At 46.9% G+C, this 72,089-nt stretch overlaps 2 protein-coding genes across 2 annotated transcripts; both read left to right on the top strand.

Moving 5' to 3' along the window:
- Positions 1–29,960: 29,960 nt before the first annotated feature.
- On the top strand, positions 29,961–30,908 carry LOC136644012 (taste receptor type 2 member 4-like). Its single transcript, XM_066619470.1, has one exon. The coding sequence runs from the start codon at positions 29,961–29,963 to the stop codon at positions 30,906–30,908; it is 948 nt and encodes a 315-aa protein (XP_066475567.1).
- A 5,482-nt stretch (positions 30,909–36,390) lies between these two features.
- On the top strand, positions 36,391–37,320 carry LOC136644011 (taste receptor type 2 member 40-like). The gene has a single exon (XM_066619469.1). The coding sequence runs from the start codon at positions 36,391–36,393 to the stop codon at positions 37,318–37,320; it is 930 nt and encodes a 309-aa protein (XP_066475566.1).
- The last annotated feature ends 34,769 nt before the right edge of the window (positions 37,321–72,089 follow it).

Genomic DNA, 72,089 nt, shown 5'->3' with positions numbered 1-72,089 from the left:
GGTCATCTAATGAAACATCTAATGAAACATGGAATGGAAGGGATTGTCACTCCTGAATCGGCCTTTTCAGCCACACTAGACGTTGTTCCAGAACCACCATTCAGAGCGCGATACCAGAGTCTTTCGAGACTGAAGGTTGCCAACAACAACAATGAAACATCTAAGTTAGTTTGCAACCTTCAGTCTCAAAAGACTCTGGTATCGCGCTCTGAATGGTGGTTCTGGAACAGCGTCTAGTGTGGCTGAAAAGGCTGATTCGGGAGTGACAATCCCTTCCACACTGGGAGCAAGTGCAGTCTGTGGTCTGTCTCCCTGGCTATGGGCCTTCCTTCTTTGCCTCTTAGCCTCAGACTGTTGGCCAAGTGTCTCTTCAAACTGGGAAAGGCCATGCTGCACAACCTGCCTCCAAGCGGGCCGCTCAGAGGCCAGGGTTTCCCACCTGTTGAGGTCCATCCCTAAGGCCTTCAGATCCCTCTTGCAGATGTCCTTGTATCGCAGCTGTGGTCTACCTGTAGGGTGCTTTCCCTGCACGAGAGGAGATCCTTTGGGAACTGGCCATCATCTAATGAAACATCTAACAGTCATCTAATAGTCACCTAACTATTGATGGTAGTGGCTTTACCAGAATGGCATACTGGCTCAGGTGTTAGTCTTAAGACCTGGAAGATCCAAGTTCAAATCCCTGACTCAGCCATGAAGCACCCTGGGTGACTTTGGGCCAGTCAATCTCTCTGCCACACCTACCTCACAGGGTTGTTGTGAGGCCAAAAATAGGGGAGGAACCATGTACATCACCCTGAGCCCCTCAGAAGAAAAGCAGTATAGAAACCTGGTAAATAAATAAAATGGGACACTGGTCTAGATGGTCTTTTGATCAAATCTAGCAGTGTCCTTCTATGACCTTGTGCCAGATTTGAGATTTCAGTTTATGTGTCCAAATTCAACTTCATCAACTTTGCTCTTCAAGCAAAGAAGAACTCTAAAAAGCCCACCCCAAATGGGTGGTGAAGTTCTGCAGACCCCCCAAGTTCTTCTCCAAGCCTGACCTTTGGAAAGATTTCTAGCCTCCCTATCCTTCCCCGCCAACCGCTGCATTTTCACTCACCCCAAAACACTCTCTCCCCACCCTTTACTTATTCGTGATGCAAGCTGCAGTGAAGCGGCATGCATGAAAGGGCAGGTTCCCCCTGCATTGGCCTGGCATGCTGCCAGGAGTAAAAAGGCAGTCGTACTGCACAGATGATAGGCGGTGAATTGTCGAAAGGACCATCGACTGACTTCAGGAAAGGAAGGGTAGAAAATCCTCCGTCCTAGTCTGGAATTAATTATGGTCGCCGTGGCTCCAGTGTGGCCCCGACCAGCTATCAACTGGAGAACAATTTTATTTCAAATTTATTTAAATGAAATCACACTTGTATCAAGCCAGAGCCTTCTGCTCATTCAGTTTTGTAAGAAAAAAGGAAAATGATACCGCTTTCGAGAATGGAGTACTCGGTTTCAGGGGAATATGAAAATGGCGGCCACCATTCTGCTAAATAATAAAATTAAGGAATAAATTATTCTCCTGACTTGTATTACTCCTATTTTTTTCTATGCCGACATGGTTAATCAGCCTAACAAGCAACAGAAAATCGGTAAACAAAATCTTTATAGTAGATGGAGACGTGTCCCCAAAGAGAAGCTATGTACGAAATAGATTGTTTTCTATTGACATCTGGGGTATCCTGCTACCCTCATTAGCCCTCCTAGTCAATTTCATGTTTGCATAATGAAACTTTGTGCTTGCTTTTTGGCCCGACATTATGGTTTAATGAGTGGTTCGTACACCTATAGTCAAATTAGGGCAGCCACAAGGGTTTCCTGTGCAGTAACAAAACAGCTCTAATATGCCTCAAATTTCCGTGCACTAAATATTTTGGAAATGCAATGATCAAATCAAGGCTTTCACTCCCAGAGAAGCCGAGCTCTGCATATTGACGGCTTCAGTGAGCTGAATAATAGCTTCAGCTGAAATCTGGATGGATAAGAAGAACCAGAGAGGATTCTGGGAGGAAGGAATCGGGATATATTTGATAGAAAGCCTGTCTTAAAGGAATTGGAATTTTTACAACAACCAGCTAGTTTAATATTTATATGAGTGTACAAGATGCTGTGGATGGAAAAGTACAGAGATTTCCGTCATCGTACTCATAGCCTGGGGCAGTGCTTTTCAAACTGCGGCGTTGTGACGCCCCAGCCTGTGGGCCCTGGCCACTTTTACCTTAAGGGGCGGGGGCAGCCTGGGGGCAGGGAGGAGGCAGAAACACGATCCCTAGGTTTTGATCCCCTGTAGCTTTGAAAGTGAAAGCAGAGCAATTACGCCCCGCCTCCACTACAGTGGGAGTGCGCTCGCTCCACTTTCACTTCTGAAGCTGTGGGGAGCCCTGCAGAAGTTTGCGCAGGGCTCCCCGCACCCCCGGGAGGCTGCAGGAGGCTGTGGTAAGTATAGCCAAGCCCCTGCAGCCCCCCGGAGCGGTGCGATCCTGGGGATTGTGCCCCTGCCTTCCCTCCACCCCTGCTGCATCCCCCCACCCCCACAAGAACTTAGAGTGGCTCAAACTCTCCAAGAGAGTTTGAAAACCGCTGGCTTAGGGTTTATGTTATTATTTTTGGTCATTTTTTAAATTTCAGTATGCCTGGTGCATTACAAAATACAACAGGACAGACCCCTGCCCCAAGGAGGCTACAATTTAAAATTTTACAGAGTGAAAAAACCAAAGGATAAGGGAAAGAAATCACATGGTTTTAATAGGGAATGGAGGGGGTATAAGGCCAACAGTTTCACATAAATAAGGACATGACCAGGGTGATGAGGAGGTGAATGATTTTGGCCTCTGAATCCTTCCAAGATTGAGCATTTGAAATCCATTGTTTAAGTCTAAGTCAGCAAGACCGGTGATGTTCTGAGACAATAGGCTCCAAACAGGAACTGTTCCTGCTTGCAATATTCTTTGCAATAGTCAGGCTCCACTGCCCTGACATTTCTTTTCCTGCTAACAAGAACTGAGCTGTTAAGAGTGCCGGTTTGCATTTATACCTCAATGACTTGCCTCCTGGCAGTCATGAATTGGGAAGATCATGACTAGGGGAGGCAATGTAGCTCAGTGGATCCCATGCAGAACTTGTAACCTGTCACGAACAGGCTTGTAACCTGTCACGAACTTTTCCTTCAGAAAGCTATCCAATCCCCTTTTAAAGATATCTAGGTCAGGTGCCATCACCATATCATGTGGCAAGGAGTTCCACAGATTAATTATACACTGGGTGAAGAAATACTTCCTTTTGTCTGTTCTAACTCTCCCATGCCCTGCCTTCCTTCACCCCCACATTAACATTTCCAACAGGCTTTCAAGAATGGGCAAGTGCAAAACAAAGCAAGTCAATGCAGGACTCTCATTGTTCATCCCGGCTTTCAGTCATAATGCTTACAATTTGTGCCTCAGTTACTGTTTACACCAAGCGCAGTTAGCACAAAGAGTTTTAACTTTGGCCAACAAACCAACAATAGTAAAGTTCTCTTAGAAATTGTACAGATACTACAGAGGAACAGAGAGCAAAATCTTCAATTATGCACCTTAATTAGTTCACACACCTTTATGAAAGGAATGACTTGGGGGAGGGATGCCTTAACCTCATTTGGTGAACACAGGATTTCAAAGCAAGAGTGCAGATGAATTGACTTTTCAAATAATTATCACCGCATCAATACTTTAATGGACTTGGGAGACCACCTCAGATGTATTTGTAGCACTAGTTTTTTTTAAAAAGTCTATTTCTGTCTCGCTGATCCAGAAAACCTGCATGGCTTTCTCTGTGCACACAGATCTAGTATCAGTGGCATAGCTAGAGGGAGTGAAAATCACTAAGTTTTGCAGGAAGCCTCACCACAGCGTGCAAGGGGCCCCTTCCCCTTTCCTTCAGAACCATTTCAGGCGGTGGGAACAAAATGGAGACATATGACCAATGCATCTCCTCACATTGACCCCAGCCATTTTGTTGGTGTAGAACCGAGGCGAGTAAGAGAGAGGGAAGGGGAGAAGAACAGGGAAAGGATCCTGGCACATGCCAGTGCTATCAGGATCCACCCTTCTCTTCCCTGTTTCGCCTTCTGACTGCCCCATTGCCCACCCACCACAGCATTTTCCCTGGAATAGGCTGCCAGCAGTATGCATAGCATACCACCATGTGGCCATATACAGGAAGGAAGAACCACAGTTCCTCTGTTGCAAAACTCAGTTAGGATTGGGTATTAGTTACCAGGGGTGGGTACTCGACTTGTGTTGTCTCAACTCGAGTTACGCAAATACACTGTTTTTGATGACTCAAGTCAACTTGAGTTGTGGACATCACTGACCCTGATTTGACTTGCAAATCGAGGCCGATGGTTTGAAAAAAAAAAAAAAAAAGAGTTGGAACTTGAAATAACTTGAGTCCCGACTCTCTTTAGCGTGTGGGAATTTTTGCTTACTTTTTTTGGCACTTCCACATCACACCAAAGACCTCATGGGCAATCTGGTAGCTGGCCTTCAGATTGACAGCAGCAGCAGATGTGGTGGGGAGGTAGGTTAATTCCAGGAGAACATAAGAAGAGCTCTACTGGACCAGGCCAAAGGCCCAGCTTCCTGTATCTCACAGTGGCCTACCAGATGCCTCAGAGAGACAACAAGAGTCCTGCATCCTGGTGCCCTCTCTTGCAAGGAGATGGGGGCTGGGGTGGGTTTGAGGGGAGGAGGAGGAAGACTTAAGTTTTTTTGCATTTGACTCATTTCTCAAAATCAGTCTGACTCAGGACTTGAAAGATCTGGAATTTTTCTCGAGTTGAGTCACAATAGGCACAGGTTATGACTTGAGTCACAATAGGCGCTGGTCATAGGGTCACTCGAGTTTTTCTCGAGTTGAGTCACAATAGGCGCAGGTCATAGGGTCACTGACTGATGACTCAACTCACGACTAGGGCTCAGTGACTTCAGCGCATTCCTGTTAGTTGCATGTTTGGTATGTTGGTTAGTTGCATACTGTATATTATTATTATTATTATATGTTGACATCACAGAGGGCAGGCAAGCCAGTTCAGAGGGAGGGCAATGGTTCTTCCACTGGTCACATGGATTGTTGCATAGCCTGTCAGGAATGCGATGGCTGAGGAGAAATGAAGCTTATTCAGGTCAATACCTCCTGTAAAGTGAACGCTTCCATTTCCTTTCAAATGCAATCGTGAAAAATCACCCCAAGGAAGAGCACTTGCAATGCTGATCAAGGTGTACACTAAATTACCCCTTTCATGTCAGCCCTATTTTGCAGTTTCCAGGTCTCCTTCATTTTTTCCAGCTATCTATCCTGGGTCACAAATCAATAGCGCGCATCAGGTGTGAGAAAAGAGCTTCTGATGATGGTGCCTGGACAATTGTTCTATAATTCTCCTTGTGTGTGTCCCATTCGTTTGCAGCTGTTTCGATTCAGTTCCGTCCAAGACCTCTGGCATTGAAGACAGATGTCTGTCTCTCGGTTTATCTGCCTATCCGTCTTTACATTTCATTTCTCCAAATACCCCGTTAAGGAAGTCTGTATTAAATCTGTCTAGACGGTGCCGGAGCCGAAGGCATCTCAAAATTGTGTTGGTTTATGAAGATGTCAGGTTTGCCGTAGTGCTCTGAGGAAAAAAAAAAAAAAAAGGATAAATGACTCTGGATTAATAAATAAGACCATAAAGTGGTTGCTGACAAATAATGGAGAGAATGTGACGAGACTCGTGCAACATGGTCAGTGGGTGTAAACTCTGCTTTCTCTGAAGGATTGGTCATTTGGGGGGCCACCTAGCATGTTTGAATTTCTTGCTCCTGGATATCAGGTGGGCTTCCGGTGAGCTGACACAAGGTCATGTTTGCTTGGGTAACAGTCAAGGGGAAAATGTTCTTGAAAAAGAGAAGATACCGCTGACTTCCTTCCCAGATTCGATCCCATGGCCTGGGTTCACATAGACCTGTACCAGTAATTTTGCCCCCCCCCTCTGCCCTCCCCCACAGGATACAGTGCAAGCCATTTCAGCATGACTTCATTGGTAGACCTGAAAGGATAGGATTGAGCTGTTTGTGGTGTAATTGTTGGTCATGGTTTCCACAGAATTCCCATTCAAATCTGAGATTATTTTTAATCATTACTCTATTTTTTTTTAACCATTTTGAGAACCATGATGGCTGAAAAATAGCTCACAAATCTTGTACTATAAATAAAGATTGAAATAAATAATGAAATCGGCACGCAATGTGAATAGCATGCAAGCATTCAAACTGCCCAAGCCAGGGATTCCTGGTGTGCTTCTGGTGCACATACAGGCCAGACAACTTGCTTTAAACAAGAGGCTGCATACATGGGATACTGCTATGGGTTCGTGCACACCTGCCATCATGTTTCATTTGGGCTGCAAGTCTAAAACAACAGCAAATGTCCCCAGATAACGATTATATCACCCTTGATTTAGAGCAGGGGTTCAAACATATGGCCCAGGGGCCGGATACGGCCCACAGAAGTTTTATATCTGGCCCTCAGGCAAGTAAATCCCTGTAAGTTCAGGGCTTAGCTCTGCAGGTTGTTCCTCATGTGCCTTGAAATTCACTACAGGTGATATCTGTTGCAACAAGAGCTACGTGACAGCCCTCAAACCGAATTTCATGACTATTTCTAAAATTGTTTCAAAGTCTCCTGAGATCCTTTTGTGTCTCACCTGAGCAGGACTCTTCAAAATGACCTTAAGTTTAGCTTAAAATGTCCGACGCATTCTCGGCATCACCTGGCAGGACAAAGTTCCTAACAACACAGTCCTGGAACGTGCTGGAATCCCTAGCATGTATGCACTGCTGAAACAGAGACGCCTGCGTTGGCTCGGTCATGTCGTGAGAATGGATGATGGCCGGATCCCAAAGGATCTCCTCTATGGGGAACACGTGCAAGGAAAGCGCCCTACAGGTAGACCACAGCTGCGATATAAGGACATCTGCAAGAGGGATCTGAAGGCCTTAGGAGTGGAACTCAACAGGTGGGAAACTCTGGCCTCTGAGCGGCCCGCTTGGAGGCAGGCTGTGCAGCATGGCCTTTCCCAGTTTGAAGAGACACTTGTCCAACAGTCTGAGGCTAAGAGGCAAAGAAGGAAGGCCCATAACCAGGGAGACAGACCAGGGACAGACTGCACTTGCTCCCAGTGTGGAAGGGATTGTCACTCCCGAATTGGCCTTTTCAGCCACACTAGACGCTGTTCCAGAACCACCTTTCAGAGCGCGATACCATAGTCTTTCGAGACTGAAGGTTGCCAATACAAATACAAATAATACCTCTGATGTTAAGTGTTTTTGAGAAATGCAGAATCGAGGGACTGGGATGAACAGAATTTTTCCAAGTACTGTATTGGCAACCTTCAGTCTCGAAAGACTATGGTATCGCGCTCTGAAAGGTGGTTCTGGCACAGCGTCTAGTGTGGCTGAAAAGGCCAATCCGGGAGTGACAATCCCTTCCACACCGGGAGCAAGTGCAGTCTGTCCCTGGTCTGTCTCCCTGGCTATGGGCCTTCCTTCTTTGCCTCTTAGCCTCAGACTGTTGGCAAAGTGTCTCTTCAAACTGGGAAAGGCCATGCTGCACAGCCTGCCTCCAAGCGGGCCGCTCAGAGGCCAGGGTTTCCCACTTGTTGAGGTCCATCCCTAAGGCCTTCAGATCCCTCTTGCAGATGTCCTTGTATCGCAGCTGTGGTCTACCTGTAGGGCGCTTTCCTTGCACGAGTTCTCCATAGAGGAGATCCTTTGGGATCCGGCCATCATCCATTCTCACGACATGACCAAGCCAACGCAGGCGTCTCTGTTTCAGCAGTGAATACATGCTAGGGATTCCAGCACGTTCCAGGACTGTGTTGTTTGGAACTTTGTCCTGCCAGGTGATGCCGAGGATGCGTCGGAGGCAGCGCATGTGGAAAGCGCTCAGTTTCCTCTCCTGTTGTGAGCGAAGAGTCCATGACTCGCTGCAGTACAGAAGTGTACTCAGGACGCAAGCTCTGTAGACCTGGATCTTGGTATGTTCCGTCAGCTTCTTGTTGGACCAGACTCTCTTTGTGAGTCTGGAAAACGTGGTAGCTGCTTTACCGATGCGCTTGTTTAGCTCGGTATCGAGAGAATGTGTGTCGGAGATCGTTGAGCCAAGGTACACAAAGTCATGGACAACCTCCAGTTCATGCTCAGAGATTGTAATGCAGGGAGGTGAGTCCACATCCTGAACCATGACCTGTGTTTTCTTCAGGCTGATTGTCAGACCAAAATCTTGGCAGGCCTTGCTAAAACGATCCATGAGCTGCTGGAGATCTTTGGCAGAGTGGGTAGTGACAGCTGCATCGTCGGCAAAGAGGAAGTCACGCAGACATTTCAGCTGGACTTTGGATTTTGCTCTCAGTCTGGAGAGGTTGAAGAGCTTTCCGTCTGATCTGGTCCGGAGATAGATGCCTTCTGTTGCAGTTCCAAAGGCCTGCTTCAGCAGGACAGCGAAGAAAATCCCAAACAAGGTTGGTGCAAGAACACAGCCCTGCTTCACTCCGCTTCGGATGTCAAAAGGGTCTGATGTGGAGCCATCGAAGACAACAGTGCCCTTCATGTCCTTGTGGAAAGATCTGATGATGCTGAGGAGCCTGGGTGGACATCCAATCTTGGGGAGAATCTTGAAGAGGCCGTCTCTGCTGACCAGGTCGAAAGCCTTTGTGAGATCTATGAAGGCTATAAAGAGTGGCTGTCGTTGTTCCCTGCATTTCTCCTGCAGTTGTCTAAGGGAGAATACCATATCAGTGGTGGACCTGTTGGCTCGGAATCCACACTGCGATTCTGGATAGACGCTCTCTGCAAGTACCTGGAGCCTCTTTAGTACAACTCGGGCAAACAGCTTTCCTACAACGCTAAGGAGAGAGATGCCGCGGTAGTTGTTGCAGTCACCCCTGTCACCTTTGTTCTTGTACAGCGTGATGATGTTTGCATCCCTCATGTCTTGAGGTACTCCACCTTCTCTCCAGCAGAGACAGAGGATTTCATGCAGCTCAGTGACTATGATCTCTTTGCAGCATTTTAGGACTTCAGCAGGGATGCTGTCTTTTCCAGGTGCCTTGCCAAAGGCAAGGGAGTCCAGGGCCACGTGAAGTTCTTCTAGGGTTGGTTCACTGTCAAGCTCTTCCAGCACAGGCAGGCACTCAATGTTGTTCAGTGCTTCTTCGGTGACTACATTTTCTCTGGAATATAGCTCAGAGTAGTGCTGCACCCAGCGTTCCATCTGCTGCGCCCGATGACAGGCGAGGTCATCCAAGTACTATCGGTTTACAATTTATCCTTAATCCTGCCTTCTGCACCAGATGCAGTGAGCAGAAGGCATACAGATGGAGTCTGCTCCCATCGATACAGGACGTGTTGCCCTAATCAGCAGCTCCAGCTGCCCATGTTGACGGCAAGAGCCAAGGCAGCAGACCAAGAGCCATTGCATGCACTGTGCAGCTTCTGTTGCCCTTGCATGGCCAGGCTTCAGGTCCAGTTTGAACTGAGCAGCCAAGTAAGGGACCCACAGGGGGAAACAAGCCTGTGGAGCATGGTGGACACCAAAATAGCTTGGTGTCCTGCAAATACTTTGCAGGCTGTCCTGTTAGGCAGCAAAAACTGGCTTGTTTCAGGGACAAGCTAGACATGTCAGTGGCGACCATCATATGTCTGCCCCAGTTCATGTATAAAGCAGGGGTGGCGGGGCCTCATTCTTCCAATAAAAGGTCCATGTGAGTGAATGGGCCTGAACCTTGAGGGATGCTGAACTCCTCTGCCTCACTTGGCTGTGCTTCATCATTTCAAATATCATCCATCACATTCTCCCCAGTCTGGCTCACTTCCAGTTTAGGAGCAGCTGGGAGAGAAGCAGCTGCACAGATGGGGTGTGGGGAGATGAGGGGAGAGCTCAATCCCCTTGCCCGCAGGCACTTTTGACAGTCCAACCTGAACACCCCAACTTTCTGTGTGAATAGGGAAGCCCTGCAAATGAGTAAATGTGGCTGCACCCATCATGGATGGCATCTAATTGGTAATTGATGCATATCCTAAATTGCATTTAAATCTCACCTCATGAGATGATGTAATAGCCTTGGGCAAGCCTACATTCTCTGAGCTTCAGACCTCATAAGAACATAAGAACCTAAGAACAGCCCCACTGGATCGGCCATAAGCCCATCTAGTCCAGCTTCCTGTATCTCACAGTGGCCCACCAAATGCCCCAGGGAGCACACCAGATAACAAGAGACCTGCATCCTGGTGCCCTCCCTTGCATCTGGCATTCTGAGGTAGCCCATTTCTAAAATCAGGAGGTTGCACATACTCATCATGGCTTGTACCCTGTAATGGATTTTTCCTCCAGAAACTTGTCCAATCCCCTTTTAAAGGCGTCCAGGCCAGACACCATCACCACATCCTGTGGCAAGGAGTTCCACAGACCAACCACACGCTGAGTAAAGAAATATTTTCTTTTGTCTGTTCTAACTCACCCAACACTCAATTTTAGCGGATGTCCCCTGGTTCTAGTGTTATGTGAGAGTATAAAGAGCATCTCACTATCCACTCTGTCCATCCCATGCATAATTTTGTATGTCTCAAATTTTGTATGTACCTCCATCAAGGGCTTCCCCTGAGTCAGACCAGAGTTGTTCGATCACCATAGCCCAGTATTGTTTGTGCTGATAGATAGCAGCTCTCCAGAGTTTTGGACAATGGTCTTTCCCTCCCCTCTCTGAAGTTGCAATCAGGGATTGAGCATAAGGCACAGCATATGCTCTGAACCGAAGCCTCATCCTTGATATATGTGAGATTTAGTTTGAACCTCAGGTGGCAGATTTTAGGGGTGCACTAAAGGGCAAAACAACCAATTATTTGATTGATTCATTTTTACCACTGTGCAGGGGAAGTGATTATATGTTTTGCCCCAAACATCAAACTGTTTAGGGTCATGCCTGGCAGGATTGAGGGGAGGGGAAGGTCCCAAGGAGCGATGTGTTTCAAAAGCTACGCTCTGTGAAATCATGCGATATGATTCACAATAGTTTCGAGTTCATTTTAAATGATGTGCCTGTACCTTTCAACCCCACTTCAGTTGGAGACACAGGAAAAATCCAGTAAAGTATTTAACAAGCCGTAACTATTAGGATTATATGGAGAGGCAGAGAGCCTTTTGTTAGTCACAAGCCTGTCTCATTTCAAATTAGATAGAAGAAGGAATCGCTTAATGTAACAAAACAGACAAATCTTATCGGCAAAGGGATATAAAAAATACATTCCCGGCCATCAAAGCAAATGCGCTCAGGTTAATTTATGTTTCGGCCTTAAGTTGGTGAACAGCAACACAGAGTTAAAGTAAATTCCTTTATGCCCATTCCCTAAATCCTTCTAATATACATGTCATTAAAATAAAGTATGGAAGGAAATATGCGACTCTATCAGAAATTGGGGTCAATTAGGGACTCATTATGAAGGAGCAGTGAAATTGATTTGTAAGTGTAGCTCTTCAGGCCGCCGCCATTCCGTAGAGCTAATAATAAAATCTGAATTCTGACAAGGCAAGTCATTAAGGCCCTTCACAGGCAAGAGTTATTCATTACTTTAAAACTTATTATCTGGAATTTATTCCCTTCTGCTAGCGAGATTTGTCATGTCCAAGAGATTAATGCTTTGGAATACAAAGGCGTTCGGCTGTGATCTGTGCTAATGTTCTCTCCTTCTTGGTGGATTGATGGTCCAGGTTGCCTCGTTGGGAGAGGGTGCTACCTGTCTCAGCAGGTAGCAAGGTCGGGGAAGGCCTTGTTCTGCATGAGATCCCGGAGCAGTCAAAGTGGAAAGTCATGGACCACTTAGACCGATGGTCTGATGTGGTAAGCCAGCTTCATACATAAATGCATGTTGATAAATAACTGAACGACCAGAAATGGAAAAGGTGCAGATTACTGGGGTGGGGCACCTCCTTTATGAGGAAAGGCTACAGTATTTGGGGTCTTCAGTCTAGAAAAGAGGCGCCTGAGGGAGGACATGATTGAGGCGCACAAAACTATGCAGAGGATGGACAGAGTGGATAGAGAGATGCTCTTCTCCCTCTCACATAACACAAGAACCAGGGGACATCCACTAAAAACTGAGTGTTGGGAGAGTTGGGACAGACAATAGAAAATATTTCTTTACCCAGCATCTAATTAATCTGTGGAACTCCTTGCCAGAGGAATTGGTGATGGCATCTTGCCTAGATGCCTTTAAGAGGGGATTGGACAAATTTCTGGAGTCAAAGTTCACCATAAGTCATGATAGATATGTGCAAGCTCCTGATTTTAGAAGTGGGCTACCTCAGAATGCCAGATGCAGGGGAGGGGAGGGTACCAGGATGCAGGTTTTTGTCTTGTGTGTTGACTAATCATTAGTGGGTCACTGTAAAATACAGGAAGCTGTACTAGATGAGCCTTTGGCCTGATCCAGCAGAGCTCTTCTTATGTTCTTCTTATGAATCAGGAATTTCCTGGTTGAGTCTAACCTCTGCCATTCAGTGTCCTGCAGTGGTATTTCAAGGCAATGTAGGAATGTCATGCAATGCAGGCTCAGACATGTCCTGGGGCTTCATGGGTGATGTGGTGATGTGACCATCCTGTGTCAACACATCATCCCCACACATCCCCCCTTGTCTGAAATGCTCCATTTCAGAGCCAAATGAACCCTTCGGAGTACTTTGGATAGGAACCGCTTTGGTGGTTCCCAAGGCAAATGCCCTGTAATGCCACACCCTAAAAACACCAGTATCTAGATTGTGATCTCTATTTTTAGCTGGGAAGGCTGTCTTTCAGGGTACGAATTGCAAAAAGAGGTCCTTGCATTCATACACTTTCAAGCTCTTTCCAGACCTACAATGAACACATGTGGGCTGGAAGCAAAACCTGAGGCAGCAGGTTCACCCACCACATTTGTTGGCAACCTTCAGTCTCGAAAGACTGTGGTATCGTGCTCTGAATGGTGGTTCTGGAACAGTATCTAGCGTGGCTGAAAAGGCCAATCTGGGAGTGACAATCCCTTCCACACCGGGAGCAAGTGCAATCTGTCCCTGGTCTGTCTCCCAGGCTATGGGCCTTCCTTCTTTGCCTCTTTGCCTCAGACTGCTGGCAAAGTGTCTCTTCAAACTGGGAAAGGCCATGCTGCACAGCCTGCCTCCAAGCGGGCCTCTCAGAGGCCAGGGTTTCCCACCTGTTGAGGTCCACTCCTAAGGCCTTCAGATCCCTCTTGCAGATGTCCTTGTATCACAGCTGTGGTCTACCTGTAGGGCGCTTTCCTTGCACGAGTTCTCCATAGAGGAGATCCTTTGGGATCCGGCCATCATCCATTCTCACGACATGACCGAGCCAACGCAGGCGTCTCTGTTTCAGCAGTGCATACATGCTAGGGATGTATGCTAGGGACCCACCACACACATGTGTTTATTCTACCCTAGCTAAACATCTGTTCGCAGTTGATTTTTATTTTTGATTATTTATTTTATTTTTTTATCTGTTCGATGTTGATTTTTATTCAGCCTGGGGACAATGCAGAGAGAGACAGCAGCACTTGACTCCCCTCTGAAACAGTGCAGGAGTGAAAGACTTTCTGCCGGTGTCAACTTCCACTCTTTGGAAATATAGGTGTGAGTGCATTTTTTCGGAAGATGGAGAGGGCAAAAGCGCAGACGAAGCCCATAAAAGTAAATGAGGCTTCCTGTTTCTTGACATTCGGGGCAATTTGGGAAAATTCTTCTGCGAACCCACTGATAGCAGAGAGACTGCAAGGCGATCTGAAAAAACAAATGCCCGCTCAGGAGCAGCCAGCAGGAACTCATTACCAAGCTTCATGTCTGCCCTGAAGCTGATGATCTTTTCTTGCTAAAAAGAGCTGAGGGGTGGGAATAAGTGGCTCTTTTCTCATCACCTTCCCAGCTATTGTTGCGGGTGGGTGGGTTAAGAGAGAGGTCAGAGGTAGGTTAGCCTTTGCAAGGATGCCCTTCCCTTGACTTGCTCATGCCCTCAAGTGGCTGGATGGAGCATGCTCTTTGGCTTGGGTGCTTACAGGTTTCTTTGCCCTAAACTTTGAGGACTTATCTGAATGGGGGACATTTGAATATACCCAGTGGGGAAGCACACATTCCATCTCCGCTTCTGGAAAAGTCACACCTCCCAGTGTGTGTGTGTGGGGGGGATTACTAGTAATAATTTTACTACATCACAGCCTATGCTGCACTGGTTATAGTCTGCAATTTGGGATCCAGCCAAAATTCTGGAATCACAGAGATATTTTTGCAGGATTCTTGCTGTTTCAAGCAGCATTGTTATCTTGAACTGAGCTGGTGGGGTGGGCCACCTATAGCCCTCCGAACCCGACCGGAGCACTCCAGTTGGGTCTGGAGACCCTTGTGAGCAGGGAGAACCCTCAGAAAGCCTTCTGAGGCCATCAGAGGGCTGAAAAGCATGACCTGCAGTTTTGGGCTGAAAATTGGAAGTCATGCTTTTCAATCTTCTGAGGATCAGGGAGGCCATGCGTGGTCACCCCAGCCTTCAGAATGGCCTTGGGTTGAGTTTGGAGGCTTTGGGGTGCCCAAATCTGCAGATTCCAACATTCACAGGTTTCAGTATCCGTGGGGGTTCTGGGAACAGAAACGTCATGAATAATGAGCGCTACCCGGAATATTTATTATAAGCCCCAAGTTCTTTCCAGATTGGGTTTTAGTCTGAAATACAAAAGAATTCTTTTTCTACCATGCTTCTCCACCAACCACTCCCACTACCCCCCCATCCTTTTTTACTCTACCCAAGTTACTGGGCTTTCACTCCAGGGCAAACAGCAGCAAGTCAGCAGGAGGAAGGGATGTCTCTTCTCTTACCCTTCTCTGGCACCTAGCGTGCTGACATGCTATATACTAGAACTAGATCAAAAGCAGCTCCTGGAAACAGCACCTTCTCATGTAGCCCTCTCTTGCCCCTGGAATGCAAGCCCAGGAATCTATATGGAAAGGAAGGGTGAGAGGGATTTTTGCATCAGTGGATCTTTTCTGGGATGGGGTAGGCTCCGGTCTGCAGCTAGGGGAGACAAATCTGCAGAGATGGTAGATGCATGCATTACATTCTGTAGATAAAAACATGGATGACTTTAAGGAAAGGGACTGCAGGTATGTTGTCTACAATTGTAATTGCTATGAGACTGACAGACACACGTTCAGCTACTCATAGCTGCCCATGTGCTAAATCAACAGAGTGCTGTTCTCCCAGTAAATAAATGAATTCCCTTTCCCAGGCTACTAAAAGGGTTCTGTGAATGAGAAAAGCAAATGTCTCCCCTTCTGTTAGGTTTCTTGATCATTCCTGGCAGCTCCTGAGAGGGGCGTCTTCTGGCTTGGGTCTTTGCTTTTGATGGATGTGCTGGTTGCCTTCACGTATGACCAGCATGGGTTTTGACCATTTACTCAGCATCACTCCTACACAATCCAAGCACCTGAGCAACTGGATCCAACACAGAGGACTATAATTTAGGGGACCTTCTGGCCAAAGAGAGAAACACATCGTGCCAGGGCAGTTCTCCAGAGCAGACTGACGTGCTGCTTTTATTCCTATGCATGTATTACAACTGTGTGAGTGCAGCGCCAGGCAAAGAAGGGACTGGTGGGCATCCCAGTTCTCCTGGAATGGGACATGTGAATAAACTGCAACCCATCTGGACTCAACACTCTCAGTGCAAAATACAGAAGGAAGTGGACAAGCCACAGCACAGCTGCAGATGGTATTGTGTGATGAGGATCCAACTGAGAGCCACCCAGGTACAAGCCAAGCATGATGTCTCTGGGATCGGTTGGCAACCTTCAGTTTCGAAAGACTATGGTATAAGCCTACAGCACCCAGTATTCCCAGGCGGTCTCCCATCCAAGCACTAACCAGGCCTGACCCTGCTTAGCTTCTGAGATTAGAGGAGATCAGGCATCTGCAGGGTAACAGTTGACTGCTAGAACATGAGGTGTGTTCACATTTGCAAGAAACTGAAGTGGGAATGAAGTGGGCAAGTAAACGAGCGCCAGGGAGTCGTCATAGCTGAGCAGCAGACCACATGTATTGCACGTCAATGGTCCCAAGTTCAGCGCCAGACATCTGTAGTTAGAGGCCTCACTAGGGTTTGCATTACTAGGTACAAAAGCTCTTTGGGTCACTCCTAGAATGGAACTCCTCCCATATCAGACCATACAGAATAAATGACAATATCATACACACAGCCTAAATGCAGTGGCATCACTAGGATTGGTGTCACCCCCATTAACTTATTTATTTATTTAGATATATAATAGTACTGGTCACCCAACAAATCAGTAATCAACATAAAGCCAGTGGCCAACTTGATGGCACTTAGACCACTGAATAAGAGTTCTAGTATTTGCTCTGATACATGGAAATGAGAGCTGACTCACACTAGCACCTCATTAGTTCCCTCTGCTGTGTCATAACAAATCTCTTTGGCTTTCTGAACAATCAGTCTCATTAGTCAGTTTTAAGTTAAGCAAATACACTTTTTGTTACACAAGGCAGTTGTGTTTTCCTTTTTTGGTTATTTGTCCATAACTTTTGATAGAATACAGATATTTCAGCATGGTTTGTTTCATTGTGTTCTGCAGTAAATTACCCATCAAATGATGTATAACATGGTGATATTACTTGAACATACCAAGGTTTTCACAACTTTGGCCAGCAGTGGTGTTACTCCCAGTGGCGTAGCTTGTGGGGGGTGGGAGGTGGTCCGCCCCAGCTACCACCCTTGGGGGGTGACACCACAAATGCCCCAACATCGCTAACATCACGGAGGTTCAGAATAATCCCATCATGCCGTTGGATGTGGAATTTCCAGCAGAATGCAATGCAAAAAAACTGAATGGAAATATCTCCTTTCCATCAAAAGTTATGACCAAAAAACCAGAAACAAAAAAAAAATGCATGGAACTATGAAAATGAAACCAAGCCATATTGTGCGTTTCCTCGTGAGTAGGTGAACTTACCATAGTTTGTCAGAAAGAGCAGGCTGAGAGGAATCCAATGACACCAGAATGGTTCCTATCCAATGAAAGCAGCCCCCCAAAAGGAAATCCCTCCCTCCAAGCAGATGAATGTATTGAGCTCTATGGAAAGTGAAAGTAAGCCACACGTTTACTCATGAGTAAGCAAACGTGCCTCGGCTCCTGGTTCCCCAGGAGCAAAGGGGGAATGCAAGGCTAGCTGCACAGTCCCACTCTGATGAAAGTGGAGCTCAGCAAATGCTTCAGAAGGCAGCACCCCCTCAAAGAATAAAACAGAGGCTTCAGCTGGCAAGGTCCATTTTATTTGTTTTAAGACTTGTAAAGCCAGGTGGGTCCTGATATATATAATATAAGAATTTACACTGAACTGGGCACTGGGGAGGGCTGAAAATCTCACTGATACTTTTTGGAGGGAGTGTTATTGAGGGCAGGCTACAGGGAAAATTCACTTGGTGGAACAGGGCTGGCTTCCCCTTATTTAATTATTTGTTTTTCTTTAATTCAATTATTTTATTGTGCTTGATGATGTCACTTCCAGCCATGACATCACTTCCAGTGGGTCCTGGACAGATTGTCATTCTAAAAAGTGGGTCCCAGTGTTAAAAGTTTGAGAACCACTGCCTTAACTCAAAGCAGGTCAATTAGACATTCTGGGGGGGGGGCGTGACACCCTAGTGACCAAAATTCTGTAAATCATGCCTTTTAGGAATAATACCATCATGTTATATAACATTTGATGCAGAATTTCATCCTTGGCTTGTGCGGAAATATTCACTGCATTTATTTTCTGGCCATTGTTGTTATTCATTTCAAATCCTGATCTGCTAAGAGGAAGGGTGGTATAAAAGTGTGAATGAATGAATGAATGAATGAATGAATTCTGCCATATGGGGTGAAAAAAATTTATGGGCCCTGGGTGTCAAATGACCTAGCTACGCCACTAGTTACTGCCCCCTTGGGTGTCACCCAATGCCATCCACACCCCCTAGTGACACCACTGTCTGCAGGTAAAAGACAGGCAGACTGGTGCAGATGAGGTCTGAGACTAGAGGCAGCTATGGCCAGTGAAAGCAGGTAGTCCTGAGCACTGATCTGACTTGGTATAAGAGGACTTAATAGGTTCACTTAACATCATAGGTGAGGGATTGTGACTTAAATTTCTCCTCTGTACAAGAGAACATCAGATGTGAGCACTGCTCGGCCAAACCATAGGTCCATCTAGGGGAGTTTCCCCAGTGGCCAGCTAGAAGCCTCTGGGAAGCCGACAAGGAAGGTCCAAAATACAAGAGCCCCCTTCTGCTCCCTATCAATTGGTTTTACCCCAGCTGGTGAAATCTATAAATTGTCCACTTCTGGCCAGGCTTCTCTATTCATCTCAGTGGAGATGGCATTCCTTCCATGAGGTACCTTGATTGGGCACTTGTTCTTGCTAGATCAGGGGTGCCCAAACCCAGACCCTGGGGCCGCATGCAGCCCTTGAGGCCTCTCAATGCGGCCCTGAGGAAGCCCCCAGTCTCCAATGAGCCTCTGGTCCTCCGGAGATTTGTTGGAGCCCACACTGGCCTGACGCAACTGCTCTCAGCGTGAGGGTGACTGTTTGACCTCTTGCATGAGCTGTGGGATGAGGGCTTCCTCCACTACTTGCTGTTTCATGTCTGTGATGCAGTAGTGGAGGCAATGAAAAGGCCAGCCTTGCTTTGTGCAAGGCTTTTTATAGGCCTTGAGCTATTGCAAGACCTTCATTCATTCATATACTTTCCACCTCTAGTATATTAATTTATGTAAACTTATGTAAATTTATTCAAATTTTAAATGTAAATTAATTCTTTCCCCCCCCCAGCCCCCGACACAGTGTCAGAGAGATGATGTGGCCCTCCTGCCAAAAACTTTGGACACCCCTGTGCTAGATGCATGAGAAGTTAGTCACTCCACGCACTGTGATGTCACTCTATCCTTCTGGTGTTAATGATATTGACCGCTACCTCACTTCATTATGTTAAATGCTCTGTGAATACTGAATCCTCAAACGAGGTGGCAGAGCATAAGTGGAAAAGGAAGTGGAAACTCAATAGCCAAGGATGAGCAAACAGGGCTTGCTAGTGAAACAGTCCGGAACAAAAACAATGCAATGGTCCTGCTCTAGCAAAGGCATAATTAAAACTCGGCCCTGGGGTGGACTCTTCATCTGATGAGCAAGCAGGAGGGTCAGCCCCAGAAAACAGAACGTGCAGCTCTGTGGAAGGTTCAGTCCTGCAGAATGAAAATGCTGGTCTAATGAATGCCAATTAATTTTCTCGGGGGCAACAGGGCCTGGAATTCTAATTCAAAGAGAATGTGTTTCAAGTCCATTTTCTGAAAGGGGAAAGATTCAGAGGAAGGTTCCTTGCTTAGTTCTCTCTAAATGCAAAGATCAATACTAGGCCATGCTAAGTGTCTCCTTGTATGGTCAAAAATGCGTCTGATGTCATCAGCCAGCATGATTGGCCACTTCCAGGGCCCCATCAGCTCTCTCGGTTTACCACCAACGCCAGAGGGGGAGATTGCCCTTCTTTTCCAGCCTGACACTCTTCCTGGCAACCGTTTTGTCAGCCCCATCTTTTTTTTAACCTACAGTGCAATACCCCTTCAAGCAACTTGGGGGCATTGCATTGTGGATCAAGAAAGATGGGCAGTAGCCAGTTCATTCACTGTGATGAGCTCCAGGTCACTGCTACCACTGAGGTAAGCCCTTTGACCCCTTGGTGGGGGGCATCATCAGGGCCTCTGAGAGGAATTTTTTCAGGGAGTACAAAGTTTCACTTAGGCCCCTTTGCAAAGGGGAGGGGTGAAACAGAGCAGGGGAGGGTGGTGATGGGTGAGCAGAATGGGGGCAGGGAGGGGTAAGACAGGGTGGGGGAGGGTGGAGACAGCCGGAAGTCTTTGGAGCCAGGTCTATCCACCCGTGTGGCATCGGCAGCTAGATACAATAATACGGAAAACCAAACAAGTCTCTCTAAAATCTTTTAAATATAGAAGATCATGCAGAAAATGAGCATCATCGTATTTAGGCTCACACTGGAATGGAAGGTGTCCTGTTTGGACCAAAAATTGCTTCTGCAGCAGCTGTAGTCCTGCAGCTGTGTTCCTGAGCTCTTATATACTCATTCATGGAAAGCAGATCTGCATACCAAAGGGCTACTGTAGCCGGCCAGTTTCCTCTCAGATTTGACAGTGTATTAAGGAGTGCCAGGTATGCATTCCTTGGCCTGGCACATAAGGCTTACCAGTAGCTATAGCCACACACTTGTGGTAGTGTCCCCAGCACCTGTGCAGGCAACAAGTCTGAGTAGATAGGAAAACATAAGGTCCCAGGAAATTTATGGGCCCCCTCCTTTGGCTCCTGGGCCCCCTTTTTGACCCTGGGCCCGGGTACAAATTACCCGCTTTGCCCCCTCTCCTAGGCCCTGGGCATCATTACAAAAGAGAGAACCTACCAAGGACCTTTTGCCAAAGTTGAAAGCAATGTTGCTCTGATGCACTGAAACAGCTGTGACATTGCCACTCCTTTGGCCTCAGGGTTTTTGAGTTCAGGTGTATTTTGAGCTGAAGGTATCCAGAGATCTTTTTAACTAGGCTGCTCTGTGTTTGCACCAAGGCCTTGGATGTAATTCTCAGGTGACCGTGATAACACCAACCCCTCGTTTCAGAGACCTGGGTGTTCTCCGTGCACATACCTAGAGTGGTTCATGGAGTGCACCCAAGTATCAACATTTGGGCCTCTTCAGCCTAGAAAAGAGACGCCTGAGGGGGGACATGATTGAGACGTAAAAAATTATGCAGGGGATGGAGAGAATGGATAGGGAGATGCTCTTTACACTCTCACCTAACACCAGAACCAGGGGACATCCACTAAAATTGAGTGTTGGGAGAGTTAGGACAGACAAAAGAAAATATTTCTTTACTCAGCGTGTGGTTGGTCTGTGGAACTCCTTGCCACAGAATGCGGTGATGGCATCTAGCCTGGATGCCTTTAAAAGGGGATTGGACAAGTTTCTGGAGGAAAAATTCATTATGGGTTATAAGTCATGATGTGTATGTGCAACCTCCTGTTTTTAGAAATGGCTTATGTCAGAATGCCAATGCAAGGGAGGGCACCAGGATGAGGTCTCTTGTTATCTGGTGTGCTCCCCGGGGCATTTGGTGTGAGATACAGGAAGCTGGACTAGATGGGCCAATGGCTTGATTCAGTGGGGCCGTTCTTACGTTCTAATGTAACATTTCATGGCTGAAAATAGGAATGTGATTTTTGTGCCTTAGTTTCATACAAAATATCATTGCTATAGCATTGGACCCTCTATAAGTACTTCTTAAGACTGTCTATTATATGTTATCCTCATTTACTCTGCAGTGCCTGTCCTCCCCCAGTTTAAAAGCCAAGATGGTGTTTGATCTTTGGGTTAGAGAAATGGTAAAAAAAAAAACATAATGGTCTGATGAGATGAAATCACAATTAACAATATATTGCAGCAGAATGTGAAATAGGAGGCTGTGCTCTTCATGCTGCCTTCATGTTCAGATGCATGCCTTTATAATAAAGCTGATCAGAAATGACCCCTATATTTTCACTGTCATATTCACCAGTGGTGAATTTGTATGAATTTTTAGGAGTGGAGTATGAGAAATTTGGCAAACATTTCAGAGCCAAATCCTATCCAATTTTCCAGCACCAGTGCAGCCATGCCAATGGGGCATGCGCTGCATCCTGCAGTGAGGGTGCAATCATGGAGGCCTCCTCCAGGTAAGGGAGGATTTGTTCCCTTTCCTCAAGGCTGCATTGCGGCTGCACTGGCACTGGAAAGTTGGATAGGATTGGGCCCTCAGTGTGGCTTACTTATAGTTTGCAAGTTACACTTTTTCTTAATAATTTTTTGGGGGGCCACCTGTTTGGTGTCAGCAGTGGGCAGAGAGGAAGTGGTTAGATCTCTGCCACCCCTAACGACCAGCTCCCAACCTACCAACCACCCAGAATGGCCCATGAAAGATATTATGTGATGATATAGCATCATCCCAGGGCATTAAAAAAAAAAACTGACTCCAACCAGTAGTAAGATACCCCTTCAACTTTTGAAGAATTGCTCAGGCCCCATACAAATTGTCCATTTCACATGCTCCCAAATTCCTTCAATTTCAGCTTCAAAGTTCTCCAGTGTTGATTTGGCATTAATTTAGATGCATGTGTACCGGAGACGAGAGACATCCAACATCACTCCTCAGACATGGGAAGAAGCTGAACCCTCAAGAATGGCAACCCTAGATATTCCCTTTATTAACACTTTCAAGAAAATAGGGCTTGCCAGAGACAGGCAGCAGAAAATAGGAACAGGGCAGAGGAAGCTGTAGCTCAGGAGAGAGCACCTGTTTGCACATAGAAGTTTCAATATTTAATCTTTGGCATCTCTAGGTGGGGCTGGGAAAGAAGGACCTATCTGAATCCCTGGAGAGTCACTGCTAGGCATTGTGAAGAATGCTGAGCTAGAGGGTCTGACTCAGTATAAAGTTGTTGTGTATGCACAAATGCTTTCTGGTTGTCAGAATCCACTCCTCAGTTTGAGTGGAAGAAAATGCAATCATTCTTCTTTCTCTCAAAGCTTTTCCCCAAAAACAAGGAAGTTGGTTTCCATATCATGTACACATACCTAAGGCACAAATCCCCTGGCGTCAAAAAGGTGCGAGTGGGGTACCATCCTATGCTGCTAACACAGCTATGGGTATTGCATTTCATATAACATTGCATACAGCAGGAGTCTCCAAACTTTTTGGCCAAAGGGCCACATCAAAGATCTGGCAGGGTGTCAAGGGCCGGAAAAAAAAAAGAAATATAAAATTTAAATAAATACATTAGAGATGGAACTTAGTTGAATGGCTGAAATGAATGAATGAATGGGCTCAAATGTCCAGGATTTCTCCAAGCACCAAGAAATAAAGCATACACACTTAAATGGACCCCCATTCCCCCACCCCACAAGCACAACTCTAATTGTGTTTGGTCAACTGGGCCAGAGGCTCTCAGGGGATCAGAGACTGGCTGAGGGCTGGATAGAGGCTCTCCACGGGCCACATCTGGCCCCCGGGCCGGGTTTTGGAGACCCCTGGCATACAGCAAGACACTGATTTCTGAAATGCAAGATTTACACTCCTCTGAATCTGAATTGTACTGTACTGGCATCTAATTTTCCTGCACTGATCTGGCACCCTTGAGCCAGAATGAGTTGGCTTGCTTAGTTTTATCAGCTAGTAGTTCATTAAAAAAAAGCATGTCTCTACATACCAGACTTATTAGCTAGGACTTGCTTGTTCCACCCAGTGCCCCAGTCTGGCCAGGTCTGGTCACCTGGCTCTGAAAACCCTGAAGTTGCTTTTCTTGCTGCGATTCCCCGCAGATTATCCTGATGCATAAAATGTCACTGTGTCCCCTGGGCGAAGCAGGTTACCAAAGGTCTTCTGTTCTGACTGATGCAATTAGAGGTTTTGCCTCCAGGTGCAACGTACAATGATTTGGACACATGATGCGCGGTATTCCAGGGAGACCTTGGTCATTTTAACAACCTGGAGAGTTTGAATAATTCAGCTGGTTTTAAAATACTTGTTTATTTATGAAATTCCTTAATTACAGCAAAGGAAAAGATCAGAGTTACTGTAATAGTTTTCTTCAGAGATACTTGCTCTTATTGCTTATCAATTATTGAAACCTGGCTGTGTTTGGGAGGAAAAAAGCCAGCCAGGATGATTGAGTATAACGGGTGGAGCTCCGGAATAAAAACCAGAGAAGTGAGAAACTATTAAATAACTAAAGGGAGACCTCCTATATGAACAGAGGAGTCTGCCTTAAGCCAAGCCAGGCTATTGTCCATGTAGCCCTCTATTGTCTACTTCACTGGCTGTGGCTCTCCAGGTTTTCAGGTGAGGGGTTTTCTCAGTGCTACCTGGAGATGTCAGGGATTGACCTCAGGCCCTCTGGGATACCACTGAGATGGATGAAATGGCACGATCCCAGGGTCAGTATGGGAGAATCATCCCCTGAATGTGTGTCAGAGGAACTCCTATCCTACAAACATCTCTGACCTTTTTTTCAGGGAAGGGAGCCATCCATCATTTATCTCCACATCCCTAAGGTAAGGATTTTTATATTTTTGGTTCTGAGAGGGAGGACAAGCAGGAGAGGAGGAGTGGTGGCTAAAACTTCGGCTTCGGAGTGTTCCAGTTGAACACTCAGAAAAACTCTGAGATTTTTCAAATACGGGTAGGACCTCAGTATCTGCTGGGGTTTGGTTCTGGGACTACCCCACAGATCCCCAAACCCATGTGTCACCTAGGTCCAGCCCAGGTGGCCTGGAATTCCTCAGGAGCAGGGGTCTCCTCAGGGGTAGGGGCCTCCTCGGGAGTAAGATCTAAGCATTGTCAGGACTGGGGTCCCAGGCAAGACACCTCCCTGAGAGTAGGACCTAGTGCCTCCTTGGAGCAGCCAGCAGTCACCTGGGCTGACGGGGTGGGGCTGGCCCAGCCCAAGGCTGGCTTCATAAGGAGGTTGGACAGCCTAGAGAGAGGTTGCTCCTCTCCAGTTGGGAGCAGGGTTGAAGGGAAGGCCAGAGGGGGTAGCCACCCCGGCTTTATGCAGGCGATCCAGGCCCTGAAGGGAACTTTGCTTACCTCGGCCCTGGAGAGAGGGGCCAGGGGGCTGGGAACTCCCCGATCCTAGGCCCGCCTGGGCCCTGGGGGTGACAGCAGGAGAGGTGAGGTTGCAGAACCAAGGACCCTGGACCAACTACCTCCATTGGAGGCCAGCTGATCAAGGGGCAAGCATGGAGGTACTGGGGAACCTCCTAAGGACAGCTAAGCTGACTCCAGACAACAGCACTGTAGCCCTCGGGAACCCATACCCCTGGCCGACAGGCACCAGCCGGAGAGCTCTGCCTGAAACCTCAAGGGGTCGGGAAAGAGCGGGGAAAGAGCCTATCGTGCGCCAATGCCACGAGTCTGTGTAAGGTAACGGGGCCTGTGACGTAACAGGCCCCATGAAAGTCAAGAGTTTGACGCGAGTAAACTGTCTGTGCAAAACAGCTGTGTCTGCCTCCCGTCCTTCTCTCCACTGACGACCAACTTGCCTCGACAGGGTAAGCTCCCCGAGCTCGGTCGCACACCAAGGGGCGGGGTCTCCGCCCGCCATGGACAGTACACCATGTGAAATAAAAGCAGTTGAAACAAACAAAACACAAGTCAGTCAGGCAGTTAATTAGAACTGCTACTTTACAGCTCACTCTGAGAAAAGTGACTCCCTCCATTCGCCCTGGCTCATGGCTGGTGATTAATCACTTCCTCATTCCATTGCTCAGCAAATCAGGGTGAGGGGAGGGGGTCACTTTTCTCAGAGTGAGCTGCAAAATAGCAGTCTGACTAATAATAATAATAATAATTTAATAATTATTAATAATAATGAATAATAGTCTGACTCCCTGGAAAAGTGCTTTTTAGAACGGGGATTGTAAAAGGACAGTTTTTATCCCCCTTCTCCAGGGATTGGCAAGGTCCTCCTTATCTGCAGTGGCCATCGGTGTTGAGTCTACGCCATGGATTAAAAAAAATCAGTGTATATAATGGTTGGACCTGTAGTTCGATTAAAACCCTCAAAGCCCCGTTTCTTATCAGGGCAAGCAAATGGGACTCAAACATTCCTAGTTTTGCAATGAGAACCCGTGTGAATCCCCACAGCAAATGTCATTATATATTTGCAGCTATATCCTGGCATGTCCAAATCATTTTCACGGATCAAGGAAACAAACAAAAAATTCTGAATGGGTTATGCAAAGGGGTCTAACCTACCATACCACTGGACTCTTCCTTCCTCTCTTAGATAGTGACAAACACAGGCAGCCTGTCAGTGGAACCTGGTGAGCCCCAAAGCCAGCTGGCCATGTGGGGGCACTTTGGGATGATCTCCCGTTCCCTCCCCTACAATCTCTGGTAGGGGTTGCCATTGTCTGGCACGCTTTCCACATGTAGGAATTTTTACAACAAATTGGAGGGGAGAAATGCAGAGGCAGCACCCCATGGCCCAGTTCCAGGTGGCTAAAGGACTTGGGATGGGCCTGGTGATAAGACCTGCAGCTCTAGCAGAGAAGGAGTAAAAGAGCACACAGCTACTCCTTGACCATTCAAGTGTCAATACATTGGGCCCTCCTTATCTGTGGGCTAAGCATCCTGGAGGGCCTTAGAGGACTTCCAGTTGCTTCTGAGAGGCTTCTGAGGAGGCCAGGGGGCCTCAAACAACCTCCAGAGTGCTGGGCACATCCCCCAGGTAAGTTATTGCAGCAGCACACAGGCCCTCCACTAATGTCATTATCCACAGATTTTGGCATCCGCAGGAGTCCTGAAATTGATCTCCTGCAGATACCGCGAGCCCACTGTTGTCAGAAGGATAAGGTGAGCAGTTGCAGACCTGGCTCCTGTGTTGCCCCGGGGCACAAGACTGCAACATGCCGCCCCTGCGAAATACACCGCCCCCTAGGGGATACTTAACTATCCTACGGAGTCTCACAAGACATTCCTAAGTGCTCCAAAAGTCTTCTGAGGCCTCCGCAACGCTGTTAAACAGTATTTCTAGTTTTCCAACAAAAACCAGGAGTTCTGTTTAAGGGTGCTCCAGAGGCCTCAGAAGACCTTCATAGCACAGGGCTTCACCTGCCCCTGGAATGGCCCCAGAGGATGGGCAGAGGCGGTGGGTGCGGATGAGGCAGTGCCACCCCCACAGGGACCACAGGTGTGGCTCCTGGGGGGGTTTGCTCCACTGCCCCCCAGGCCCACCACTGGAGATGAGAATTGTCGCAAAACACCAAATCGGAACAGGGCGCTGCCCTAGAACAAGAATACGTGGCAGAAGCAGCCCTTAAGTCATTATATGTTCTTATTTGATGGAAGCCACCTTGGAGATCCTTCTAGATCTAAAGGCAGGATTAGGGTTGGCACTGAAATTTCAAAAGTCAAAAGCTAATTTCAGGATTTCTCCCAAGGCAAAATGTCTGAGAATGTTCAAAGAAAGCCAAATGAGCTTCTACAAGAAAAGTGAAATTTCTCAGCGGGGCTCTGCACATTTGTAGGAAGGATAGAGATCAAGCAAACAAAGAGCATTAAGCCATTGCGCTTAATGGGAAGGGTTGTGAAAATAGTTCTGTTTCTGAAGAGCAGGCAGACACACCATGCGAAATAGCTGCAAGTCAGTCTCTCGGCGGTGAATAGCCATAATCAATAACAAACTGGTCGGCACTTTGAATGTCAAACAAGGTCCGCTTCTTCTCTAATGTGAACTCCCAGGTGGACGAAGCAGTCAGAAAATTCCATCTCTAGTGAAAATCACATATCCACTTTTGTGGATAAATGTCTCGATGTGCATTGTCACTTTTCGGTGAAGTGGCAATAGATCAGCTGCAGGAACAGAGAAGCCTTCGCACATCCGAGTAATTGTTGTTCAGAAAAAAAGGGACATTCTGGAAAAGAGACCAGGCGGCTTCACACTTTTGTTGTCCTTGAGAATGCAAATCTGAGAAGGATTTCATTAGTAAGTCTTCAGATTACTTGTGCACACAGTATTTACATAAATCTCATCTGTGGGGTTGTGTGTGGACTGCCAGCTGGGATTTTGCATAGCACTGGCCTGCGTTTCATCAAAATTGCTTTCCTGTGATTTAGAGGAAGAATTGGTGAGAGAGAGTGTGGTTTGGGGAGAGAGTGGCGTTATCTAAGCTCATTTGTGAGAAAACTTTTTTTTTCGGGAAGCGGAATCCCATATCTCAGCCAGGAAAAAAAAAAAAACGTAGTAAGGGGGACTGCAACAATTCATCAGAAGCACTCAAAAAAATGTTAAACTAAGCAAACAAAATAAAAGGAGGTGGAAATCAGGCACCTGTCGCTTTGAGCCACATTACATTTTCTCATGATGTGTCCTGAGGTTTGGAGGGCCGTCACTCAGTTGTAGAGTAGATGCATTGACAAGCCAGTAGCATAGCTAGGGGGGGTGCAAAGCACTATGTTTTGCAGGGAGCCTTTCCGCGGTGTGCAAGTAGCCTCTCCTTCTCCCCTTCAGAGTCAATTCAGGCAGGAGGAGCAAAATGGAGACACCTCTGTTTTGCTCCCCCTGCCCAGAATGACTCCAAAGGGGAGGGGGAGATCCCCGCTTGCACACTGCAGGGAGGCCCCTTGCAAAACTTAGTGCTTTGCACCCCCTCTAGCTATGCTACCGTGACAAGCAAGTATGGTGGAGTGTGTGAGATTTGGGCCGAAGAGGCCTGGTTCACATCTTCCATTCATCTGTGAAGCCCACATTAGGCCTGTCACTCTCTCCACTTTACAGGGTTGTTGTGAGGATAAAACGGGAGGGAAACCATGTATGACACCCTGAGCTCCTTTGAAGAAGGGCGGCGTATGAATGCAATAAATAATTGACAGCCCAATCTTATCCTTTCCACCACCCCATTGATGCAGAAGCACCCAAATGGTGACTGCTTCAGCCTTTGTTGTTGGGGGGGAAGGCTGTTCCAGTGGTATTCTCTAGGTAAGGGAACAATCATTTCCTTACTCAGGGGTAGGCCCCCACGGTGCAGGGGGGATCTACTCAGACATATGCTAGCTAAATAACTGACACAGGTCCATGTGGATATGTGCCATAGGATTGGGCCCGGAAAAGGGGATAGGATATTGGTGGTGCCAGCACTGCCAATTCTGCCCCCAGGTTGATCTGCCCCCCCCCCTGCATTCCACCTCTCTTGCTGACTTACCTGCACCAGGAGAAGTGCTGGAGTGGGCAGGAAGGCAAGGCACTGCCTGGAGCACGCTGAGTGGCACACTGTCGGATAACCTTTTGCAACTCGCACTGACTGCTTTAAGGGTGGCGCACATAAGATTGGGGTCCTCTAGGGAGTGACAAGGCATGGGACGATGATGAACTGCTGAATCCCACGTTTCATCAGGGTATCCTTCATGACAGGTATGCTGGGGTCCCCACCAGAATGTGTTGACTCTACCTGGCTCTGGTATTCAGTGAGTCTTGTCGTCATGTCTTCCAAAACAGCTGATGCTTCAAAGTGCGTTTGGGGGTACAAGAGTACTAGCAACTTAGTCTTCTCAAATAGTGGTCTTTCTGAGTTCTTCTGGGAAGTGGACATGACACTGCCTCATGACGCCGGAGATGACATGACCCAGGAGATTGGGAGAGCTCTTCCTTCTTGGCTAGTCTGCTGCCAAGACTGGGCTTGGCTAGTCTGCTCCCTTTATTTACCCCTTTGCAGAATAAATGCCTGGCTGGTGTCCTAAGGTGAAACCTTAGGTGTCCTGTGGAAATGTACCAGTTTCCACTGCCTTCGGTTTGGGTGATTGCTCCCCCTGTGGGCTGCATCTCACAACCTGATGACAAGCTGGACATCTTTATTGCCACTGAATTGGGGCTCCACTATGCCATTTCTCCTCCCAGTGAGAGCTCATCCCAGGACTGCCTCCTCACATTTATGATTTTAATCATATGCTTGGGAATCAAGACGATAGAAGCAACTGCTCTTTAGAGTGCAAATATACCTGACAGTAGGTACATAACACTATGGAAAAGAGCATGCAAATGTTGCAAGAAGGATCTATACGTGGCCATATAATATTTATGTTGCCATCGACAGTCCTAGATTTAGATAGATATATCACATTTCTAGCTGTGCTGGATAAAAGGCCGGGAGATGGTTGTTCTTCAAGCTACTTGCTGGGTAAAATACTAGAAGTTTTCCACCGGCTTCTGTTTGCCTGCCACAGGAGGAACAATGACCGAATCCACGTCACTCAATTTATTCCATCTAATCGTTGTCCCAGCTGTGACAGTTGTTGGACTGATGGGAAACGGGTTTATCATGATTGCAAATTGCCTGGAGTGGATCCGAAACAAAACGCTGTCAGCCTCTGACATGATACTGCTTGCGCTGAGCGTATTCCGGCTCCTTTTCCTTGGGACAACCCTGGGCATCTACTCTTTTTCTTTGCGTGATGTCAGCCGTCCCAGACCGGTGCCTGGCTTCATCGTTTTCCTCTGGTCATTCCTCAATGCTGTGAGCTTGTGGGTAGCCACCTGTCTTGCCGTCCTGTACTGTATGAAAATCGTCAACTTCACCCAACCGTTGCTTGTGAAAATGAAGCTGAGGATTTCCGGGATGATTCCCCAGCTCCTCCTAGGATCGGTGTTGGCTTCCTTGCTTGTCTCTCTTCCTTACATCTGGTTGGACCCTCGCTACCATTACTGCAATGTGACCAAGGGTCTTCTGAATAACAGTAACGGAACATGCCCTTCCATCCTCTACAGTGAATTTTCTGCTATTGTCTACATTACGGGGACCTCCCCATCTTTTTTAATTTTTCTAGTTTCTTCCGCCTTGTTGATTCACTCTCTCCTGCAACATGTTAAGAAGATGAAGCGGAACGCAGAGGGTCTTCGAGACCAAAGGATGGACATTCACATGAATGCCATTAAAAATCTGATCTCATTTCTCATCCTCTACAGTGCAAACTATGCAGCTGAGATCATTGTCACTCTGTTCGGCAGTCCCTGGATGACTGTCATAGCTATCGTCATGGTATCTACATATCATTCAGGGCACCCCCTTATTTTGATTGCCATGAATTCCAAACTGAAGGAGGCATTGCTCAAGACGCAAAGTCATTGTCTAAGCAAAACCACATCTTCTCCGGAGATCTCCAAAGAAACTGGCTGTTCTTAGGGATGGGCAGAAGCTTTTTGTGAAAGTCTGCTACTAGTCTGTCCTGCTAACTGGGCAGAGGCATTTTTCAAGTGGTGCTCCTCTTATAGTTAGCAGGGGGAAAGTAATTGCCCCCTTTTACCCCAACACTGTGTCTTGCCTAGTGGTTGATTGCTGGTGTTCTTCTGTATCTTTTTAGATTGTGAGCCCTTTTGGGACAAGGAGCCATTTAGGGCCCAATCCTATCTAATTTCCCAGTGCTGATACAGCTGTGCCAGTGGGGCATGAACTGTATCCACTGACAGGAAGGCAGTGACAGAGGCCTCCTCAAGGTAAGGGAGCATTTGTTCCCTTACCTCGGGGCTGCACTGTGGCTGCACTGGTGCTGGAAATTTGGATAGGATTGGGCCCTTAGTTACTTGAGTTTGGGCCCAATCCTATCCAACTTTCTAGCACCGATGCAGTTGCAATGAAACCCTGAGATAAGGGAACAAAAATCCCCTCACCCTGAGGAGGCCTCCATGACTGCCCTCCCACTTCAAGATGCAGCCTACACCCTATTGGCATGGCTGCAGCAGCACTAGAAAAGCTGGATAGGATTGGGCCCTTAGTCTTCAAACTGCTTTGTGAATTTTTTAGTTGGAAAGCTGTATGTAAATATTCTTAATAATAATCTAATTGAAACTCTTCTTCTTTTGGATGATTCTCTTGAGCAGAAGGCTTCGAATTTAGCTCCAACAAATTAACTTCCAAGACTTTAGGCAAAACTGGTCAACAAATGAGAATGCATGAGATCCTGGCCCACCCACCTTGCACTACAGGCATTGGTTCAACATATTTGTGCCCATTGCTTGATTTCTTTTCACTTGATCACTTGACGCTTGGTGACTGGGAGATGAACGGGTGAAGTGTCTCAGTTGACAAAGATAAAATACTTTTAGACCTTGCAATAGCGCACATGCTACTACTGCCACCTTTAAAAAAATAAGTTCCATCATTAACTTCTGAACCTTCATTTTTACTGTACACTAAAGGCACTGAGTGCATCAGCCCAGCTCCTCTGTTCGTAGCACAGAAACATCATGCTCACGAAATCAGTGGCGTACAAAGGTCATTTGGCACCTGGGGCCCATACATTTTTGGCACCCTGCCCATGACAAAATTATTTTCAGTAACAGTCATGGCATGAAATGAATAATAATAATGCCCAGAGAAGAAGTGCAGATAGTGAACGTTTTCTTTTATTGAACTTATACGAGTATATAAAAGGTTGGATATTAGAGATCATAACCCAAAACAAAACAGGGAAGGAATACCTATCAAGTTAATATGTAGTGGGCTTGTGGTTTGTCAAACATACAAAAGCAGTTTTTTTGTGTGTGTTTTTTTTTTTAATGTAGAAGAAAGGCAAAACATACATACATCTATGAAGAATACATTTGGAATTCTGGAATACCAGATGTATTCAGCACAGTTTGATATTTCAACACAGTTTCTTTCATTTATTCTTCATGAAATTATGCATTGAATGATATGATGGTATTATTTGAAAACACCAAGATTTTAAAAATTGAGAGGCAGCCTCTGTTCCCCCCCCCCCCGCAGCTTGGAACCCAGAGCCCACAGCCCCCCGAACCCCCCCATTTGTACACTATTGCACAGAATTCAGCTAAGGATCATATTTCAACTTAATTCATGTAAAAGTTCCTTTAAGTTTTGTTCTGTAGATTTCTGATAGTGTTTTCAGTGATAATTATGTTGTTTTGCAAGAGAAAATGTATATTAAAAGAGTTCTAAATAGAAAAAAGATTCTCTATGTCTTGGGATGAGAATTCTGTTTGTGGTATTAGACCTGTGATGGCCCATTCACACATACAAGTCGTTAATGCTTGTTGGTGATGTCCAGCATGTGTGAACCAGCTCATATGAACCCAGCCTTCATGTCGTGGTGTGATATGAGGGCACAAAGGAAATCAAAAGGCACACTGACAAGACTTTGACAAAGGGCAGAACTGGATGCTACTTTTCTCTCAAAGTGGCTCTTCATTTGGGGACAAAAAGGAATTTGCCTGCCCAGAATATGTAATCATATCCACAGAGCACATAGCTAAAACCACTCTTTCAGTGAAAGAAATCAACCATGCAATTTTAGCTGATGTGCACTTAATTTTACACCTATAGGTAGTATTCATACATTCCATCACCACCACTGGAGATCCTGGTCCCTGTGCCATCTGGAGCCAGAATTGCAGGGTACTATCTTCCCTGCAGGGTGCTGCCTACACCATCTGGGGGCCTTCGGAGGGCTGGGGAGGCAGTGCGTGGCCGTGGAGGGCAGCAGTGGGGGGAGGAAGGTGGCACCGCTTCAGAGTCATGGTGCCTGGGGCTTTTACCCCCTTTGCCCTCCCTAGGAATCCCACTGATCCTCACAGCTATGGAGGACAATTCATTGGGTGGGTGGAACAAGACAGATGCATGTATGCTGTCCTTCATGTGATAGGCTGGATCAAGAGTCAAGCATTGTCCAATCAGCCTCACATCTCTGTATCTCAGTTGATTGAGCCTACCTGGACTGAGCTCACCTGTTCTCACTGCCATGCAGACCAAAGAAAAGATTGCTTTCTACAAACAGCTGAGGAACAGTTTCTGGTCAATGCCAGCCTAACCATGAGGTGAGGTGAAGCCGATTGCAGCAGTGGTGGGTTGTGAGGGGTCTGGGAAAGTGGCAGGTTTGGGGTGTGCTTCACCCCGAGTCTGCCACTACCTCCAGTTCACTGCTGACCAAAGCTGCAATGATCCACTTCTTGCTTGCCCAAATTAGGAGATCATTCATCTCTTTACTTTGCTCCCCATACATCTTCCTTAAAACTGGAAGGGCTGGACTCCAGGCTTGATCTACAGGGACAACGTGGGCCATCCCATTAAATAAAACTGAAAGCCTCACACTTCTTGGTTTGAGGAAACTGCATGAGAAACAAAATAAGGAGCTTTTCTATGGTGGTGTGGCAGAGGCGGCAACTCTGGCATCACTGTGAGGCAGTGCTCCAGGTTGTAGCGCCTTGTGCCTGGCTCATGTTTCAAGTAGTATCGTCATGTTTCTGAAACGAAGACAGGATGCTTTCACATAAAGCCAGACGATGATCCTCAGACGCTGGTGCTATGAGAATCTTGTCAGCTTCATATTTATTTATTTGTTTTTATACCGCCCTTCCTCCAAAGAGCTCAGGGCGGTGCACACTGCTGCTTCCCTCCTTTTGTCCTCACAACAACCCTGTGAGGTAGGTGAGGCTGAGAGAAAGTGACTGGCCCAAAGTCACCCAGGAAGCTTCATGACTGAGGGGGGATTCGAACCTGGATCTTCCAGGTCTGAGTCCACCTCCCAAACCACTACACCAGCCTGGCTCTCAACCAGGCTCTCAATATTTGCAACACCAATGGCAGTGGCAGCACCCAATGCACCATGAGGGAGTCAATTAGCGGGCACTGTGGGGGATTAGCACAAGGCTTTGGCCTGCGGCCTCCAGCAATCTGAGAGCAGCGCTTCAATCCAGTGTAGCAGAAAAATACTACCCCAGCAGAACCTTGTACAATTCTCCATAAAATCACATCGGGCTTCATTTTTTGCACGGTGTTATAATATAATAATCATAATATAATAATATAATATACAGTATTTATATACCGCCTTTCTTGGTCTTTATTCAAGACTTTATTCAAGGCGGTTTACACAGGCAGGCTTATTAAATCCACGCAGGGATTTTTACAAATTGAAAGAAGGTTCTCTCTTTCAAGAACCACCACATTCAAGGTGTTACACTCCGATCTGGTTTGACATTCTGGCCTCCATCCTCCCACGCTTCGAGCAGATGGAACAGCTCAGCTGCAGCTTGCCAGCTGCTTCAAGGTCGCACGGTGCCGGTGGCCTTGAACTGGCGACCTTGTGGATGTTAATCTTCAGGCAAATGGAGGCTGTACCCTCTAGACCAGACCTCCTGCCCTATCAAAATGCAGATTTGCAACCATATGCATATTATCAAAATGCAGATTTGCAACCATAATTCAGAAATGGAAAAGTCATGAAGGAATGGAAAAATGTAGCAAATTATGCCTGTATAGTGCTCTTTACACAATTTGGAGCCCAATCCTATGCATGTCTACTTGGAAGTAAACCCCATTAGAACATAAGAACAGCCCCACTGGATCAGGCCATAGGCCCATCTAGTCCAGCTTCCTGTATCTCACAGCGGCCCACCAAATGCCCCAGGGAGCACACCAGATCACAAGAGACCTGCAAGGCTTCCTGGGAATTGTAGTTAAGAACATAAGAACAGCCCCACTGGATCAGGCCACAGGCCCATCTAGTCCAGCTTCCTGTATCTCACAGTGGCCCACCAAATGCCCCAGGGAGCACACCAGATAACAAGAGACCTCATCCTGGTGCCCTCCCCTACATCTGGCATTCTGACTTAACCCATTCCTAAAATCAGGAGGTTGCGCATACACATCATGGCTTGTACCCCATAATGGATTTTTCTTCCAGAAACTTGTCCAATCCCCTTTTAAAGGCGTCTAGGCTAGACGCCAGCACCACATCCTGTGGCAAGGAGTTCCACAGACCGACCACACGCTGAGTAAAGAAATATTTTCTTTTGTCTGTCCTAACCCGCCCAACACTCAATTTATAGTCAACACTTTCACATTATAGTCAGTGAAAGTTACTCCCAGGAAAGCGTGCATAGGATTACCCTGTTAAACATGCAATGTAGAGTGCTGAATGCATTGGTTTCCAGTAGCGTAGCTAGAGAGGTTTTAGAGGAGTTAGAGGAGCGTAGCTGGTTGGCAACCTTCAGTCTCGAAAGACTATGGTATAAGCCTACAGCAGCCAGTATTCCCAGGCGGTCTCCCATCCAAGTACTAACCAGGCCTGACTCTGCTTAGCTTAGCTAAAGCACCAAGTTTTGCAGGGAGCCTCACCGCGGCATGCAAGTGGCCCCGCCCCCTCCCTGTTTTGTTCCTCCCACCCAGAATGGCTCCAAAGGGGGGGTGTGATGGGCTGCTTGCACACTGCAGTGAGACTCCCTGCAAAACTTAGTGCTTTGCACCCCCTCTAGTTACACCACTGTTGGTTCCATTTCAGAAAGATGACCAGGAAATTATGAACTCCCAAATCCAGGGAGAAATTTGGGTGAGGAGCAAGCCTAAGAAGAGGTTGGAATCGGAAGTTTTGACATGAATTAGGAAATAGGAGGGAAAATGTAAGAAGAGATCATTTATTTTTTTGCAAATGCATATTGCAGTTCATGAAAAAAAGAAAGAGAAAAACCAAAATGAAACCACACACTACATTTGCATGTGCTAAAACAACACAAGAATAAAACACACAGTATAGATTTCAGCAGCCTTCCTGTATCAGAAGAAGAAGCGGCACTGGATGGGAAATGGATCTGCTCTGATCTGGAAGGATACTGAAGGTCACAGGAGTGGTTATACTGGTAGCTTGAGGATGTCAACTTCCATCTACGCTGGTTTTCAAGTGGTTACTATGACTCTCAGCGCTCTGGGAATGGCAACCAGTGTGTTCATTGTGGCTGTCGCCTGCGTGGACTGGATGAGAAAGAAAAAGCTCACCTCTTGCGACTTGATCCTGATCTGCCTTAGCTCGTCTCGGTTCCTTCTCCAGGGATCGATGCTGCACTCGGTCCTCTTCCCAGAGATGGACAACTGGAACAGGCTCCGGGTGCACTCCATTGTGTTGGTGATGGGTAGCACAGCCTGCCTGTGGTTCGCTGCTTGTCTCAGTGTGTTCTACTGCATAAAGGTGGCAACTTTCTCCCAGCATTTCTTTCTGTTAATGAAGATGAGAATCTCTGGGATGGTTCCTTGGCTACTTCTGGGTTCGGTGTTGGTCTCTTTGATCTCATCTCTTCCTTTCATCTGGATAGATCACAGCACTTACCTCTGCAATGCAACCAGGAGCCTTCTGAAAAATGCCACCACTGGAAATCCCTTTGGAAGTATTTCTTACTCAAAGGGCTTCATTATGTACCTGACTTGGGCAATCATCCCTCTTCTGCTCTTCCTAACATCTTCCACCCTGCTAATTACATCTCTGTGGAGACACACCAAGCAGATGAGAAACAGCGCCACAGTTTTCAAGGATGCAAGCAGTGAAGCTCACGTCACTGCCATTAAAGCTCTGATCTCCTTCCTAATTCTCTACATCTGCGCCTTTGTTGCTGAGATTCTGTTGGGAATGCCTTCCTGTAAGGCTCAGAGCAGATCAAAGGACAGTATCTGTTTGCTGGTGATTGCTGCATGTCCTCTTGTCCATTCCATGCTTTTGATTCACCTGAACTTAAGATACAAACTGGCACTCGGAAACATTCTGCTTTGCATGACATTCCAGCTGAAAAAAACACAAAACTATTCATAAGTTTGTTTGCAAAGAAAGGGGAACCCTACCATAGAGGAACTGGAGCTTCAAGGAATTGCAAGAGAAAAATCCTTGCACATGGTAGTATAAGCTCTCAAGTGAGCTTATAAGAACAACTTCAGGCCAGAGGGAACATCCTTAGTGATCTTGGTGGTCTGAAGACTGGGGGAGGAAGTGGCATCGCTAGAGGGGTGCAACAGGGGCAGACTACACCGGGTGATGCACGCAGGATGGGTGACACCACTACTAGCCAAAATTGTTGGTATCTTGGTGTTTTTGAACACCATATAACCATCACATTATATATCAGTTGATGTGTGATTTCATGCAGAATGCAATGAAACAAACGGCATTAAAATATCTCTATTCTATCAAAAATGATAGCCAAAAAACCAGCAGGGCAGGGCAATGGTGCGTCACCACATTCACTGACCAGGGAGTTGTCCTGTCCACTGCATGTGAGGGACAACTCACATGTGCATCATGCGGGTGATGTCTGGCCTCCCACATTGGGTGATACCAACCCTAGCGATGCCACTGGGGGGAGGGGAGAACAAAAAAAAAGGAATAGCGTGCATATGACTAATCTTTTTCTTGGAATGACCTACCCAACGCATGACTGTCATCCTACTAACAGCAGCAGCGGTCTCCCCTCCCTATGCAAAAGACACATCCCCTCCGGCAGAGATTTAGACTAGCAATGAAGTTGACTACCTCATCCTTTGTGGTTTGCAAACCGTTGTAGAATGGGGCAGATTATGTCTGAGCTGTGACAGCATTTCCGAGAAGCTAGTCAAATATTGTTTCCATGCGGAGGATAGAGGATGTTACAGTTTGTCTGAGGCAGGATGCAGACTCCACACGAAAATGTTTCCAAGATTTGCATCCAAGGGACGGGGAGATTAAAATGCTTTCTCACATTATTTTGAGACTACTTCCTGTTCTTAGTTAAATAGCAGGTGCACAAATATTGTCTCTGTCTCCACACACACAAGCAGAGAGAGAGAGAGAGAGAGAGAGAGAGAGAGAGAGAGAGAGAGAGAGAGAGAGAGAGAATTCTGATTAGTTGGCATCTCAAGGTGTGTGGGACAGCGCATATCCACTCTGAATTTATTTCAGTGGACTTCGTTTCTGCACCAAGAATTTTCCACTATGAGTACAGGAACTGACCGCAGGTGTGTGCCATGGGACTTTGGGGAGGGTCATTTATTAGAAGGGCAATTGGGGGATTTGAGCCCCCTACCAGCAGCATGGGCCTTGAAAATGGTCAAAAACTGATGGTGTGCCTTGACAATTTTAGCGTCTTGTAAGTGTGCCATGAGATGAAAAAGGTTGAAAATCACTGTTCTAACTAGACCCTTCCTTGAAAAGAGGTGACCAGACCATTCAAATCCTTGCTTTTATCTTCAAGACTGGTTGTTGAAACACGTCCATGTGGATGGATGGAGCTCCCCTTAGAAAATGAACCTGGTGCAAAACTCTGCTTCTCACCTTCTAATGAACGTGGGGAAGTATGAGTCTCACATCTGCTGCCTTGGCAATGGTTGCTTCCAGACCCAATTCGAAGTACTGGTTTTTAACCTTTAAAGCCCTCCAGAGCCTGGGATTCCTGTACATTAAGAACTGACCTCACAGTAGCACCCACACCATTAGCATTCAGCCAATCAGCCTCTGCTCTGCACACCATCACAACATGAACAGGACCTACCCTGCAGTGGCCCCACTGCAGGGTTTTGAGGCTGGCTGGAGCTTGTTCTTGGTTTAACTGCAGTGTTTGAGATGTTAAGTAGGCCACGATATTTAATTGATTAATCAGTTAAAATAATTAATTAAAACTTTTAATTGACTGAACAGGTGACTCCAATTGGGTAATTGATTTGTTTCTGCTTTTGCTGTTTTTAAATTAGAAGTAGTACAAGTACTATTTTAAAATTGCATTTCTAGGTAGGAAAGCGCCCTACAGGTAGACCACAGTTGCGATACAAGGACATCTGCAAGAGGGATCTGAAGGCCTTAGGAGTGGACCTCAACAGGTGGGAAACCCTGGCCTCTGAGCGGCCCGCTTGGAGGCAGGCTGTGCAGCATGGCCTTTCCCAGTTTGAAGAGACACTTGGCCAACAGTCTGAGGCTAAGAGGCAAAGAAGGAAGGCCCATAGCCAGGGAGACAGACCAGGGACAGACTGCTCTTGCTCCCAGTGTGGAAGGGATTGTCACTCCCAAATTGGCCTTTTCAGCCACACTAGACGCTGTTCCAGAACCACCTTTCAGAGCGCGATACCATAGTCTTTCGAGACTGAAGGTTACCAACAAGGTCACTGGAACTGGAAAAGTGAAATATAAATTTTAAGTACAGGGGAGGCCCCTGTATTCATGGATCCCATATCTGTGGATTCACTTATCTGGGGCTTCCCTGGCCCTCCTAATGCCTTTTAAGGGCATGAAAACGTCACTTCCGGTTTTCGGCCAAAAGCCAGAAGTGACGTTTTTCTGCCTAAAATGGCCATTCTGAGGCCAGCCAAGGTCATGGGCAGATGTCCATGCCCTCTGTGGAGCTTAGAAGCCCCTCCAGAGCTGAGGGGAGCATTGCTCCCCTTGTCTCCAGAGCGTCAAAACAATGGGAACAGATGTTCGACCATATTTGTGGTTTTGTCTATCCATGGGAGGTTCCGGAACAGAACCCCTGCAAATAACGGGGCACCACTGTAAACAAAATACAGGCATGCCCCATATTCATGGGGAATTAATTTCCAGGTCCCCCCGCAGATACAGAAACTGTGAATATAGGGCATGCCTGTATTAATAGCAGTTCCTCATACCCCTTCCCCCCGAAACCTTTAGTATTGTTTAAAAGCTTACTGGTGAAGTGTTTCTTGCTTTAACAGGTTGTTACAAGCATTCAAGCTTAAAGCGTGACATGAGCAGGCTGCTGGTAGCCTGAATGCTTGACGAAACTAGATCGAACGGTACCAGGAAGCAGGTTGAGGCCATCTGAGCTTGCAACCATGATCGCATCTTGTTGTGACAGTGAGTTCCATAAAATGTAACTCTGCTCTTTTTAAACCAACCTCTACATATCCTAGATTTGTTTCAAATTTAAGAATGCACATTAACTATTTTAAAATTGCATCCCTTGGGAGAGGAGCGACATAAACTAGAATTGCTTGGTTTGTCAGTGTTTTGAGTGTGTGAAATTCTTGACAATTTTGACAGCCAGTGCATGACATTCATCCGGAACATTGTTTCATGCTAATATTTCTGTCACCAAATTGTTCGTTATTCTTCAGTATGAATTTAAGCTGCCCACAGCAGGGAGCTCAAGGAGATGCTAATAAGGTCTAACTATACCTTAGTTACAGAGGATGCTAGCCCCAACTGCTGGCCTTCTAAAAATGGGCGGGTGGTCATTAGTTGAGCTGCTGCCAGGGGGCTTCCTTGAGATACAAGCAGAGGTATCTTGAGTTCTCATTAGAGTGGACAGCAAAAATGCCTGTGAGCCAAATATATCTGATCAAATGAGGTCAGCATCATGGAACTTCTCTGTCACCATAAAGTCTCATTGGTTTAAAACAAAACAAAGCAGGACAAATACTTTCCTTAGGCAAACAGGGCAACTGTTGCAGTCTTGAAACCAAGACTAACTTTAAACTCCAACATGCTATTGAATAGGGTTCAACTCTAGCCTAAGCTGCGCTCTTGCAACCAGGCTGTGTGGCCTGCACAGCTTAGGAGCGGACCCCAAAACACCTATCCCTGCTGCCTAAGCTCCCTCCTGCCACTCTCTACTACCCCCAGTGCTGCCTGGTCCGAACTTACCTGTGGCCAGCTGGCAAAGGGAATGGATACGGCAATGGCAGGCCAGAGTATGTTTTTGTGCCAATTCTTGAGTAGGCGCAAATATGCCTTATGGCATGTTTGTGATACTCTGAGCCGGTGCAGGGAGGCTGTTAAGGGTTCATCCCTGGGACTGAGAAAGAATTTACAGGTTGAATAGCAGCAGGCCCTGAAGCCTTGGCCTGACTCAGCCAGCACAGCATCCTGGGAGGAAAGGATGATGCAACATCGGGTGATGTAGATCAGGTGACTGCTACCTGTGTGTGTGTGTGTGTGTGTGTGTGTGTGTGTGTGTCACTCCATGCAGAGTCAGAGTGACTTAGCAGTTTCTTACTCCACACTGATTGGCTGACATGCATATAAAGTCCAGCAGGGACAAGCTGGGGTGTGGGAGATGCAGAGTGGAGTTAGTGCCGAAGGCTACGTCAGTGAGAACCATGAGAACCGTGGACTGTTATTGTACATATTGTATATAGTATAGAGGCGTTTGGTGGAGAACTTCTGCCTTGTGTTGTCTTGTTCCCGGGAGTGCCAGTGCTCTGGCCTTGGGAGATAGCAAGCCAAGCAGTTGGGCAGCAGCTGGCGCTGAAAACCGAACATCCAGCTCGCAACAGAGGCCTATGCCAGATCAGTGCAAGACTAGAATCTATTGGTGGAAGAAATACAGCTGAACACAAAATGACTCCTTTCTCAGGAAATTGAGTTCTTTTGAAAATAAAACTGCCATGGTAAGGAATGGCAATGAATGGAGAGGCTGTTTTTGGAAGGCCCAGGTTTTTCATCTGAATTTACTTTGGCAGATACAGGTTGAGACTAATTATTCACGTGGGTTCCATTCCAAGCACTCACATGGATGGCAAAAAACGCACTATAGCAAATCAATTTAAAAAAACAAAGTTTCTTTGCTCCTGTGATTTAAAAACAGCCTTGCTGACCTTTTGACTCTAAGATAAGAGTCATTAAGAAGACAATCCATCAACCAGTCCTCCTCCAAGAGCTTAGAAAGCTTCACTCAGCCCCTCCCTTCACCAATGCAACGTGATCACCTTTCTTTCAGTGCTCAGGGGGAAGGGAGGGGCCCTCTGGAGAGAGAAGGATTGTTGGATTGTCAGCCAGCTGCCCTCTCTCTCTCTCTCTCTCTCTCTCTCTCTCTCTCTCTCTCTCTCTCTCTCTCTCATTAAGGAGGCTGTTGTTAAAGGACTGTTCAATTTTTTAAACTGATTTTAAAGGGGTGCATTTTCCCCTTCTCCAGAGATCAGAACAGCCCTTCTCATTTGCAGGGGCCATTCGTGTTGAGTCAAATCTGTGTATAAAAAATCCACGTATAAATAGGCTGGACCCGTAAAGTGTATGTTGTAATCTTACTTGTGCCAGGACTTCCTAGCAGGAAGCCTCTTTGTGGAGGCTTTATGCAAAGGCCGCTGTTTCCTGGACCATATGGGCATTTACAATGGTGGCCACAAACAAGCAAATGAACTGTAGGGTTCCGATCGGGAGCTTCTGTTCCAAGTAGGATGATACTAATTTCTTTTTAAAAAAGAAATAAAATTTTAAAAAAATTGTTGAAAATGAAAATAAAAGCAATGAAGATAAAAAATGGCAACAAATATGAAATCAGCAAATGTTTTCCTTGCATATTTCTATGCTTCAGGGCATAATCCTGTATGTGGGTTGAGCTGGTGCAGGCTCCTGAGTGTCGCAAAGGTACCATAAAGCACATTTGCACCGACTCAGGAGTTGGCTGGGCTGGCACGGAGGCCCGCACTGGCCTGGGAGTGCCAGATCCGGACCCTGCACTGGCTGGACTGGGTATGTTTGAACCAGGCAGCACAGGGGGTGGGAGGGGCGAAACATAAGTGGGGAAGGGGTGTTTCTGTGTAGGGGAGGGCAGAATGGGAGGCAGATTGGTCTCAGGAGGTAGCAGCTTGTGCTGAATCCTAACCTCTATTCCCAACCCAGGTAGCCTTACACAGGCTGCTCAGGTTTGTCCTGGTGATTTAGGGGTGGCTGGGGCTTGACAAGAGGTTAGGGGAAAAACATCCCTTAGGTGTCCTGCAGCCACCTCCTAACCTAGGCTGAATACAGCTCAGGCCACTGTGGTCTGCCTGTTCCAGTGCATGTTAGGATTGGGTTGTCAGTGCACTTAGCGTTGAAACCTTTTTCCTTGTCAGGCTCGTGTGATAGACACAATAGACTGAAAGGGGAGCTGTTCCACCACTGCACCATTCTGTCAAGTACATCAGCTGCTGAGCTCCTATGTGTCATGCTGCTGTTAAAAGCACAGGAACCCTGCTCAGAAAAAGCAGGGTGGATGTTGCTGAAGTCTAGAGTTGCCTGGTTTGGAATCCAATTAGTCCAGCCCCGAATGCCAAGTATTACTGCAGATCAACAAACATCCTCCCCCCATTTCTCCATTGGTTTGCCATACAAACTGCAGTTCTATGCAACCACAGTCAGTGTGCAACCAACCACAGTCTCAGGCCTTTGGCATCCCAGGCCCTGAATTGTTGCAAGCCAGGATGTGGCAGGAGGGGCCTTGATGTCCAGGCCTGGTGTAAAATGCACTTAAAGGAACAGCAGCACTGTATGTGATCAGTGATCAGATGCACCTGTTTTAGGTGGGAGCCATGTGACCTGGTAGATGCGTGCAGAGTCACGTAGGCAATGGAGGAGTGGTGCAATGCACCACTGGACAGCCAATCAGAGTGGGTCACAAGACTGTCTTGTGACGATGAAGTCGCCCTGCTCTGATTGGCTGGCCCCAGTATATATGGGGGCAAGAGCGGACACCAAATGTGGGTTGCTGTGGTGGAGTTTCTGCGTGTCGCGCTGCTGGTTTGTTCTGTGACTTGGACTCTGCTTTATCGTGACTGTGCCTCTCTGTATCCCTGACTTCTGGACTGTTTGACTGACTACTCTTCTGCCTGCTCCTCTACCAATACCTGCTTCTGCAACAAACAAGCCTGTGTCTGCTTCTCTGGCTCTGTTTCGGATCGTCTGCTTCTTGTGCTATCTCCCTACGCTCCTGTGCCACTTTGCTATCGGGAAAGCAAGGGCTATCCTCCCCTGCTGCACTGACAAGTTCTATGCAACCACAGCTGCTGAATTCTGCAGGATGAGAATTGCAAGAGATTGTATGCAAAAGGGTAAAAGTTCTTGAATGTTAAAACAAGTACCAGTGCCCGATTGCTGGGGCCCTGGGGCACTACTCTGGACCCTTTATGTTGCCCCCACCTGCACCCTTATGGTGACATGGACCGGACCACCACCACTAGTACTTGGGTTTTAGAGGTTGGCTTCGTCTGATGGGCTCCTACATGGTTGTGGGTACCTGGCCAACTTCTAATACTACTCCTGATTAAACCTTCACTCTTGGCGGAACTCTTGTGAATTGCTGAGAACTACAGTAGTGGCCCACCTGACCAAGTAGCAGTGGTGTTGCTAGGGGTATGGGGGATTTAGGCCACACTGGGTGACGTGCATGGTGGGAGTGACACCATTACTGGCCAAAATTTGTAAAATCTTTGTATTTTCAAATAATACCATCATGTTATATATCGTTTGATCTGTAATTTCATGCAGAATGCAGTGAAATAAATCATGTTGCGATATCTCTATTCTATCAAACATTATAGCTAAAAAACCAGCAGGGGTGGGGCCTTAGTGCATCACCATGCCCACTGCCTGGGGCACTGCCCCGCCCACTGCATGGGAGGAGGTCCATCATGGAGGTGACATGCTGGCCTTCCACAGCAGAAGATGCAAACCCTAGTGACGCCACTGCCAAGAAGTTGTTGTTTGGTGGATATCTAATTTCAAAAGGGATGCTCAGTTCTACTGCTTATTTCTTGAAGGTTGTGTAGGGTGCCCCATATGTTGTTGTATGCAATTTCATATATTTGTTACGAGAAGGGTAGGTGGTTGAATTTCTAAGCAGTTTGCATGGAGGAGGCCAAAAAGTTAGGCGAAGACACATGGAAGCTCTCAAGAAAGGTTTCACACATCCCTAGCTGCGGCCCATTGGGATCGAAGCTCAATGAGGCAGGTCAAGCTCTGTAAGGTAAGACCCAAAAGAGCTTTCAAGGGATATTCAACAAGGATTTCCTATCCTAGCTTTTTGCCTGCCTCTCCATCCATCAGTGAACAGTACGGAGAGACTAGTCAACACCAGCATCAGAACTCCTTCTTTCAGTGGCCCACGTTGTTGCAAACCAGGTTCAAAGCCTTTGAAATAACATGCCTGTGGACCACCACTGGGCCTTCATCACACGGATTGGCTGTCACTGGCAAGGCATTATGAGCGCATGATCAAAGGCAACTTGAAGCAGATGCGAAGGCACCAGCCCAGATGGGAAATTGTAGGTACCTTTGAGAAGCTACCAAAAAATTAGAACTCAAAGGGAGAGGCCAACCAGAAATGGAGGAACTGAACATTTCATCTCCACAGCCTTGTATTAGTTGTAGGAAAGTGATTGTTTTTTATTCCCTGTTGGAGAAACAAAATTCCAATTTGGCCTCTCTGTGTGTGAATGTTTGCTGCAAGGGGCAGGCATATTTTTATTTATTTACTTGCTTGTTTAAAAGATTCATACACCTTTCCACCTTTCTGGGAGCTCAAAGCTCTGGGGTTAGGAATGGCTTCATGATATCTTTCCTGGAGGGTTTTTTCCTAGCTTTTTTTATTTCTTATGTAGCAAGATGACTTAAAACATTGAAGCAGTGTTCTTTAAAAATGCAGAAGGCCACCAGGCCAGCTAAACTCACCTTAGTCATGGAGTATGATTTTGGCTGTTTTTCTGTTGCTTGTGTGTGTGTGTATTTAATTCTGCACGTAAACTAAATTTTCTTTAATTTATATAAAAACTAAGTACATAGTATATATACTTTGAGTATGTGTGTGTGTGTTTGTGTGTATACACACATACACTTGTGTGTGTGTAGGATAGATAGATAGATATCACACACACACACACACACACACACACACACACACATTTAAATCTATATATGTTTAAAGATTAGTTTCATGCCTCACCCTACCCAGTCCTGAAGTACTCAGGTTATAGGGAACTGCCCTAGCTAACTGCCCTAGCTAACAGTCCTTTAGAAGTGTTCTCTTTAGGGTTTTCCTCAAAAATGGACTGGCGGCAATTGATAGGTAGCAGGAAGCAGTATCACTATGGGGGTGGGGGGCTGCAGGCCGCACTGGGTGACATGCACAGGGGGGTGACACCACTACTTGCCAAAATTTTTAAAAAGTACTTTTGAACAATACCATCATGTTATATATCATTTGATGTGTTATTTCATGCAGAATGCAAAGAAGTAGACGGTGGTGAAGTATCTGTCATCTATCAAAGGTTATAGCCAAAAAATCAATAGGGCAGGGCAATGGTGTTTCATCACACCACTGATCAGGCCATTGCCCCACCCACTGCATGGGAAGAAGTCCATCATGGGGTTGATGCCTCCCACACCAGACGAAGCAAACCCTAGTGACAGCACTGGTAACAGGAGATCATTTTGAGATGTTCTTGAGGGCAACTACCTCCTAATCATACCTATATGCCCCCCCCCCGCTGATGCAGTCACGCCACTGGAGCAAGCACTATGTCCTGTGGTAGGAGCAGTTCCAGAGGTCTCCTCCAGGTAAGGGAACATTTATTCCCTTGCCTGGGGAAAGTCTCTGCTGCCACAATGGGTCTACTCAGATCTGTGCCAGCAAATTAGATGGAGCAAGTCAAGGTGGACCCAGGAAGGTGGATCGTGGCTAGGAAGTGGGATAGGATATTGGCAGAGCTGCTGCCAATACTGCCCCTTTCCCCTACTTCAACACACCCCCTCCCTGCCCCTGTCTCTGCTGCATTCCTCCCCTTCCCCTCCCCATTGCTGCCCACCACCAGTCCCCTGCTAATTTATTGGCACCAGGGCTGTTCAGGAGGCTGTTGGTGTGTGGCCACAGCTGCCTGGCGCTTGCAGTGGTGCTGAGTAGAATGGTGGGTTGTGCATTACAATGGCTGTACAGCATGCTGCACCAGTGGCATAGCTAGAGGGGCTGCAAAGCACAAGTTTTGCAGGGAGCCTCAGAATGGTGTGCAAGCGGCCCCTCCCCTCCTCTTCAGAGCCATTCCAGGCAGGGGTAGCAAAATAGAGGTGTACCGGAATGGCTCCAAAGGGGAAGGGAACTCTTGCATGCTGTGTCGAGGCTTCCTGCAAAACTTAGTGCTTTGCACCCCCTCTAGCTAAGCCACTGTGCTGCACTGCTGGGCTATGAGTTCCCCAGGTGCAGCAGACCTGTAGGATTGGGCCATCAGTGCTTCTTAAGACATGATCCGTACACTGATTTTTCTTTTAGTAGGACTCTACAGTCCTACAGAGTGTGTGCGTGTGTGTGTGTGTGCGTATGTGTGTATGAGAGAGAGAGAGAGAGAGAGAGAGAGAGAGAGAGAGAGAGAGAGAGAGAGTCCTATAATAGACATAAATGGATTTGTGCTTTGTGATGCTGACATCACACCCCCCCTTCACCTACAGTGACTCCTCCCTCAGTTCTCATCCCTCTCGAAATTCCAAAGTTAATATTAATCCAAATATCAAAATCTTTGGTTTATTGTGTATGTTAAAGCACTTTCCATTTTTTCTCTCACGCTCCAAAAAGCATGGAAATTGGAAGTTAAGGTGATCTTAAACTTAATAAGCTACCTCATCTACTTCCTCTCTTCTCCTGCCCGTTATTCAGTTTCCTTCTCAGCATTTATCTCCCTCCAGACTAAAAGTACAAGCCAAACTTCTTCCTAAGGGTGGCAGCCTGAGTTGCCTGCCTCTGGCTCCCTTGCCCATGCAGACACCTGTGGAGTCCTTTCTCAAGCCCACACTTCTAATAGGGGTGGTGGGGAGTTTGTGGAAGTCCCACTGGAGACTTCAGTACTAATGAACTTTCTGCTAGATAAGGAAGCATCCTGCATGGGGTGTACAACACAATCCTAAGCACAATCCTTTCTTTGGACACAACTTGCACTACTGGGGACCATATAATTCCTAGGGACAACACTGGCTTCAAGTGGAGTAGATGACCAGTGCATGGGCATAAGAGAATGTTCATCCCTTAGCACAGTGATTCTCAAACTTTTTAGCTTTGGGACCCATTTTTTAGAATGACAATCTGTTGGGACCCACCGGAAGTGATGTCATTAACCTGGAAGTGATGTCATGGCTAAAATCAAGCAGGGAAATCCTGAACACCCCCATATGACAAAATCAAATCAAGTTAAGTAAATTAAAAGTTTACAATAAATATAAGTTTAAAACTTTGTTTAAAATAAAGAAAAACTCTCTGAACCCTCGCAAACAGCTGCTGATCTGTTTAAAAAAAATTCCCCTAACACCCCAAAAGCTGCAATCCTATCCAAAGTTACCTGGGAGGAAGCCCCATTGACTATCATTGTTAAAAACATATACATAGTAACCTGTCAAAAATACAGATCTGTCACATTTCCCCTAGTGCAGTCACAGACCATGGTAGCATCAAGTCTATTAAAAATAAATACACTTTGAAATGAATGGGGACCCACCTGAGACTGGCTTGTGACCCATCTAGTGGGTCCCAACCCACAGTCTGAGAAACACTACTGTAGCATTTAGGGGGAGAGTTCTATCACAGCCACTTGTTCTCTCAAAATTGCTAGTTTCAGACTGCTTTTCTCATTGAGAAGACAGATTCTCTCTAAATCTACTTTCAATATATTTAAATCCTTGCAAATTTGCATTCTTTGGCGAAGAGAAATGGCACACAAAGTGCCACATTAAAACAATGCTGAAACACACAGAAACACTTAGATGAATACAGGCAGGTAAGATTCCAAACAAGTGAAAGGAGAAGTGACTCAGCAAGGAACATTTTCTAACATAGGCTAAAGATTCACTTCAATCAGCAAAGCACCACAAAGGCCTGTTCACACATCCCTCCGATGCATTCAGCATGCTTTAGCATGTGTGAACAGGGCTACCATAGAGTACTTGGTTGACTGAAATGAACAAATGAGGGGGAAGAAGGGCCACATGTGCCAGCCACATCCCCTGATGCGCTCTTGACCACAGCCCAAACACCCACATTCATCATAAGCATGAAAGGGGCCATATGCACATGCTTGTAAAGCCCCTTAAATACAAACACCAAATATACCGCCAGCAGGTGCACAACCAGGGAATAACATCAAAATGGCATGGCCAGCACATGTGGTTTTTTATTGCAGAGGCTGCACATTTTTAATGCGTGTGGAACTGAGACATGTGCCAATATCTACCTTCCTATTATATATGTTATCAGGTTATCATAGCCAGAGGCAATAGCACTCATAGTTAAAATCTCTGGGCATAAAATTTTATGGCTGGTATACCCAGAGATTTTAACTAGGAATGCTACCTTCCTATTGCTTTCATACATTTCTGTGCATGGAAGTGTTTTCCAGGTAGGTAAACCATCAGCAAAGCAGGGTTCTAATTGTCTGAGGGCTCAATCTTAACCCACTTTCCAGCACCAACGTAAGGGCAATGCAGCTCCAAGGTAAGGGAACAAACATTCCTTTACTTTGAGAAAGCTTCCATGATTGCCACCCAACTGCAGGATGCAGTATACGCCCTATTGGCACAGCTATGCTAGTGCTGGAAAGTTGTTTAGGATTTTGGCCAAAAAGTTTTAAATCCATTTCTAAGCCATGAAAGTCCAGAAGGCCAGCCTTGGGCCCTGGCCTCAGTGTTCAGCCTGTAAAATGGGTACACACTGGGCCCTCCTCAGATGTATCACAAAGCCTTTGAGTGATGTCCTTAATCCTTATCCTGTATTCAATCTGAGCTAAATATGCAGAGCCTTTTCTTTTCTCTTATGTTATTCTAGAAAATATTCTTATTTTCTTTTTCTTATTCTTATGTTATTCTAGAAAAATAGACTGTTGGCGGCATAAAAAATATTGTACTAATGATGATGTAAGAAAAATATGGTTGTTGTCGGGATGAATAGAGTTAGCTGTGGCAATGATTAAAGGCAAACTCCTTCATGCCCTTCTATCATTCGACTAAGGCTGCAATCCTAACCTGAGAGTAAGCCATTGAACAAAATAGGACTTACTTCTGAGTAGACCTGTTTAGGATTGTGCCCTAAGTGACTTCACAACAGAAAACTTTCTGGAACCAGTACGTGCGAACAGATGGTATGTGAGGCTTTGCCTAGGAAGACTGGAATGCTTGCTCATCCATTCTTCGACATTATAGCCCTGGGCAAGTATCTGTTTCCAAGCCTCATGTATTACATGATGCCAGCAGGAAGGTGGCATTATGAAGCAGGGCTGGCACAGCAAGGAGTCTTCCTTCTCCTCTTGTAACTTTCAACTCCCTCTGCTGGCTGAGAAGTGCTAATTTTCCGGATCACGGTTCTCATTTGAAATCTAACAACAAACCTGACTGCATGGGTTGCTGGCTTCAGTGATGTAGCTAGAGGGGGTGCAAAGCACTAAGTTTTGCAGGTGCCTGAACGCGCCATGCAAGCAGACCCTCCCTCTCCCCTTTGGAGCCATTCTGGGTGGTGAGAGCAAGACGGACACTGGGTAGGAATTTTTTGCTACCAGCCTGATTGGCCTTTGGATGGTAGTTATTCTGCCTACCCTAGACTGGTATGGGGGGTCATGCGGTTCTTCATGGTTAGGTTATTGTTCAGTTAATGGATCACTTGGCATCAGGCATGTGGGGTAGGGCATGCAGAACTATATCATGGTGTCCAATCTGAGGCAGCAAGGTCAGGGGGTAAGCCAGAGCCACTCCAACTATGCCTGACATTCTAGAAGAGGCTGACTGGCAAGCCCACTGACTGACTTGGCGAAGCTTGACAAGGTGCATCCTGCAGACCTAGCAATTCTGATGCCTTGACCCTTCAGGGGCAATGAAGAAAGGTGGACTCCATACCTCGCTGAGTGACATCTGGAGTCAGATGGACTCCCTAGGAGAGTGGGGGATGCTAGGACCATTTCCGCTTTTTAGTACCCCACCCATGGAAGGGTTTTGGGGTTTACCCCCATAGTTAGTCCTGCTGCAGAATTATGCTTAATTTCAATAAGAGTGGCCCGTTTAAACCATTCTTGCCCGACACTGTATATATGCAACAGGGATCATATGTGTACACCTGTGGGCCAGGCAAAAATGGGTTAAATCCACAATGCAGTTCATTGTAATTATTTGATGGGTGCTAAGGTATTTGAGTCACAGATTGTCAGCCTAATTCTGTGGGGACATTACAGTTACTAGTGTTCTGGAAGTGCAAAGTCCCTTACATTGTCACAAAAGGTGACACACCATTTTGTGCAGCTGGTTACTGCCACAAACAGCTTTGCAAGGACCCCTGATGCCAGTATGTCAGTGGGGGGGGGGGCAGGGCGACGACAGGAGAGCGATGGGGTGGGCAGAATGTGGTGGGGAGAGAGAGGAATTGGGCAATCAAAGTAATAACTCTCTGAGTATTTACTACAAGTAGCTACCAGCTTTGTATACCTAGTCTGATAAATGCTGACTTGACGGGTAGGAAATCAGCACATATGCTTACAATACACCTCAATTTTAATTTCACGTGAAATCAGGAATTTTAGGACAATGGAGCAGAACTTGCAATACGCTTTGAACATCGCAAGCCGGGAAGATTCATACCTGGAGTCCATTGTTCCCAAACTTCAACAGCATCCCTGTTAAAGTCATGTTGGACCCATTCAGATCCATTAACTGAAAGGTTATTAGAACAGTGGTTACCAAACTATTTAGCACCAGGACCCATTCTTTAAAATGATACTCTGCTTGGACCCACCTAGGTTTACCAAACTTTTTATAAAAGAAGACCTAGAAAGAAATAATATTTTATGTAGTATTTACAAGTAATAAAAGCCAGAAAAAAAAGACTCACAAACATTATCTCCTTATATGTACACAAGCTTGCAGACTGCAGGAGCTGAGCTCTTTGCAGGATACATAGCTGCTGATTTTTGAATAGCTTCAGGGCTTGAGGCAATTAGTTATCTGATCTTTCAATCACCCCTGTGCAACTCACCAAAAATCAGGTCCTGACCCACCAGTGGGTCCCGACCCACAGATTGGGAATCACGGTATTAGAAGATTATAAACAAACAAAGGCATTCTGCCTTGACTCTGGTCTTTGGGACCACTCTCCAAGTCTCATTACATAAAACACATTGCTCTAGTTTTAGGTTATTGCTTTTCATTTTTGTTCTGTGTGATTTAGTTTAATGAATGAATGAATTCTGATTTAGCTGAGGTCAATTGGAAGTATCATAAACCACCTTTCGGAAGGGTCTTTTTGTGAATGAAAGATGAGATATGGATATCTAGAAACAAAGTCAGTGAAACAGACTTTTTGTATGTGTGCATATACACATATATGCCAGAAAAGGGTCATGAACTAGGCATAGGAATCTAAGAAGCAGTGGTGGGGTATTCTATCTTGCAGTACAGAGGTTCTTCCTTATGCTGCAATATTTTAGCACCGAGGGTCAGGTCATAGGTCTCCAACACTGCAAGAGAACATGGTGCCCTTTGATTCCCTGTCAAACTTGCAACCTTCCGACAGCCTCGGATTTATAATAATTTAAGCGCTGAACAATTATGGCAGGTGATGAATTGAGCTCAAGGAGCTAGTTCTCAATGTGCTATTAATCATTAGGCCACCATGCGGAGAGAGAATGAGCAATCCATAACTGTTACAAATGTTGGAAGGCACGCATTACTCAGATAGCGTGAAAAGGTCATTGTGCTGCAGAAAAGCAGGATGAGTAGACTTAGCGGGATTGATGAGTGAGTCCGATTTTGTGTATTTATTTTCAAGGAAAAAAACACCATTAAATCTGTACAAACACCATAAATAACTTACTTAAAGGGATGGGGGGGGAGAAGCAAGCACATTTTCCTGCAGCCTTCCATAGTTTTATCAGTATTAAAGACTTTCATCATGGAATTCTTAGCCCAAACGTTTCATACTTTTTTTTTACCCCGTACGCCTGACCCAGAGATAGGCTGGAATAAAATGTTGTCTGTACTCTGGCACCCATCTAGATCAATTGCGCCAAATGCGCCAAATGCACAAGCTTCCGCATGGAGTAGGTACAAGTGACCAGGTATAAATTTAGATATTCTGCCATTATTGGCTACTGATGTGATACTTGGGTTGACAGCAGGACTCGAGTCAAGTGAGTCCTAGATGCAAAAACACATGTTGTTTGCTGACTTGTGCAGACTCAAGTCACACATGTCAAAGACTCTGGGCAAACACTCGAGTCTGGAGCTGCTGATTCATGGACTGAGATGACTTGTGCCATGGATTGGGATGACTTGTGTCACCCAGGCAAGGCTCGGGGTTGCTGCTTGGTGTCATGCCTCTTCTGTGTCGCTCGAAAGACCTTGTGCATTGATCTGGAAGTCAGGAATTGCGCAAGCAGCAGCAACCAACAGCAAAGGAGGCAGAGGGGCTGGGGGAGGGGGGAGGGAAACTGTTAATTTTTTTTGTTTGGGTTGAAGGGTATTGGTTGCAGAAGTAACTAGGTGGGTACTGCACATGTGCTCAAGTGTTTGCCTGAGTCTTTGACACGTGTGACTCGAGCCCGCATGAGTCAGCGAAAACCACGTTTTCGCAACTTGGTCTCAATTCATTTGACTCATGTCCCCATCCCTGACAATTCAATCAATCAATCAATCAACAGTATTTATATACCGCTTTTCAACTAAAAGTTCACAAAGCGGTTTACAGAGAAAAATCAAATAACTAAATGGCTCCTAATAACTAAATTCCATTCCTCAGGCTTTCTTGGGCAGGATGGAAGTGGGATTTTGTCTTTGGAAAACTGAAGCATGAGGACATAGCTCTAGACACCTTGCTTTGGCCTCACAGCCAATCAGGGATGGTCAAGATTGTGTCTCTTGGGAGTGTTTGTCAGCCCAATCCTGTTGAGCTTTAACACTGGTGGAACATGTGTTTTGCACAAAGCAGTGGCTCCATCGGGACCCAATGAGACAGGTAAGTTGGTGGGGGAGGTGGGATGAGGTGGGGGAAAGCAAAATGGGGGTGGGAGAGGGTGGAATGAGGCAGTGATGGGTGCTGGGAAAAGGAGGAATGGAGAGGCAATGGAGGCAGGGATGGGCTGATTGTCTCTGGGAAGAAGGCAGGTTTGGGGGCAGCAGTGGGTGCCAGATCCTAGCCAGATTCCCTGGTCTGGCCCCACATGAACCTGCACCAGCTATTTCACTAGTGCATGTCCATGTAGATCCCTCTGCACTGGAGGCTTACCCCCAGGTAAAGAAAAAAGTGTCCCCTTCTCAGAAAAGACCTCTGTGACTGTCCCACCTCACAGGATCAAGCCATAGCCATTTTGGTGTCACTGCATCTGTGGGGACACACACCATATGATTGGGCTGCATACCTTCCAACATCACAGCTTCCATTTGTGGTGACATCCTGTCTGCTTACCTGACTTTGACAGTACAGGATTACTTGGTCCCTAGTGGAGTTGACTAGGTATTCTTGGTTCCCATCCTGTCTGCACTGCACTGTCACATTTCTGGGGTCAAGAATTGGTTTCTTGTGGCATTTTCCCATATGAATACATCACTATCACAACTTCTGTGTGAATTGAGTGATGGACCAACATCGTGAACACCTGAGACACTGAAGTGGTGAAGGGAGAGTTCTTCCAAACACCCTCTCAAAGGGTTATCAGTTTGAGGGGGCCTGAAGAAGGGATCCTGACAGTTAGACCCTGACAGGCTTACTAGTTCAGGGCTGGTGATGCTGACAGGGTCTTCGCTGCACGCGTTTCTGGTATATGGGCAATGATGAACAAAGACAAGTCATAGCATTGATCCAGTAATTGGAGCCAGGTATGTGTCACCCGTTCGAGGTAACTGGAAGGAATGGCAATTCTCAGCCCTTAGCTTGGAAGCAAGAATGCCTGCCTTAAGTTTGAGAAGGATGGATCTAATTAGATAAGGCAAGTGAACATCAGCTATGTACATCAATGAAGTTGTGGCCCAGAGGTCAGTGAAATCACTGTCTCCTGGCATTCCAGAGGACTGCAGTTGCTCATTTGCATTTCATATCTGCCAGGGGAAAAAAAGTGGAGAGACTGAGGGCCTGATCCTATCCAAATTTCCTGTGCGGGAGCAACCACAAGGCAGCCCCAAGGTAAGGAAACAAACATTTGTTTACCTTGAGGAGGCCTCCATGACTGCCACCCAGTGGCACTGCTAGGGGGTGCGGTCCACACTGGGTGACGCGCATGGGGAGAGTGACACCACTTAGTCACCAAAATTTTTAAAATCTTTGTATTTTTGAATAATACCATCATGCCATATATCAATCAATGTGTATTTTCATGCAGAATGCAGTGAAATAAACCGTGGCAAAATATCTCTATTGTATCAAAAGTTATAGCCAAAAAACCAAATGGGGCAGGGCAATGGTACATCACCCGGGGCGTTGCCCTGCCCACTGCATGGGAGGAACGGCTGCTTGTTAAGGGCATGAGAGCCCTACTGGGAAAAAGATTTGGCTACCCTAGTATTAAGGTAACACATACACAGTTGACATTGAGTGTAGTAGGATATGACTTTTTTTTAGTTTTATTGTTTGTGCCGATGTTTACAGCAACAGGGGAAAAAATCATGCCATGAACTGTAGCTACTGTACATTCAGACACATGCCTTCTAACCAGTGGCGTAGCTAGAGGGGGTGCAAGGGACTGAGTTTGGCAGGGAGCCTCACCACAGCGTGCAAGCAGCCCCTCCCTTTGCTTCAGTTTTGCTCCCCCTGTGCAGAATGACTCTGAATGGGAGGGTCCGCTTGCACTCTGCAGTGAGGCTGCCTGCAAAAGTTAGTGCTTTGCACCCCCTCTAGCTACACCACTGCTTCTACCATGGAACAGCATGGAACCCACCATTGCCTCCTGGGTGATATCTGCCTAGTTATGATGCATTTCTTTTGCTGCCGCAAAACTAGTACAGGTGTAAACAACAGGCTATTGCGCTTGTCAGCTGTATTTATTAGCAGTAAGGTTTTTGACTCCAGTCTTTATTGCAGGTGGTGCGTTAGGAGGGAATCACACAGAGTACACTCGGCATGGCTGTAATTACAGAAATCTGGTCTTTCGTGAGCGCACAGGTTTTATAGGCTTGTTACCAAAACAAAATAAAGAGGGACCCCAAGGATGTCACTTTACAAGGTCTTTTCATTTGAGGCACAATTTTCAGCTTCTTAAGGTCTATTTTTCCATCTTGCCTGGATTGTTAAAAAGCGCCACATCAATTACGAAAGAACCATGCGCAGTCTGTAAAGCATGCCAGAGTTGGCTTCTACCAAGACAGGCCGTTGGTCTACCCTGTGCCATAGCAAGAGGAGGTGCAAAGCACTCAGTTTTGCAGGGAGGTACTCTTTGGAGCCATTTCATGCCACCAAAGCAAAATGGAGGCAAAATGAAGGTGAGAGGCCTTTTACATGCAACAGCGAGGCTTCCTGCAAAACTTAGTGCTTTGTACCCCCTCTAGCTATGCCACTGGGTCTACCTGGCCCGCTTCAGTCCATTCTGCCTAGAGGAAGGTTTGCGTTTCCATGGAAGAGCACCTGCTTTGCACCCAGAAGTTCTTGGGGTCAATCCCTGGCAACTCTGTGCTGGGGTGAGGAAGATGGTACTAGGGTATTTGCATCCTGAACAATTTTCTTCTGGTCAAGTATGTGCTGGTCATTGGTATCCCTGCACATTCATGTCTGGATCTTTTTGCACCTGATTATTTGCATCTCACTATAACTGAGCAACAAACCCCATGTTATATACCCTAAGCCTCAGGGTCTCAGAGAGGATTTTTATCAGGGGGTACAAAGTTTCTTTTGGGCCCCTTTGCAAAGGAGGAGGGGTGAAACAGAGTGGAGGAGGGTGGTGATGGGCGAGCAGACTAGGGACAAAGCAGGGTGAGGGGAGGGTAGAGACAGCTGGAAAAGTCTTTGGAGCCCAGGTCTACCCACCCATGTGGCATCAGTAGTGTCCCCAGCATCCCCAGTCATGGTCGTGTCCCCAGCATCCCGTACGGGCAACATGTCTGAGTAGATAGGAAAATGTCAGATCCCAGGAAATTTCTGGGCCCCCCTCTTTTGGCTCCTGGGCCCCCCTTTTGATGCTGGGCCTGGGTACAAATTACCCCCTTTACCCCCCTCTCCTAGGCCCTGCTAAACTTCTTATCCCAGCCCTAAACCTACCTTTGCATTTTACAAGTACTATAAATATGCCTATACTGAGACACAAGTATCAGAGACACGAAAAGATGGGATGCAAATGTCTAATACCGGGCACAGTTGACCAAGATGCAGTTGTCCAGGGCGCAATGGTCCTGACACTGAGTAAGACCTCTTCCTGAAACCCTGGAGAGCTAGTTCCAAAGTGTAGATAATAGATGGACCAATAGTCTGACTCAAGCCAGATCACCTTGATTGCTTATAGCCACAGGCCATGATAAATAGAATGGTCTGACTCAGTGAGCGCCTTGCGCTTGCATGACTCACAGCCATTCAGACAGTGATCTTTATGAGAACATAACAAGAGTGCTGCCTGTCCTGTTAGACTAGTAGAGTGCTTCCCAAATGAGCCCCCCCAGATGCCTCCCGGAAGCCCACAAACAGGGAATGAAAGTAATAGCTTACCCCTGCTGTTACTCCCCAGCTGGTATTCAGCAGCATACCAATTCTGAAAATTGAGGTTCCATATAGCCATCATTCTGAACGTGTCTCTATTAGCCCCTTTTATGTGGAGATGCTGGGGTTTGAACATGGAATCTTCTGCATTCTACTGCAGAGCTCATAGAACAGCCCCACTGGATCAGGCCATAGGCCTATCTAGTCCAGCTTCCTGTATCTCACAGCGGCCCACCAAATGCCCCAGGGAGCACACCAAATAACAAGAGACCTCATTCTGGTGCCCTCCCTGGCATCTGGCCTTCTGACATAGCCCATTTCTAAAATCAGGAGGTTGCACATACACATCATGGCTTGTAACCCGTAATGGATTTTTCCTCAAGAAACTTGTCCAATCCCCCTTTAAAGGCATCCAGGCCAGATGCCGTCACCACATCCTGCGGCAAGGAATTCCACAGACCAACCACATGCTGAGTAAAGAAATATTTTCTTTTGTCTGTCCTGACTCTCCCAACACTCAATTTTAGTGGATGTCCCCTGGTTCTGGTGTTATGTGAGAGTGTAAAGAGCATCTCTCTATCCACTTTATCCTTCCCATGCATAATTTTGTATGTCTCAATCGTGTCCCCCCAGATCTCATGATCTGCTTAAGTGCAACCACCAGGCCCTCTGGAGCCACTGACACAAAGGGCCAGAGGCTCTGCATACCTGCCAAGAGCCCACCTCATTCACAGTGGAGTAGGTAAGGTGGAGGCAAGGGCAGACCATGAGTGATTTGTGGGAGGAATTGGGGGTGGTTGAGGGAAGGGAAAGGGGTGGATCTTGCTAGCATTAACATTTGCTGGCCACTATCCTCCTTTCTTGCCCCAGACCTACCCCCAACTTTCCTTGGGAATGTCAGCAAAAGAGCTGTCGTAGCTTCAAGGAGTTCCATTGATTGCCAGGTGGCCTAGGGAGAGATAAGTGTAAAATATTTTTACTTACCTTTCCCAGGCTGTCTCGTTCCCCCCCCCCACCACCACAGCATGCATCATGTGCTCTGTCACCAGTGCTGCATGCTATAATCCGGCATGGGATAGGATTGGGCTGCTCATCTGCTTTGTGGGGTTTTCTAGGGAAAGAGTAAGATCTCGGGTTCAGGGGTTAAGCCAAAAGCTTGAAAAGTTTCATTATTAGCATCATTTCCATGTTTATCAGGCTCCAATCTCAGCCAAGCTCTACCCTCTAACTGTTAACACATCAGGTATCACCTGTACCCCACAACTTGGCCACACCTCTGACCTATGAGGCACCACCCCTCCACTCCCCCTGCATCTCAGAGTCTGAGCCTGGTCCAATCTTTCTAATAGACTTTGCTTTAAGTTTAACCTCAGTCCAGACTAGGTTCTTCTTGTTGAGCTCAGATCATGTTCCTTCCTAACGTGGTCCTCGTTTACAACACCATCCGCTAGATGCCATTTTCAAACTGGGAATATGGCTTCCGTGAAGGTACGAACAGCAGGAGTAAATGCACTTTTTAAAAGCTGTTTGTTTGTGGCTCAATTGGCCTCTCTTCGAGTAAGGCTAGATTCCTTGCATACAGCTGAGGAGAGGTAGTTAAATTTAATTGGGCTACAGCTCTCATTAAGTAAGGGAGTCCTGGAAGATGGAAAAACTTACTGACTGGCAAATCCCCATCTTTGCACATATGCTAACCATTTTAGCAGTCTCTGCAGAATCTGACGTTACATGGAGAGCATTTGATCATTAGCAGAAAATAGCTCCATAATCAAACCACTCCTGGCCTGATATTCACAGCATACTGTATTTTACTCCAGGCTAGGTTTAGCCCTGGTGCTTCTGACACCAGCACAGAGAAGTCTTGCTTGTAACTAGTAAGGAACAAAGAAAGCAGCCTTTGCTTCTCTGTGGCCTTCCAAGACCACTCCTGGGAGAACCCCAGAGAAAATACATGCCTTGCCAATGCAAGGGAGCCTATTCCTATCTTCCCCCCATCAATGAAGTCATGCCAGTGTATCCAGTGGAGGGCTGGATCAGGATGCTTGGGGGAAAGGGGAATTACTCCTTACCCCTTTGTAAGCCTCCTGCTCACCAGTGGGTCTCTTCGGACCTACACCAGCTCTTTAGCTGGAGAAGAAAGGGCCAGGGAGCTTCCAAACAGAGGGGAAAGGATCCGGTGTGCAGCACTGCCACCCCCTCCTGGCACCTCCCCACCCCTGTTCCTCCCTCTCCTTTTCCAGTTTTTCCCCCTCCCTGTCCACCGCTGACTTACCTGGTCTGACGGGCACAGTGGGAACTGACAGTGGAGTTGTGGCGCTGCAGCATTATGCGCAAAATGGCTACCGAAAGAGCACTGTGTGCTCCAGCAGCAGCCGTTTTATGACAGTGGAAGTCACTTCCACTGCCAAAATCGGCTCCGCATGAAAGCCCAACCCTGTCGAGGATTGGACTGTGAAGGTGAGCAAACTAACTTAGCTCTGCCCTGGAGGTTGGAACTGGATCCATTGTGCTCTTCCTAAGCTCTGGGGCAAACTTCAGAATCCAGGTTCTATCAGAGGAGGTAGACTTCAGAACAAACTTTGGCCTGCTTCTCATGACCAGCTGTGAGTTCCCATGAAGTCTGCCTGTCTTGGTTGGGGCCTGAGATTGCTGTGTTTTGGGTCCACAGGCACTTACAACAGGAATGAGGGCTGGCAGAAAACACAACCAATAGAAGAAGACTGGCTCAGCGACTTTGTGCAACTGGGCTCATAACAGCCCCAGGTGACCATAGAGCATATCCAGAAATGATCATTTTTTAAAAGCAGGTTAATTAATAAGGTTCTCTATCTATGTTGGCAACCTTCAGTCTCGAGAGACTCTGGTATCGCGCTCTGAAAGGTGGTTCTGGAACAGCGTCTAGTGTGGCTGAAAAGGCCAATTCGGGAGTGACAACCCCTTCCACACCGGGAGCAAGTGCAGTCTGTCCCTGGTCTGTCTCCCTGGCTATGGGCCTTCCTTCTTTGCCTCTTAGCCTCAGACTGTTGGCCAAGTGTCTCTTCAAACTGGGAAAGGCCATGCTGCACAGCCTGCCTCCAAGTGGGCCGCTCAGAGGCCAGGGTTTCCCACTTGTTGAGGTCCACTCCTAAGGCCTTCAGATCCCTCTTGCAGATGTCCTTGTATCGCAGCTGTGGTCTACCTGTAGGGCGCTTTCCTTGCACGACTTCTCCATAGAGGAGATCCTTTGGGATCCAACCATCATCCATTCTCACGACATGACCAAGCCAACGCAGGCGTCTCTGTTTCAGCAGTGAATACATGCTAGGGATTCCAGCACGTTCCAGGACTGTGTTGTTTGGAACTTTGTCCTGCCAGGTGATGCCGAGAATGCGTCGGAGGCAGCACATGTGGAAAGCGTTCAGTTTCCTCTCCTATTGTGAGTGAAGAGTCCATGACTCGCTGCAGTACAAAAGTGTACTCAGGACGCAAGCTCTGTAGACCTGGATCTTGGTATGTTCTGTCAGCTTCTTGTTGGACCAGACTCTCTTTGTGAGTCTGGAAAACGTGGTAGCTGCTTTACCGATGCGTATTAATAAGGGTATGTCTCTAAATTCTAAACCTGCGGTCATAGTTTGGAGAGATATAATCTGTGGGGCCAACCCTAAAAAGTGGATTCGAGGCCAACCAGATTCAGCATGGGGGCAGAGTGTGTATGTTTGTGACTGGGGCTATTTGCCTTTGTATCTCTTTGAAAGAGTTGCTGGAGCCTTATGGCAAGACTCAGCCCAACCCCAGCCACAGGTGACCCCTCCCACAACAACCCCACTAAAAGCAATGGGTACAATCACTAAACCAAACTGGTAGAACATTCAGCACAGCCAGAGGGCAAAGCATTTCACTTACTCTGTCTCCATAATCTAAAGTAATCTCGTTAACCATAATGGAGTATATGTCATCACAGTGATCTTGTATTACAATGTATATGTTCTGGTGCCATCTAGCTATATTCTAAAGTAAATATTTTTACATTTCTCCTTAATGTACTTAATACTAGACATGTATTGCGTGGAGAAATTTGCAGGATTCTCGGGTAATGAATGCCTACTGAATACTACTTCCGCTCCATCCGTGGGGCCATGATGAGTTCTGGAATTTGATTTCTCAGTAGCCGTTAATTAAAAAAAAATACTATCTCAGACAAAGTGTTCGTAGATGGTTTTCTTGCAGTGGTGTTGGAGAGTGTTTCAGCTTGGACATCAATAACACATTCAGTGGCAACTTTCCAATCAGTGTACGCCACTCAGTGTAGTATGCATGGATAGAAAATGGAAGCAAGTCAGAGACAGAGCGTAAGAGAAGGAAGAGTGAGACCACTCTCCTTTTCTCCACCTCCCTATTGCTGGAGATTAGGAGTAGAGGGGGTTTGGAGGCAGCAGCAGGATGATGTATTGGGTATCTAGTGGTTCACCAAGGAATTAGGGAGAGATTGAACCCAGCTGCATTCCTGGTGATGTAATTGGGGTTGTAACAGTTTCTGAACTGGTCTCAAAACTGTGCTATGAATAAACTCGGGTTTACCCACCACTCTTTTCTTCTGCAAAACCAGAATCTGAAATGCATCCTTCAGCCCTTGACAATATCCAATCGCTAGCATGAAGTAGCAAGCAGAGTTTAACAGCTAACGTGCAATAGAATTTAGCCTACCATATATTCATTCATCCATTCTGCCAACAAAAAGCAGGCTAGTTTCAGATGGTGATACCAGATGCCAGTCCTGGTGAAAATGTGGAGATCAGGTGCAACCACTGAAATCTGAAATGTGAAATTGTCTAGAGCTTTGATGGGGAATGACATTTTAGCCTCAGCCCAAACATTTGCAATAGGCACTGCTGGCGAGTTGAGTGGAGGGGAGTTGGAGACTCACCGTTGGTGGAGTGACAGTGATGTCCTAGCAGTGCTGTAGCTACAGGAGGGAGGGTGCAGTAAGTACTGCAGGAGCTGCAACACATCATGTAAATAGCCCCCTACCACTCGCCATCGGAGCCATTCTGGGCAGTGATGGCAACGCATAGGCCCTCAGCCCCTCCTGTAGCTACGCCACTGTGTCAACCAGTGGTACGAGAACCACCGGTGGAACTTGAGATGGTGTCTGGTGGTACTTGTGGGACCCCTGCCACCTGGCAGCGGGACCAGGAACACGACACAACAAAGAGCAGTAGGAGGCTCAGCAAAGCCGGCAGAGCTCTGAAGCATGCTTTTCCACATTCGAAAAGCCCTTCTGTCCACCCTGAGCCCCTCGCTGGTGTTTCTCTGGCCTCTCAACCCAGAAGTAACTGGTGATGATGTCATCATCAGTTACTCCTGGTATACTTCGAATAGTGCTGGCCTCCCAACCCAGAAGTAACTGGTAATGATGTCATCATCAGTTACTCCTGGTATACTTCGAATTGTACTGGCCTCCCAACCCAGAAACTTTGAATAGTTTCTGGTAGTACTTTGAATAGGTGAACAAAGTGAAGTGGTATGGTGAAGGAAAAAGGTTGAGAAACACTGTCCTAGATGAACCTAGTCTGAACCAGCAAACCACTTCCACGTTCTTCTGTGCCTTTGGCCCTCTTGCCTTTCTCTTCTATTTTTCCTGCTTCCTCAAATTCTGTTTTCTTTAGATAAATCCTGCCTGAATGCCAACAAGCTCCTCGATGTGGCAGCATATTTAAAATCGTAACGGAGCGAAATTATTCAAAGCCCCAAACGCCCTCAGAAGTGCGGCGCTGGCTTGAACAGCTACAAAGCATGAAATGTTGTGGGGGAAAGAGTGGTCACCCTGATACAAATCCTCAAATTTGTATGCTGCAGGAGTATAACAGAGCAGTTCTGTTGTTAATGCACACGCATTATCCAGCATTTTTTTTAAATTTTATTTTCAAGAGAGAAACACACACACACACACACACACACACACACACACACACACACACACACACACACCAGCCAGCCAGCCAGCCAGCCAGCCAGCCACCTTTCCTGGAGGGCTGCAATGCCTGATTCTTATGCAATCGGTGTAACTGGAGGATTATAGATATTCCGCATGTATGTAATGTCACATTTTTTCACCCACTAAAATATTATCCCAGAGGCATTACAAGCCTCATTCATTTCACATGTGGTGATGCAGGTTGTTGCATTGCAGGTAACAGCATTTTATTATTATTTTTCCAGCAGGCAGGGCTGAGAGTGTCCTCGCCCGCCAAGATAAGAACGTGCATTGCAAATACCGCTGGATTTATGGCCGGCTACCGGGAGATGAAGTGGGACGGCACGCTTAGCAAATGCCTGATAATGGTAATCAGACTGGCGCAGGGATGGTTCAGGGCACATTAACAGTGGGGCCAACAGGCAGAACCAGCCCAAGGTTTTTCGCTGCCTTTGGCAAATTGAAACACCCCCCCCCCCAGGTCTTCTCATCTGCTGAGCAGTAGAGCAATGTCACATTAAAGGTTGAGTGGACTGGAGACTCTCTTCCGATTTGTATTTTTCAAGCTTCTTTACTTCCTTCCCTGTTAGTTGTTGGCCACCTTCAGTCTCGAAAGACTATGGTATCGTGGTCTGAAAGGTGGTTCTGGCACAGCGTCTAGTGTGGCTGAAAAGGCCAATCCGGGAGTGACAATCCCTTCCACACTGGGAGCAAGTGCAGTCTGTCCCTGGTCTGTCTCCCTGGCTGTGGGCCTTCCTTCTTTGCCTCTTTACCTCAGTCTGTTGGGCAAGTGTCTCTTCAAACTGGGAAAGGCCATGCTGCACAGCCTGCCTCCAAGCGGGCCGCTCAGAGGCCAGGGTTTCCCACCTGTTGTGGTCCACTCCTAAGGCCTTCAGATTCCTCTTGCAGATGTCCTTGTATCGCAGCTGTGGTCTACCTGTAGGGCGCTTTCCTTGCATGAGTTCACCATAGAGGAGATCCTTTGGGATCCGGCAATCATCCATTCTCACAACATGACCGAGCCAAAGCAGGCGTCTCTGCTTCAGCAGTGCATACATGCTAGGGATTCCAGCATGTTCCAGGACTGTGTTGTTTGGAACTTTGTCCTGCCAGGTGATGCCGAGAATGCCTCGGAGGCAGCGCACGTGGAAAGCGCTCAGTTTCCTCTCCAATATATATATATAGTGGCTCCAAGATGTAATAAAAGACTAATTAACAATTAAATAGGAAGCCTCAATGCCATTTACAAGCAGTGAAGGGAGCCCTCATCCCACCGTTGGCAACCTTCAGTCTGACTCTGGTATCGCGCTCCGAAAGGTGGTTTTGGAACAGCGTCTAGTGTGGCTGAAAAGGCCGATTCGGGAGTGACAATCCCTTCCACACTGGGAGCAAGTGCAGTCTGTCCCTGGTCTGTCTCCCTGGCTATGGGCCTTCCTTCTTTGCCTCTTAGCCTCAGACTGTTGGCCAAGTGTCTCTTCAAACTGGGAAAGGCCATGCTGCACAGCCTGCCTCCAGGCGGGCCGCTCAGAGGCCAGGGTTTCCCACCTGTTGAGGTCCACTCCTAAGGCCCTCAGATCCCTCTTGCAGATGTCGTCTCCTTCCCTGTACAACATATTTATTTACATCCGCATTGGCAGGAACCAGGGACTCATGGCCCCTCCTGTGGTGGCACCCCACCATTGGCCCTCCCTCCATGAGGAAGTTCATCAGGTTCTCACCCTTGCTGCTTTTCAGCATGCTGTCCAAACCCATTCCTTTTGCAAGGGCTTGAGGTGGACTGGTACTTGAGCTCTGATTATATCTGGCTGCAGTTGATTTTACTCCCATTTTTCACGATGAGTTCTAGTTTTCTATTTTTAACTACCACTGCCACAAATATTCATACACTGCTTTCCAATAAAATGAAGTCTCTGATACAGTTTACAGAGCATCAGTGCACTGGAGTAACAAAGGGCCGTGCTGCCTAGGGTGGTGACATCATGCAATATTGTGATATCATGTGATGACATCACTTCTTGGTTCAGAGGGTGCTTGAAGAAGCGAAGAAATGGTTGCTCTGAGCTGGGATGTTTATGAGAACATTTAAAGGCAGCCGCCATCATCTTGGATGGCCTCAGGTGGCACCCCCTCATGTGATGCTCTGGGGTGGCATCCAGGGTGGCTGGCCCCTGCCCCCGTTACCTCCATCACAACATCTGTGGTTCCCAAAAGAGCCTGCAATCCAAAAAAAGAAGCAGAATAAACACCAGCAAACAGTCACTAGAAGGCACACAACACTGGGGTGAAGATAAGATATTCACTATTATAAAAGGTGCCCCTTTCTGAGCAGAGTCAATTACTGTTTTTTGTCACCAGGGCCAGCTCCAGGTTGTGGGGGCCCTTGGGAAGCTGCCATCCATAGGTCCACTCCTACACGTACGAACCCTTTGTATCGTACGTGCCACACGTGAGATGGTGGTTCAGCCAGGGCCTAGGAGAGGGGGGTAAAGGGGGTAATTTGTACCCGGACCCAGGGTCAGGAAGGGGTCCCACAAGCCAAAGGAGGGGGCCCACAAATTTCCTGGGATCTTACATTCTCCAGTCTCACTGCCCACGCAGGATGCTGGGGGCAATACCGTGGGCACATGGCCACGACTACTGCCATACACACCAGGCCCAGGATAGCATACATTCCTTAACAGCCATTAGATATTTGATTTTCTCTGTAAACCGCTTTGTGAACTTTTTGTTGAAAAGCGGTATATAAATACTGTTGTTGTTGTTGTTGATGATGTTAACAGTGTCACATCTGGGAGGAAACCGACTTGCTACAGTAGCTCTTTGGTTTGTGGATTTGCTAACCATGAAGAAGTGTATAGGGGCTTAGGGACACAGCTGCAGGACTGTAGCTACTGCAGAAGTCGGTTTTGGTGTACACAGGACACTTTCCATTCTAGTGTGAGCATAAATACAATGGTACTAACCTCCTGCAACAATTTTCTATATTTGAAAGATTTTAGAGAGATGTAAGAGTACGTTTGGTTTTCCGTATTACTGTATCTACCTGCAAACACCAGGCAGGCAGGTAGACCTGAGCTCTGCATTTGGAAGATTAGTGGACCTGGACTTTAAAGACTATTCCAGCTGGTGCCACTTTCCCCTGCCTGTTTTGCCCCCATTACCACCCCCCCATTCTGTTTCACCCCTCCCTTTTTGGAAAGGGGCCCCCAAAAAACTCTACTCCCTGATAAAATTCCTCTCTTTTTAGGGCACAGGTCTCAGGGATTAGACATGGGTACCTCCGAGATTTCTGGTTCTTTGGCAGCAACCTCCAAAATGCCACCCTCTCCCCCTGTTTGCCTTCTGAGGACTTGGTCCTAATAGGCAGCCAATAAAACATTTCAAGAAACAAAGTATGATCTATTTATTTTTATTTCACATTTTAAGGGAGAATGAACAAAATGATTAAAACGCGGACTAAAACATGGAAATACAAAACACAGTAAAATATGTATTTGTAAAATTTCTAAACCACTTTTCTACAATTGATTATTGGGTACAGTTGTATTATCATATAATTGCACTTTATTATACAATTATACCTGAAGTTCTTTAATTGTACAATAAAGTACAATTATATGATAATAACATAATATAACGCAGAGAAAAATGGCAACAATAATCCGCAAAATGAAAACCTTCAGCAAAACAGAATATAACCCAAAGAAAAAGGCAGTGGCATAGCTAGAGGGGGTGCAAAACACTAAGTTTTGCAGGCACCTGAATGCGGTGTGCAAGTGCCCCCCCTCCAAATGGCATACGCTTCTGTTTTGCTCCCTCCGCCCAGAATGGCTCCGAAGGGGAAGAGGAGGGGCCGCTTGCATATTGCATTCAGGTGCCTGCAAAACTTAGTGCTTTGCACCCCCTCTAGCTATGCCACTGGAGGAGGGCAGAGGGCACATCAATGAGTTTCAAAGGCCTTCTTAAAGGGACAGGTTTGTGTTAGTATTGGGGCTATGTCAGGAGCGTCCAAAGTTTTTGGCAGGAGGGCCACATTGTCTCTCTGACACTGTGTCGGGGGCAGGGCAAAAAAATAATTAATTTACATTTAAAATTTGAATAAATTTACATAAGTTTACATAAATGAATATATTAAAGATGAACTTATGAATGAATGAAGGTCTTGCAATAACTCTAGGTCTATAAAAGGCTTTGCACAAAGCAAGATTGGCCTTTCCTTTGCTGCCACTGCTGCCTCACAGATGTGAAACAGCAAGCAGTGGAGGGAGCCCTCATCCCATAGCTCACGCGAGAAGTCAAACAGTTGCTCTCACGCTGAGAGCTGTTGCATCGGGCCAGCGTGGGCTCCAACAAATCTCCGGAGGGCCAGAGGCTCATTGCAGACTGGGGGCTCCCTGAGGGCCGCATTGAGAGGCCTTGAGGGCCGCAAGTGGCCCCAGGGCTGGGGTTTGGGCACCCCTGGGCTAGGTGGATTTCTCGGGGGGGGGTAGTTTCATCAGGTTGGTGTCAGTGTTGAAAAGACCCTGCTCTTTATGGACATCCGAAACTTCTCAGAAACTTCTCAGAATTTCTCCTTAGGTCACCCATAATTTCATTTGGTACACTCATATGTTGAACAGAGTGCACCAAGTTATAAGAGAAGGTGGTCCTTTAGGTATCCCAGTCTCAAGCCATTTAGGGCTTTAAAGGGAAGTAGTAGCATCTTTGTTTGTTGCAAGAAGTGATTTTTTTAGTATCCACTATACCACCTTGGTACTGTGAAACTCAAAACTTGAGAGAGGGAGGAGCAGGAAGGAAGAAGCAGGTGCACGGAGCCCTCCTGAAGGAGGAATGTGCACCCTTGCTGCTGAACTGAAATGCATGTTCGATGCTTCCTTGTGAAAAATCCTGCCTCAGCACGCTCTTGGCTTGTGCCCACCCCCCAGTGACACAAGCTGTCCAGATGTACACAGCTCACTTTGTACCTTGCTGCTTCAGTAATTTCCATTACAGTAATGGTTGTTTAATGTGGCTCTAATCTGTTGCTCAGAGGAAACTGCACTTGCTTTCTTTAAAGCCCCTGCAATGACATTGGCTCCTTTGCCAGCCGGCCCGAGAGTGCCTTCCTCTTTAAGTGTGCACTGAAGCCGATTTCAGCAAATTGAAGAGAACCTGCAAGGAAGCAGGAGGAGGGCTCCTTGCTAAGTGCTGTCCCATTATGAAGGACAAATGGTGGGGTCACGTGGAAGCTTTGCCTGAAACACAGGCAAGATACGGGCTGTGCAGAAGTCTTGCTTTGCCCTTGTGTCCTGTTTCTGATGGCCAAACACTGTGCAAATGGAATTATATTGGTCAATGGGAGGTGCTGAGGCCCTAGCTCGGTGGCTTCCAAACCCCAGCCTGCGGGCTGGATCTGGTGTTCCAAGATTATCCGACCGGGCACGGCACAGAGGTGGCAGAGCCTTTTTAGTCTGTGTCACAGCCTCTTATCTTCTCAGCTGATCTTCACAGAAACTTGTTTGGGTTTCAAGACTGCTGCTCTAGCTGACCTCTTCTACCAGGAGTAGCCAAAGCCATTAGAAGGTAAAAAAAAACACAAGGAGAGTCCTGTTGAGTCAGGCTAAGTGTCCATCTAGCTTGGCATCCTGTTTCCCAAAGTGGCTGGAAATGCACTAGCAGAGCATGAAGGCAGGAACCTGCTTAACACACCCCAAAACAGTTATCTAGAAGGTCCATTGAGGTTCCGTTTTGTTACCATGGCCTAAGAACCATCATGGCTCATGGCTGTTGATCACGCTATCTGCCAAGAATTTGTCTGGGCAGATAGAAAAGACTTGCAGTCCCATTCGTCACATTTCTCAAGAGGATTTTATGTACCTTTGTTTTGTAACATCCAAAGCTGCTCTAAAATATGTCCTTAATGCTGCTCTCTATCACTTGTCTCCATAAAGTGGTGAGGACAGAATTGCATCCAGCTCTGAAGGGAAGGGATTGCACAGGACAAAGGGCTAATTGTAGATGCCTTGTGGGCTCAGTTGGAGGAGGGAGGAAGAGACTAAGGTGCGGCAGAGCATCATCCCCTTTGGCCCATCTTCAACACCAGCCACTCAGTGAAGCTTTGCGCCCACTCAGTAGCCATGAATCATAGTACAGGACTGGCTGATGGGAGGGGGGCACATAGGACAGTTATTTTCAATGTCTTTTCTTCTCATGGCACACTGACCTCTATGGTCTTCTCTATGTCCTTTGACTCTTGTGACGTCACTTCTAGCTTCATGGATACTCTTCCAGATTCCACAGCTCTTTAAGGGCAACTGTCTGTACAAACAAATTGCCTGTCCTGGAATGCCTCCATTTTGCTCTCACCATGCAGAATGGCTCCAAAGGGGGGCGGGCACTTGCACACCGCGGTGAGACTCCCTGCAAAACTTAGTGCTTTGCACCCCCTCTAGCTATGCCACTGCCTCACTGTACCTCTGGGCATGATGGGAAGAGTCTTTCGGTCATGCCAGGAGAGAGGCATTCTCAGGCCCTGCTGGAGCCTTCTGTGATGCACTTCCCATTTAGTGAAAAACCTGAAGTGTGTCTTGGAAAGCTTGCAGGCCTTCTGAGGCAATGTGCGGCCTCACCACAGCTCAGTATAGACATGACCAGAAGGGCACTTCCAGTCACATCTGAAGGTCCTCCTATGGCTGTAACCTGCTGATTTGCTTCTCCGCAGGTTTCGGTATCTGCAGAGGGTCTGGGAACATCAGCCCCATGGATAACGAGGGCCAGCTATAGTACTCATTGGTATCTTGTTTTTCCAAACTACTCCCTTTTCTCTTTGGTGCTCATTCCACATTTCTCTTCTTTTCACTTTGTCTTCTCGCCGCTGGAAATGCAGGTGCGCCACCGAAGCCAGACGGCACTTCCTCGGCTTCTGCAGGGTCAGCTGTGCTGATTGCTGCCAGATCAGATTAAAGAGCGAGCCCACAAAATACTTCACTTAGCCTTAATTAGAGCAAGCCATGCACATGTTGGGGACCAGAGGAGGCAACTTGATAGTGAAAACCCAGCAGGGTATCATTATAAAGCAAGTAAACAACACATTGTTAGGTCTGTAAAGTAAATAGAAATAAAAAAAATATTCCAATATATTAATGCAGAACTCCTGCATTAATGGAGGAAAGGACACATGGAAAGAACGCTTGCTTTTATTTTATTCCATTAAAGCCGTCAATAGCGCCTTTGCTCCCTTTGGCAGTGTTTGCTAAAATATTCAGCCAAGGGGATCTGCCAATGAACACGTGTCCAAAAATAATCATTGAAGACACAGTTAATTCATGCTCCATTTTAAGGCTTCTTAAAGTCAGGACTAGTAGTTGGCAACCTTCAGTCTTGAAAGACTGTGGTATCGCGCTCTGAAAGGTGGTTCTGGAACTGGAACAGCGTCTAGTGTGGCTGAAAAGGCCGATTCGGGAGTGACAATCCCTTCCACACTGGGAGCAAGTGCAGTCTGTCCCTGTCCTGTCTCCCTGGCTATGGGCCTTCCTTCTTTGCCTCTTTGCCTCAGACTGTTGGCCAAGTGTCTCTTCAAACTGGGAAAGGCCATGCTGCACAGCCTGCCTCCAAGCGGGCCGCTCAGAGGCCAGGGTTTCCCACTTGTTGAGGTCCATTCCTAAGGCCTTCAGATCCCTCTTGCAGATGTCCTTGTATCGCAGCTGTGGTCTACCTGTAGGGCGCTTTCCTTGCACGAGTTCTCCATAGAGGAGATCCATATCAGCCAACAGTCAGGACTAGTGACATTGGCAAATCCAGAATGAGAGAGTTCAGATGCAGAACACCCTCCATTCAAGATTCCTGGCTCCATTAAAAGTCAAACCCAGAGCTCCTCCAGTATTTGGGCTCAGCATGTTTTGAATTGGTCCAAGGAAGCAGTGGAATAGCTTGAGTTGGGCAGCTGGTGCAGTCTGACTCCCCACTGCAGCATACCGGGTTTTCCGGGCTCTCCACGAGGGAGGGGTGCACTGTGCTCACCAGCAGAGTACTTGGAGTGGTGAGCACATCAAAGAAGAGCCCTCACACCCACCTCTTGGCTCCTTTTGACTTGGAGCCATTCTGGAAGCCAGAGGGTGACGCACAGGCACAGAGGTTGACACTGCAGCATCACCCTATGCTAGGCGCTGGATGGTGTACACCTCTGTTTTGCTCCTCCCACCAGGAATGGCTCCAAAGAGGGCTGCTTGCATGTCATGGTGAGGCTCCCTGCAAAGCTTAGTACTTTGCACCCTCTCTAGCTACATCACT

Source organism: Tiliqua scincoides, chromosome 3 (genome assembly GCF_035046505.1).
Source record: "Tiliqua scincoides isolate rTilSci1 chromosome 3, rTilSci1.hap2, whole genome shotgun sequence".
NCBI lineage: Eukaryota > Metazoa > Chordata > Lepidosauria > Squamata > Scincidae > Tiliqua > Tiliqua scincoides.
This window is presented reverse-complemented; position numbering and strand designations above follow the sequence as displayed.

What these genes read in the sequence shown, in the direction of transcription:
- LOC136644011 (XM_066619469.1), top strand. Translation starts at nt 36,391, where the DNA reads ATGTCAACTTCCATCTACGCTGGTTTTCAAGTGGTTACTATGACTCTC.
- LOC136644012 (XM_066619470.1), top strand. Translation starts at nt 29,961, where the DNA reads ATGACCGAATCCACGTCACTCAATTTATTCCATCTAATCGTTGTCCCA.